We start from the raw sequence: 62,068 nt of genomic DNA, 5'->3' as shown, positions 1-62,068 counted from the left end.
TGAGAATGGGTGAAGGTTTAGAGGAAATGTCGTCGTTCCTGAAAGGACCACACACTGGACAAGACTATTGGCCGTCTGGGACATGTGATTGGGCTGAGTAGGCCAAAGTTGATCATGAAACCTGGAAATCCTTAGTTCCTTCCCGAGAATGCACATAAAGGTGAAAGGAGAGAGCCAAAGCCATAAAGTTGTTCTGATTTTTATGTGTGCTACATGACCCTGGCACACTGCACATACCCATCACACACACAGATGACCTAAGTCAATCCTGGGACTGTTTTACAGCTTTAAAACAGTAGCTAAATGGCTGTGCCTAGAGAAACAACAGAGAGTTCACTCCACACAAGACATAAGGGCTAGCTATAGCTATAAAATTCTTGGGAGCATCATGCCCCAGCAGTACATACATTACCCAACAAAGTTATTAGAAACATTGTATGCAAACCTGTGTCAGTAAATGCAAGAGAACTGGAGGGATAGTGGAGGATTTTCACATGCTGCCTTACCCAAGCTGCCCATCCTCTGAATAATTTCATAAATAGGATTCCATGTGATAGTGTTTTTAACTAAATCTCAGATGTTCACTTTTACCAATAAAGACTCGGGAGCCAGATGCTGGGGTGAAAGGCTGCTGCTCAGAGAGGCAGAGCAAGCACCTGACTGACCTTCCTCCTCTGCTGTCATCTCAGATAAAATGCTTTCCTCCTGCGCCATCTCAAACAAAATTCTTCCAACTTAATGTTTCTTCTACTTCCTGTGAGTCTATCCGTCCTTCTGAATTCCTCTTACCCTCCATGGTTTTTTCCTGTCAACTGGTTGATTGTTCCACCTCTTGACCTATGGTTGACTTTGTTTAATCCTGTTTACAATAAGCAGAAAGCTCTTGGATTGAAGGTGTGTGCTAGGAATGAGCCGCACCACTAGAAACAGGTTTTTCCAGTAAATAATGCAATCTCCAGGTTCATAGTGTGATCAAATGTCCTGCAACGATGTGGGACTGGGATTAAAGAGACTTGAACAGGCTAAGATTTTTGTAAAATAGGCTAACCAGCTGTGGGATCCATTGCTGCAGGATCTCTTCCTATTGAAGTCACTAGGACTCCAGGAGGCTGTGACTGGGGGCTATGGAACAAATGAGCTGAACAAATGATTCCAATGGTGTTTTGTTCTCGCCATGGGAAGGGGCAGAGGCTCAGTTTTGTGCTGTATGGCAGTTGCTACCAGCATATAAGGCATTACAACAGATGGAATCCATCAGTGGCTCCATCTCAGCAACTGTATAAGCTTGTCCAATTAAGAATTGTAGTGAAGGCCTTATGACAAAGCCTCTTTCCATGGTGGCACAGAATCAAACCCTACAATGGTAGTTTGCTTGTTTACAATAATGTGGTGTCTGGAAGCCCTGTCACCCTGTAGGTTGCCCTCTCTGACTTTACCCAGAAGGTGAGAATGTGGACCACCCAAATGAACACCCTCGCTTTCAGAAAGTGGGGTCTCCATTGTTTTCCCACCAACAGATTCTCATCCATGACCATTCCTGGAACCAACTCCATCTGAGTTTAACCGTCACACATTCCAGTCTTCACCTTGCTTCCACTCAACACACAGCTGCTGGGCCTCACCTTGCACACGACCGGATGCCCTGGGGCAACGTGCACACCATGGCATATGCTGGCTGCACATGGCTCCTGTGAAGCAGTAGAACAGGGTGGTAAGTCTTTGGGGTTGGGATGGAGACAGGCACATGGTGAGTTAGAGGAATTTTGAGGCGCTTCCAGGAGGGGAAATCATATGAAATATGAAAACTACCTGGTTTGGAATGGAAGTCATCTCTAGTTCAAGCAAACTTCATTAGTGTCAACTGTACATGAGTTACATTGGGAGGTGTGTGTGTGTGTGTGTGTGTGTGTGTGTGTGTGTGTGTGCGTGCGTGCGTGTGTGTGTGTGCCTGTGTCCCTGTCAGTCCAGATACTTAGTACAGAAGAATGCATCCATGGACATGACTCAGGTTGCAAAGCAACAAGCACCAATAATAGTGTCAGGGTGAGTTGTGAAGATTTCTGGATCTTGGTGGGTGTAGGACGCAAGCTGTCTAATGAGCCAGGGTGGTGCTGAGAGCTGCACCATAACCAATGGACTCACCTGTTCCCGTATACTCACAAGATGGACACTTCCTGTAACCTCATTCTTCTGTTTCTGGCTCCAAACTGGTCAGCAATATTCATCTTGATGTTGCAAAAGGAGCAGTGGGCTGCGTTCCCACCTACCACTGGCTAGCTTTACTCAAAATAATTACATGGAAACTGTATTCTTTTAAACACTGCCTGGCCCATTACCTCCAGCCTCTAATTGGCTAACTCTCACATCTTGACTAACCCATATCTAATAATATGTATGCCACCACAAGGTCATGACATACCGGGAGGATTCTAACCCACGTCCATCTTGGGCAGGAGAAGCATGGCGTCTGCTTCATTGCCTTCTTCCCAGCATCCTGTTCTGTCTACTCTGCCTATCTAAGCTGTTGTCCTATCAAAAGACAAGGCAGTTTCTTTATTAATCAATGAAAGTAACAAATAGACAGATGACCCTCCTACATCATCTTGAACACATACAAACTGGTCATGCTCTCTGGGGGTCCTCTGCTTCTGTGGCGCTCCCTCTTCTAATGACTGACAGGTACCCCTGGGGACAGGAAACTGGGCTGACCATCTCTGCATGGAAGGTCTTCTGAGGCTTGTTTTCCTGATGGTCAACAGCACTCCGTGGATCCCTGTTTACAGGATATCTGAGTTTCACGAGCACTTCACTTTGTTGGCACAACTGTGGCACCACCTGTCGTTACGAATCTACCTAGAGGGGACAGTCAGGATGGTCATGAGCTCAGACCTGCCTCCCAGAACCCTTTCTCTGTCCTCAGTGTCCCACGTGATCTGAGAAGGGCATGGCATGCCCTGTCCTTCCCAGTCTTCATCTGCAGACACAGGAATGCTTTGCCCTTAGTTTCAGCTGCTGTGGACCCAGTTTCCCACTGGCACACAGCCATCTGAACTTCTTACCTGGCTCTCTCTTGTGCCTGCAAGCATCCTCAGCACGCTGCTCTCCACTCCCCGGTATCAGTTTCCAGGGAACACAGTGCCTCCAACAGCACTTGAAACAGACACAAGAAAGTGGCCTCTTAGGAGAAACATGCAGGACTTCCCTTTGACTGTGCTGGCTCTGGGCTGTGCTGGGCCTTCAGTCTGATTCCTCCTGAGAGCCTGTTCGCATCATTCCCTCCACCAACCCTTCTCCCACATCCTTGCCCAGCCTTGGGCCACTGTCCTCTGCTGTCTGCCTACATCTAGGGCAAGTTTTTTAGGAAGGATACTGTGGGATTTGTGTGATAATATATTATCGACAAACCTCTAAAATGGGTGTGTTTATAATCTTTTTATTTAAAAGCATATTTAGTCCAGGAAACAGTTTAGTGAGTAAAGGCACTTGACATCAAGCCTGGGGACTTTAATCCATTCCATCCTATAAAAGGATTCCTATTTAATCCTTTATACCCACATGGTATAAAGACAGTACTGACTCCTACAACTTAACTTCCATACATATATGGTAAATATTTTTCTTTAAAGAAAAAGACATCATTAAAAAGGGGGGTCTAGATGCAGAAATGCATTGTAGCCTTTCCACCTACTGTTACCGTGGCTGCCTCCACAGTGCAGAGAGCTCACAGGCAGGATTTTATTGTTGCCTCAGTGGAACCCTCACCCTGAACCTCCTTGCTGGAGAATGGAGGTGGTCTATCCCGTGAGGTCATGTTGTTCTTTGGACCAGCTGCAGTCATACTGTGGGGCTGCTCCCTGAGCTCCTCCTGAGGTGAGATTTGGGGGAGAGATGGGATCATCTTTTCACCTGGCGTGTTGATTTTCTCACACTGGACTTTCTCCGTAAAGGTGTGATGAGATAAAACATTCCGTGAGGACACCTTGATCACTGAATTGTTGGTGTCAGCTTTGGACACATCCAGGGATGACTGGTTACAGTGAGTTTCCGGCGGTGTGTACACTGAAGACATTAGGGTACATATCCCATCTGAGGTGTTGCTGCTCTCTGTATCCCCCCAGGAGTTACTCATGAAGTGAGCCTCAAGGACATGGAGGCAGATTCTGCAAATGGGGGCTGGCTTCTCGCCTGGGCATTTCAGGGTGGGAGGCATACTGTACCTCCTTCTATACTTTCTGCCATTCTCAGGGTTTTCACATAGAGGGGGCAAATTGAAGGTGGCAAGTGTAGGGACACTAGATCCCCTCTTCATGGGCACTTTTGGCATCATGGGAGGCCCTGTAAGATTCAAGGATCGAGTCCTCCCAGGGTGACTGTTGCCTAAGTATCAAATAGGTAGCCATCACCTGATCAAACTTCTTCTCCTGTAAAGCTTCCTTTATCTCTCGTCGTTTATATCCCATTACACCCATGATGACCATTACAGTGGGGTCTGGGTGGCTGTCGGCGCTCTCTCTGAAGGAACTGGAAGAACCTTCACTGCCATGCTTTAGCCATGGAAAGCTCAGAATGTCATTTATTCTTGGTCTTTGACCAGGGTTTACAGTTAATAACTTGGTGATCATGTCCCAGAGCTCTGGCTACAGGTTGAATTGGAGAGAATACTTCCCTGCCATGATCTTCTGCTTCAGTACAGTATAAGTATTTCCCTGGAAAGGCAGGCACCCTGTGGACATATGGTAGAGCACAACACCTAAACTCCAGATGTCAATTGCAAAGCCATTGTAGCCTTTCCCTTCAAACAGTTCTGGGGCACAATAAGGGAGGGTCCCACAGAAAGCTGCCAGCCTCTGTCCCATGATAAGTTTGGTGCCTAAACTGAAATCACTAAGTTTTATATTTCCTTTGTGGTCCACCAGAATATTTTGTGGTTTTAAATCTCTGTGGGCGATCCCTTTTTGGTGACAGTATTTGAGGGCAGATACCAACTGTTTAAATAGCCTCAGGGACTCCTCTTCTGGTAGGTAGCCGAATTGCACAATCCTGTGCATTAGCTCTCCACCCGTGGCATGTTCCATAACCATGTAAATGTTATTTGTGGTGTCGATTATGTGCAAAAGTTTAATAATGTAAAAAAAAAACAAAAAAAAGTTTAATAATGTTCGGGTGGTCAAGGTTTTTCATAATTTCAATTTCTGATTTGATGAAGGTGTTCCTGCTGCCTTTTTGAAGAATTTTTACTGCTAGCCTTGTCTAGGTGAGTAGATGGCTAGCCAGTTTTACTAGCCAAGTGTTCTTAGGATTTCATAGTGTTCTGTTAAAACCTTTTCACCAAATCGGGTGGGACTTTAGGTCTTGAGTTCTCTGTCACCTTCTCATCTTTGTTGATGGTAGTATCAACACCTACTAGTGATGCAAGATAAAACTTAATTAAAAGTGAGTCTAGGAGAAATATTTATAGCTATAAATTCCTGCAGTAAAAAATTATTTATTGACAATTTTAGTAAGAGGGTTGGAAGCCAGGCATAAAGGGCATAACAACAGATGGAGTCCATCAGTGACTCCATCTCAGACCTGTATAAGCTTAGTATAAGCAAGCTTATCCAGTTAAGAATTGTAGTGAAGCCTTTTGACCAAGCCTCTTTCCATGGTGACACAGAATCAAACCCTACAATGGTAGTTTGCTTATTTCCAATAGTGTGGTGTCTTGAAGCCCTGTCACCCTGTAGGTTGCCCTGGCAGCAGTATCCATCCAAGTCACTGAGCCACCTCCAATCAGCTGAATCAGCAGCTATGGCAGATAATGCATTAGAAGGGGCATCCCACATACTGTGAATACCTGGCATGTGTATGGTATGAGCATCAATAGAAACAGGTAGCGGTAGCATACAAATGAATATAATGTGTGGCTGTACAAAGAAGGAAAGGGTAGCCCGTGGGTCTATTTAAGAACAGTATGTTTAGTAGTCACTCATGAGACATGGCCTGTGTCAATCTGTCCTGGCAGATGAGCTGTATTTAGAGGCTTCACTTTATTGGTGACCTAACAGGAAAATGAAAACTGGCAAGTACTGGTTTAGCCACAGTGAGGACAAGAGATGTGGGAGGAAGAATATAATAGAGCTCAAGAGGAATCAGAACTTCTGGTATTTTCCATGGGTCAGCTCACAGCCTAGGGAGACATCCTGAGAATTAGGAAGCAGATGTCCTTACCCAAGTACAGGCCATCTGCTCTCAGATGCCACTAGAGGCTGCTCATTGGGTTTGTGTAAAGTCTGGTCACAAAGGGAGTCAACATGGAATCAGAAATAGCTAAAGCTACTGGAATTTATATAAAATAGCATAATGATACTGTGCACCATCCGGTCCTGTGAATCCTGTTCCCAGTTGTGGGCTCAGCATATATATGCTATGATGGGGCACATGCATATGTAAGTGGCAAATAGCTTGCCAGTAAGGGATGCAAATATACCCTCATCTGCGTGGATATCATCACAGGTTTATTTCATGCACTTTTATGCAAGCAAGCAACAGGTGAAGCTACCATCAGTGTCTCCCCCGACTCAACATGGCGTGCACACCCACAGAGAATTGACAGTGACAGATACATGGAGCCGGGATGAGGACGACCAGGTTACAATGATGCCCCCACCAGCTTTATGATTCTACTGGGTTTGGGGTAACTGAAGGAAAGAATGGTTTATTAAAACAGCAGCTAAATGGTTTAGGTACCTTTCATGGGTCAAAAATGGCACTCCCAGATGTTATAGAATTTTGAATGAATTCTAGTGCTAGGAGCAGACTACGTCTTTATGGGTTGTTGACCAGGGAAGTTGCTGTGGCACAGATTACAAAGGGTTCTGGCACTGTTACTGAGTACATGCCAGGACTAGTTGATAAGGCCCTGTTCTTGAAGACGCCATATGCTTTGGTTACAGGTCATAGAGAAAGAAAGCTGAGGAACCTGGAAGTTCCCTCCTCACTGGCTGGCCTTCATAGTGTTGAAAGGTGCTTGTATGCTACAACACCAGTATCTGCCTTCTGGCAAAATATTGACACGACTATTATGGATACAACCACAGCTTTCTGATTAAATTTAAGACTTGCTTGACCAGAAGGAATGTGTGTCTGGTACTGTAAGCCAAAGCAGAATCCCGTGGCTGCACAGTCACAGCCCCAATAGGGAAGCAACTGTTATTGTTAGGTTAAGTGGACGATCATGATAAGTCTGTCTCCTAAACTGCCTTCTAAATACTTGTGCTTCCTTACCCCATAGACCACTGTTGCTGCCAGCTGCAGTCGATCACAGAAGGAAACTTCTTTCTTGGAAATGATGGTGTGTGACGGAGCCTCATAACCACTGGTGAAGAACCTGAGAATGAGTGACTATTACTGTGTCATAGGGACTGAATACTTAATCAAAGGCACACATGTGCATCACCCCCTCCAAGGCTCAGGGAACATTGCGGAAGAGGGGACGGGAAGATTGTAAGAGCCAGAGGAGGGGGTAGAATATTGTGTACCATTTGTTTGTTTTTCCCAGAATGGAAGCTCACCATCTAAAGAAATAAACAATTCACAAATCTGGGGAAGTCCCTGAGGCTAAAGGATTCACAAGATCCCTCCCCAAGGTTACCAATATAAGACACAACTGCTGAGGGAGAGATCCTCCTACCTGTGGAGCTGTTTGCAAACCCCGTAGAAAGCTCGAGTTTGTGGCTCTTGTGAGTTACCACCTATGAAGCGTGGGCATTTCAGTGTTGTAGTTGGTTATGAGTCACTAATGCGCTTGCAATTAGCCCCAGATTCTTGTAAATAAACCTAATAAACACATTGGTTTGTCATGATGGACTTTGGTAGAATTGTTACTTTGGTCTGTCATTGGTTCCCTATCTGAGGTGAGTAGAAATTTGTTTGTGATTCCCCAGGAAAAGTCACGTAACACCACTTATGCCCTCATTGACCCTGTTTGTATATCTGGGCCACACCTCCTGAGGGTCCCACAACTCCTGAAAAGAGCAACTCCTGGTGGGAACCTAGTAGCCAAACTCATGAGCTTGTCCTTGACGTTCCACATCCAACCCATAGCAAGGACTTAAGACAATAATGATAATAATGAGGATAATGATTATACTTCATTGTGTTGTTACTAGTTAGGTAGTAGACATGCGTGATGCTGTAGTGGACTTTTCAAACTGTTTCTACTATTCTCTAGTAATTATTTTGGGTTTTACAATTCTTATCATATCACTAAGTTGTGCAGTTACCTTTTCTAAACTTTTATTGATTGATAGTTAAGAAAAAGTATGGTATCTGAGTGTTTTATTAACATTAATGGGGCTGAGATGGACAAAGCTTCACCAAAGATTCCAAAGAAGAGGCTCTGTAACTTTCTTTTAATTTATTTGTGTGTGTGTGTGTGTGTGTGTGTGTGTGTGTGTGTGTGTGTGTGTGTGTCTATGAATGAGAATGTGTAAATGTATGTAGGTGCCCAGGAAGGACAGATGAGAACGTTAGATCCCTTGGAGCTAGAGTTAGAGGCTATTGGGACCACTAGACATAGGTGCTGTGGAATCAAACTCTGGTTCTCTCCTAGACCAGACAAGTGCTCTTAACTGCTGAGCCACCTCTCTAGCTTTCTCCATTATGTTTCCCACCAGAACTCCAGGGTTCCAGTGGGCTGCCACATTTTAAATGATGAAGAAAGAACTGAGTTCAGAATCCCACAGGGAGAAAAGTATCCTTCCCGTGGATGTGGGTGATGGACCCATGTTTTAATTATGGTTTCTAGTGCTGCAATAAAACACCATGACTAGAAAGCAAGTGAGATAGAAAAGGATTTGTTTGGCTCACACTTCTTTCTATATCACTATTACTGTTCTTCATCGAAGGAAGTCAGGAAAGAAACTCAACCAAGGGCAAGAATCTGGAGGCAAGACCTGATGAAGAGGCCATTTAGGGAGGCTGTTTACTTACTTGCTCTCCATGGCTTGCTCAGCCTGCTTTTTTATAGAACCTAGAACAACCAGGCCAGAAATAGCAGCACCCATAGCACCAACCACAATGGCCTGGGCCCTCCCCCTAAATCGCTAATTTAGAAAATGCCTTGTGGCCAGACTTTTTTGTTCCTCCTTTTGTCACTCCAAAGTAATTTGGTTTTGACATCTCTGACTATGGAGGTCCAGGTAGCCTTCAGATACTTTGTTTACAGCTCAAGACCATCTGCCTAGGGGAGACATTGCCCAGAGTAAGCTGATCCTTCCTGTTGCACACACCAATCAAGACTGTGTCCCACAGATGTTCCCACAGTCCAGACTGATGGATGCAACTCTCTATTACTAGGTAATGCAGTCTGTGTCAACTGACAAAAACTAACCCACACACTCAGTATATGAGGAGGCCACCACTCCCTGACTTCTGGGCAGGCCCATAGCCCAGGCAGTCACTACTAGTGTGCAACCAGGCCGAGACTAAGACTCAGAAGATTGTGTAGATGCTGACTCCTTGAAGGTCATTACTCAGGCTGTTGACCCCAAGGCGTCTCTAGTACTAGGGGGAATTCCAAAAGGTCTTCTAATTCTGGAGTTTGGGGGGTCAAGATCAAGGTGTCTGGAAATACATAGCAGAACATGGGCCACTTTCCTGTTTTCACATGTAGTTTTGCTGTGAGTCGCCACACAGGAATGATTGAATTCAAGTGAAAGCCTCTTCTAGTACAATGCACTCCATCCTGATGGTGATACCTAGTATCTAGCAAGTTACAAGGAGGCCTCACCTCTTAATGATGTCTCAACAGGGATTTTGAGAAACACATATACGCCACAAACCATAGCTGGTTACCATTGCATGTGCCTCTACTTCAGAGGGCCCAGCAGGTTAGCTGAAGGGCACTGAGCTGTAGCTCAAGGATGAGGTAGAAAGGGCTTTGGTAAGTTGAGTACGGGGCTGTAGTAAGGAAGGCTGCTTGGTAGCTCCTGGCTGCTTATCCACAGAATAATCACATAGAAACTGTATTATTTAAATCACTGCTTGGCCCATTAGATCTAGCTTCTTATTGTTTAACTCTTACATCTTAATTTAACCCATCTCCATTAATCGGTGTATTGCCATGTGGCTGTGGCTTACCAAGTAAAATTCCCAGTGTCTGTCTTCAGTTGGCTACATGATTCTATCTCCTTTCTCCCGGCATTCAGTCCTGTCTTCCCTACATTCGTAAGTTCTGTCATGCTATAGGTCCAAAGCAGTTTCTTTATTCATTAATGGTAATCACAGCATACAGAGGAAAATCCCACATTACATGACAGTTGTAAAAGTTGCCTTGTTGAGATCAAGGAGCCCAAGACACAGAAAGTGAAATATTTACTAGATGAGAATAGATATGGACGCCTTACTAAATAATAGGCCCAGTGGGGAGAAACATGGAGGAAGATTTATCAGAGAGGGTATGTGGGTTTGAGCCAGGAGCGCTAAAGAATCCATATGCCTTCCCAGCGAGAGTCACGCAGCTCTTAGAGATTAATAAAAGAAAACACTCTTGTAGCAGCAGGTGACTGGTTCTGTCTGGTGCACCCAAGGGAGCCAGCCACAAACAAAAATCACCCTTAAGTATGCAGGCTCACAGCCCCCAGTAACACTTAGATCAATTAAACATGTTTTACAAAGGAAAGAATTCCATGGTTTGCTTTTGAGTACAAGTTGGGAGATTTAGGATGTAAAATATTTTTATAGCCATCTAAGGTATATAAAAATTTAGGCTTCTTACAAATGTAGAGAAAATTACCATGCATTACAAAAAGATTGTGTAGAATAGAAGCCTATCTTATATATACAATAACCAAATGCTGATTTAGCTGGGGTAAAGACTAGGGTTTTAAAATGTAAAATTGTTCAGGACAGGCAGTATGTGGCTTTATCTCCAGCACTAGGAAGGCAGAAGTAGGTAGATCTTATGTGAGTTCAGGGCCAACCTAGTCTAAATATTTAGTTTCAAGCTAGCCAGAGCTACATAATGGGTCATGTCTCAAAGGAAGGAAGAAAGGAAGAAAGGAAGGAAGGAAGGAAGGAAGGAAGGAAGGAAGGAAGGAAGGAAGGAAGGAAGGAAGGGGAAGAAAGAGGAAGAGTGTGTGTGGAAATGTCCAAATTTTACATCTGAATATTAGTGAAAACAGCATTTATGAGTCACTTGGCAAGTGTTTACTTTTATGGTTTTAACTGTGTAAACTTTTATTTAACTTATAAGTTGTAGATCCAGGTAACTAGAATTACTGGTAGTTGGACAAAAGTTTGCCATCAGTATTCCTCAGAAACCTGTGAAATGGGTTTCTGTCAGCCAGAAAAAGCTATCATTTCCCTTGTCTCTCCTGCTTTTGGCAAATAGGGCATCAAACTCTGTATTATCTTTTAAAATTACTATTATTCTCTTATTTTTTTCAACACGTAGCAAAGCCCCCATACTAGTTCAGGGTTAGTCTGCAATCTGCCTCCCTTTAAATTGCCAGGATTTTCTGGCTTGCCTACCTCTGTGGGGGTCACCGTTCCACACCACCCACCTCCCACGAGTTCCATATTGTCCTAGGGGTTAAAACACAAGACACACACACACAGATACAGAGTTTGAGTCATCCTCAAGAAGAGAATGCCCAATTTATTCAACTTAATCCAGGGTTAAATACTTTTGGCCTCAGTAAAGAAAAACTCCTCCCACCCAGAGGGGGCTGGGGAAACTGGCGCCTGTGAGAGCTTCTCCTCAGGCAGGTGGTCGAGGGTGCATGGTAGTGTCAGACAGGGTAGATGGGACTTGGCGCTTGAGCTTCTTTCAGGCAGGTTGAGAAATTACCATTTTAAAGTAAAATAGACCCCTCAGGCTATTGTACCATGCTGTAGCAGAAGCAAGCTCAGAACTTAGCAGGAAGCGTAGCTGGTTAGCATAAACATTACTTGCATCCTGTGTTTTGGCCTCAAGGAACAGGGAGGACAGGGCCTCACATACCTCCTTCCTGCAGCTATCCCCCCACCCCTCCAGCAAGGCTTCCCCCTTTTTCTATCCTCTCTGCTCCCGAGAGGTAGCCATTGCTGCTATGGCTTCCCCAAACAAACCTTTCCACCCACAAAGTTGCCTAGCTCAATGGTTTTGCTGCACCCTCTCTTACACCTGGTAAGGGAAAACGGCCCACCCTGCTCTTCTTAACCCAACCAACTGCCAATTTGGTTTTTATGGGTGCAGATCATTTGCCTCCTGCCACCCACTATATTTGACTCCAAAATTTGGAGTCCACCTCTTGAGCCCTCTCTCTCCTCCATCTACTCTACATACTAGTCTCTCCTTTCCAACGCACTCTAGAGCAGCCTGTTCCGTCTCTGTGTGTCTTTCTTGTTGACTCCCTGGATCCTGCTCTAAAAGTTGCCCCTGTGCATCAAGCAAGCTCCATAAAACCTTCTCGGTGCCCATCACATGGAAAGGGACACATTTTCACTGTGATCCAAGGTATCTCTCTGACTAGCGTCTTTCCCTTTGGGGATGTCCTTGGGTTGAGACTCTGTCACCAAAACACTTAGCTTTCTCCCTCCCTGTGTCTCCAATTCTGTACATTTGGAATTCCCCTTCTGGTGGGACTCTTACAGCCTCTTCCCAAAGTCTTTCCTACCTCCTCCTTGCTCTGCTCCTGGACATCTCCCTTCCTGCTCTCTCTCTCTGAACCTGAACTAACCATGAACTGTTCAACTCCCTTTACCTGTCTCCTTAAGTCTCTTTCCTCCTTGGACTCAGAGATTTCATTAAAGTCTTGATGTATTGCTATAAAGGTCTTGAGCTCAGTACAAACTCGACAATTGGTGTCAATGGCCAGAAAATGGCACGCTTGATTTCCAAATATTGTAACATCTTCTGCCACCACACAAACAAATGATCCAAAACCTCCCTTATTTCCAAGCCTTCTTTGCCTTCTGCTCTTGCCCCTCCCTCTGATCACTGAGTTCAGTTTTATAGAGATTTAGCTATCCTTTGGGTGGAGCCAACATTGGAAAACTGACACATGCAGGTCTACTCGACTAAAAGTCTGGCTCTGGAGATGGGATTTGGCCTGCTCACTCTAGACCCAAGCGTGTTTGTTTAAAGGCTTCCTCCAAAGCCCCTGTCCTGGATCAGACTGCCCCTGACTCTGTGACAGAGAAGAACAAAACAGAACCACGGAATAAAGACCACGTGCTTGAGACGGCTAAGAGGTAAACTATTCCCAACAGAGGCTACAAATGACCACGCAAAATCACATTTGTTTAACTTGCTGAATACCCCCCTCTTTTTCTTGTTTTTTTTTCTATTTTTGACACTTTTGCTGAAATTTTGACTTTATCCCAGGATTTTAAAGTTTATTTGATTTTTTAAAAAATCTGTAACATCCTAAGCAAAAAGGTAGCCTAAAATCTATAACAAAACAGCTGATCACACTGCTGGGCAATAGTGATATACACCTCTAGTCCCAGTCCTTGGGCAGAGGCAACTGGATCTCTGTGAGTTTGAGGTCAGCCTGGTCTACAGAATGAGTTACAAGTCATCCAGAGCTAGACAGAGAAACTCTGTCTCAAAAAACCAAAAGGGGAGCTGATATATGTATAGGTAATCTTAATTTGCTTTACAGCACACTATACATATATGTGTGTGTGTGTGTGTATGTATATATAGACTTGAATTCAACTCTTGTTTAGAAAACTAGATTTTTTTGAACTAAAGAGGCATCAAGAGGCCTCTAAGATTTTTTGGATAAGGAACAATATATGTTTGATAAATTTCTAGGATTTATTCAAGTTGGCAGAAGCTGAATTAAAGATATGTTTTTAACCACTTATGGCTTTGCTGTGTTCAGCTTTAGTTGTTTGGATAAACTGAGTCATAGAAAGTTGTGATATTTTATAAAATTACACTTTGAAAGAACTAAAAAAAAATAAAGTTCCCAGTTTCTCCATGGACTACATTAATAGTTTAAGGTTTATTTTGATAATAAAGGATCTTCAATGAAAAAATCCTAATTGTATTAAAGGTACCAACTCATAAACTGTTAGAGATAATTAAGACACACAAGCTACTGGTTTGTTACCTTAAAATGATCAACTATTTTAATATGCTTAGAACTATATTTGTAATCATGAGAAATACAAATGTAATTTTTACAAGGACAAGCATTGGCATTCTGTTCATGTTGTCAAAGTTAAGCCTAAAGGAAATAACTGAAAACAAGTAAAGTTTATTTAATGTAAAATAATATTCAAAGTCAGAGACTAGATAATGGCCCTCAAATCCCTCAGAGAAAGCAGCTGAATATGGTGTTTACTGGAAGGGAGGAGCCGGGAAGAGCTCCCCAAAAGACAGAAATGCCAGCTTCTGGCAGCAGCCCTGAGGCCACCTCCAAAGATGATGTGGCACAAACAGACTCCACCCAAGACCAGCTACAAATGTGGCAACATTGGCACCTGGGCAGAGGATTGCCCCACACTTTACCTGCTGCTGGGAAATGTGCAAACTGTGGACAAATGGAACATTGGTGGTCGACTAACCGACTGTTGCCACATCCACGGCTGTCACGCCGGTGTAGCAGAAATGCTGACTGGACGGACTGTTGCCATAGGATCGGAGCCTGTGCTCCACGGAGCTGTGCCCCAGGCTGTCCCTTGGCAATCAGCTGTGGTCATGATGCCACCTGAGTTGCCACCTGCACTGACTCGACCTCGCTGCCCTTGGCGCCGATATGGCTGTCTTTTCCTTGTCTTTCTGTTCTTTGTGATTCTTGCATCTTGCCGACAGATCAGACTATTCCAGGAAGTTGCGGATACAAACAAGACTGCTGAGGACATTTTGAGCTCTGCCCCACCATTCATTAAAGCCTTTAAGGAAGTAGCCAGTTCTGGGAATTGGGGGTCACCGTTAGGATAATTCCTTGATGATGTAGAGCAAAAGGAGTTGCTTTTATCAGGAGAAACCTTAGAAGCCTTCTGCAGAAAAACAGTTGCAGCAGTCCCCATCAGACATCTGCCTGGGGAATACGTGCAGTTGCAAACAGGAGGCCTATGAAACCTTTCTTGTGGGCAGAAAAAGACCTAGGCTGATAACAACACCTGAGTCTGAGAATCAGGAAGGGAGGAGAGTTGAGATCTATGGTGTGAGACGAGTTTCAGAGAAGTTTGAGATCATGTCTTTGAAATTTCCTAGCAGAATATTTTCCCAGAAAGATAGTGGCCTTCCCATCTCCCACCCAGGACATTCTGAGCACAAGGTCATTTAGCTCAACCCAGCCAGCCACCTGGTACAGGCTGATAAAGATGGCCCAACTCAAGAACAGTGGCCTCTCTAAAAACAAGAAAAAAAGGCTACTTAACAAAATGTGAGGGAGCAAAAGTCCTTATACCCATGCCAAGGCATCTTCAAAGATTCTCTTTGTAAACTGTTTTATGCTGTTCTTTTCTATTTTATGATCTGATGATGCATGCCTTTGCCAAGTTCTTTGATTGTAAAAGAATATAAACCTTGCGCTGATTGAAGTAAAGTTGCAACAGCATATTCAACCACATTGAACATGTCTGTCTGTCATTTCCTCGCCGATTCCTGAATTCTCCTGAGCCTTTGCCCTTGTTCTCCCTTGGTCTGTGGTCTCCACGAGAGGCGGTCCATGGCAGACTGTGCCTTGCCTCCTCCAAGTTTCCACAGGAAAATTTCTCAGATCTTCTGAACCTGGTAGCCAAAAACTGCTGCTGCCCTGGGACCTCTGCCCCCAACAAAACCACTGAGATCACCATGGAGGAGCCTAGGCTGACTGAATAACAGATAGGTCTCTGTCATTTTTAACTGATATGGAGGCATTTAGTCTATCCTTCGGGCTTATTCCACGAAAGTGTATCATCAGATTTTTATAATGGAATGTTGAACCCCAACTTGTCCTAGGGTCTTTTTGACAATTTAGCAGCCACCTGCTAAAATTAGCAGCAAAGTAACCTCAGCCAGCTCCTCTCTTGAAGCTGCAGTTGCCTGGTCAGTCCTTTCATAGAAAGCGCTTCCTCCTTAAAAACTTTCTGGCTTTACAATAACTTTGGGGGCAAAAGATGGACATACTTGGGGGAGGGGAGTGGAGGTAGAGGGAGGGAAATGGGAGGAGGTTGAAATTTTTGATAAATAAAATTTCACAAAAAGATGGACATACTACTTGCTGATGATAAAATTTGAGAGTTTTAAGGAAAGTTTAAGTTACATGAGCCTCTTAAATAATAAAAATGTTGCTGGGTGGTGGAAGTGTATGCCTTTACTCCCAGCACTCAGGAGGCAGAGGCAGGCAGATGTCTGTGAGTTCTAGGCCACCCTGGTCTACAGAGCAAGTTCCAGGACAGTCTCCAAAGCTACATAATGAAATCCTAACTCAAAAAATCTAAATAAACAAATAAAAGTTTTGAAACCGATCAAAATCCTGCCACTGCTTCCCATGTGTCATACTGGACTTCTGGGGACACCCCAAATAGAAACTGTAACATTTCTATCTTATATGAGGCAGTGGTTAAGTTGAAGTTGGGTTAGGATAGTTGGGCAGAGATTTATAAAATTATGAAAATATTTGTACTAAAAGCTTTCTTACTAATATCTCACTAAACCCTGTCAGCACGACAAAATAAACTGCTTTATTCTCTGTAATTTATATTATTTCAAAGCAGTCCTAGATTCCATTTTTTAGGAGTAACCATCACCTTTAGGGAAATTTTTATCCTTAGATAAGGGGAGAGAAAACAGAGAAAGGAGGGTACAAGAGTTCTTGATCATTTGTTATGACTATTGACACTTTTCTAGGAGCAGTAGAATGTTCTGGATTAGCTCCCTAAATCCCAAACACTAGAATCCTGTTAGTCTCATGGATGTGAATGGCAACATGAAGACAGGCTAAAGGCAAAAGGCTGTTCTCTGTTTTAGCAAGAGGTATTGAAATATGGGTAGATATATTGTCTCAATTGCCTCAAATAAGACTTTGCTTCATAATGTTCATTTTTCTGCAAAGGTTGTTAGAGAGAAATAAAAAGGACTAGAAGCAGAAGAGACAGGGACAGTGAGCAAAGGCAAATCTGCCCTCAGTCAGAAAAGATTCCTATTCGACATTCGGATTAAAAATGTAATAAGCAGGTAGTGAAATCCGCATATGGGGGAATTCTCAGCTCTCTGACCAACAGTTCATAGGACTGCAGGGCATGTACCTATGAAGTCATATACCAAAGCATGGCTAGGTGTCCCCCGTGCTGACTGGAGGGCGCAGTATTCTCATTGCTGCACTGCAGAACTTTAAAGAGTATGGACGCGGTGCCAGTAAGATGGCTCGGAGCAAAGGTAGAGGCTGGGTTGCAGGAGCTTGATCCTCCCGGCGGGAGAGAAACCAGTTGGGCGCTATCATTCACATGCTGGCTTTCAAGGGAATAGCTGGCTTTTGACTTCCTTCTGTGAACAGGAGCACCTGCACATGTGCACATGCACACCCTCACACTGAATTTTATGGATGCGAATGTAACTAAACAGCTACTGTTTCTAAGGCTCAGGGAACAACGCAAAAGGGGGCTGAATGTAAAAACCAGATATTAAACTAGTTTGCTGTGAGATTGTATCTTCTAGTGCTATCAGAATCTACGCCCATAGACTATCACAGTATATGGGGTAGATGTTGGGGAGACCCAACCCATAACCCTGGTTCTCCACCTGGGTAGTGGCAGGTCATCCTACAGCTCTCCCCGTCCTTACCACCAGGGTGCGCTCTCCAGCATTGCCCTGGCCAGTTCGCCCCTTGCAGCAACGAACAAGGGTGGGGCCAGTTCTGCTTTCATGTCCTCAGGGTTGGCTCTTCCATGCCAGCATCTTCAGTGACAGCTCTACTGTCTTGCCCAGGCGAGGCTCAGGGGCCGCTCTCTGGAGCCTTGCAGCTGGTGAAGGACAGAAGCCACTCTGCTACATTTATGACTTCAGGGCCAGCTCTCCCGCTCAGGCGTAGAGAGGCTGGGTGGGAGGACATCTCTCCCCCACCCATGCCGACATATGGCAGATTAGGAGTGGGGCCAGATCTCTCACAGGTAGCATTCTCGGGCCTGCTCAGCCCTGCCTCCCGTCAACAGGATCAGTTCTACTGTGTGGTCTAGAGCAGGATGGCTACCCTGAGCGTTGCAGCTGGTAAAGGGGAGGGTCAGCTCCCTCACCAGCTGTAGTTAGTGGGCATCTTTTCCTCACCACCATTACTACACAGCAGATGAGAGAGGTGCCACCGCCTATGCCACTCTCATGCCCTTAGTTCTGGCTCACACGAACCCGTTTATAGGATCGGCTCTACCGTGCTTCCCAGGCGAGGCACAGGGCTTGTTCTTCTGAGCACTGCAGTTGATGCGGGAGGGGTGGGATCAGGTATCCCACCTATTGCAGGTGGTGAGGTTTGAAGGAGGCATCTTTCCTATACCACATGGCAGGCACGGCCTGCTTCCCTCGTGCCCTTGGGGCCAGCTCTTCCTTGCCCCTGCCACAGGGTCAACTCCAGTGTTACTCAGGTGAGGTGGGTAGGATCCTCTCTCCTGACTGCTTCGGCCAGTGAGGGGCAGGACCCCTTCTCCCTAGCATTGCAGTCAGAGGGGGTAGGGACAACTCTGTACAGCCCTATCCTATTGCTCTTGGGTGGTATCAGGAGCAAAGGCAGCAACACAGACCACTGCTTTATCGGGGCGATGAACCTAGACATGGGCCCCAGCAACAGACCAGCGCCAGGCATCACCACAGCCCTGAGTGACAGTCAAGTCCCCCAAGTCCCCCACTTCAGCTAGTTGATCACTGCTTTCATCTCTTCATGCATGCTCACTCCACAGGACATGAACCATTCCGTTTCTCTCTCTCTCTCTCTCTCTCTCTCTCTCTCTCTCTCTCTCTCTCTCTCTTTCTCTCCCATACCACACCATATATTAGTGCCCATTTGCCTGGCTCCCCAAGATACTAGGCAGCCCATGTTTTCTCCTCAGAGTCCAGGGCAGACTATGTCAGGCTTGTGTGTGGGTCTCCTTGTCCTGCTCGGTCTATGGTGGCACTGGACTGAACCATTCTTCCTCCTCTGATCCCAGGGCAGTGCCCAACAGTGTTATTTTTAATCGTTATTTAATTGTGATAATTTCCATGGGCTAATATTTAGATTAACTTTTTTTCTGCAAGCATTGTATCTAAGGGAAAGGAGCTGTTTGGGGGGAGGGGTGATCTGTAAAGAATATAGAGATGGCAACATTTTGGTTCTAATAAAATTTCCCCTGTGAGTTCTTTAAAGCTAAGTTGGGTGGTAGCAACTAGTGAAAGTTTAGCTAATAAAATTAATAAGTCAGTTATTTCACATGTGCCGAAAAACAAATGAGATATTGCAACTGTTTTAAAATTGGCGTTCTTATCAGAATACACAAATAAATCAGAGAAATGAATTGCTGCTCCTCATTAATATAGATTCTCTGGCTGAAGTAAGGATTTGCAGTGAAATATGGGTTACTTGAGGAAGTCATATTCTGTCGTATCTTTTTTTTTGGTTGTCTTTTATTTTATTTTTATTTTTTCAGCAGATTTTTTTATTACTTTATAAATAATACCAATCAAAATTTCCATTTCCTCCCCTCCTCCCACTTCTCTCCTGCTCTCCCACACAGCCTCTCCCCCAGTCCTGAGAGAGGGGAAGGTATCCTGCCCTGTGGGAAGTCCAAAGTCCTCCGCCCTACATCCAGGCTTAGGAAGGTATGCATCCAAGTAGAATAGGATCCCAAAAAGCCAGTACATGCAGTAGAGACAAATCCCAGTGCCATTATCATTGGCTTCTCAGTCTGCCCCAATTGTCAGCCATATTCAGAGGGTCCAGTTTGATCTCATGCTCTTTCAGCCCCAGTCCAGCTGGATTTGGTGAGCTCCCAATAGCTCAGGCACACTATCTCAGTGGGTGGGCCAACCCCTCGTGGTCCTGACTTGCTTGCTCATATTCTCCCTCCTTCTGCTCTTCAACTGGACCTTGGGAGCTCAGTCCAATGCTCCGATGTGGGTCTCTGTCTCTATCTCCATCTGTCGCCGGACGAAGGTTCTATGGTGATATTCAAGATAGTCATCAGTCTGACTACGGGACAAGGCCAGTTCAGGCACCCTCTCCTCCACTGCCCTGGGTCCTAGCTGGGGACATCCCTGTGGACACCTGGGAACCCCTCTAGAGCCAAGTCTCTTGCCAACCCCAAAATGTCTCCCTTAATTAAGATATCTTCTTCCCTGCTCTCTTATCAGTCCTTCCTCCATCTCAACCATACCACACTCCAAGCTCTCCCCAATCCTCTCTTCTCCCCTCTCTCCCCTTCCCCTCCCCACCCTCACCTTTATGCTCCCAACTTTTGCCTGGAGATCCTGTTTGCTTTCATCCTAACATTGGGTACACCACAGAGGGAAGAAGGACAGGATGTCAGAGACTTCTGTACTGCCCCATGTACCAGAGACCTATTCTTGACAGCCAAGCTAAGCAGTCAACCAGTGTGCAGGAAGGGATGAACTGATACAGCATAGTACAGGATCCCTCATGAAACCAAGACCAGACCTGCCAGATGACCTGTGCTGGCTGTGCTGAGACTTGTGGTCAACTTGAAGGATGTTATGCTAAGAAAATAACCCTTAAAGGGGAAATACTGCATATGTGGAGCCTAAAGCAAAAATCTCCATTAGTGATAACAGCAGGATGGAGAGATGTTCTAGGATGTGGATGACAGTATGGAGGAGGAAGAGTGCTTCATGGAGAATTAGTGCTGCTCTCAGCACGGGGAGAAATGGTGCATTCAGAAGAAAGACATGCTCATTCCAGTATCAGAATATTTATATAGACAAAAATCAGGACAATAGTTTATTGTTTAGATATATAAAAAGTTTATTAGAGAAGAGAAAATTATTTCTTTATTCAGAATTATTTGTGTCAAATGTCTTCTTGTATGGTGCCTGTGACTTTCTTGGCAACACTTCTGCAGAGCAATCTTATGCCCAGCTCTCTGGGGACATCCTCGGCGGCTGCTCTTCACCTAGACACACAATGCATAAAAATCAGCAGTCACTCAGCTTTTGCTACCTAGAACCTTTTATTAGAGGCTGCCTTCATGGTTCAGTTCTCCAGGAATCAGGGATGCCACTCTCTAAAAGAGGACCCAGTATAAAAAGCCCCCAAAGCGGCCATGAGTGTTTTGTATGTCTGTCCCTTGTAGCTGACCATCTGTCTGATGGGGAAGCAGTGTCCCTCCTAGGTGATCAAGGGAACAGTAACAACAGCGGACTCCATACAGTAGATGCAGGGGACTGAGCAGCACCTCACCCTCACACGACTCCTGCCAGGACAGAGAGGCATCGCCCTCAGTGAGGAAAGTCTCTGAGCTGCCTCGGACACTGTTTCCCCACAACAAGGGGTTAGTACAAGGGCCTGGGTGCTGTCTGGGTCAGCAGATTTTTTTTCTCTTTTTCATCTCAGACCATCTTTTTTAAGTCTCTGGCTCGGGCCCAACTTCTCTTTCAATCAGAAAGACCCTCTTCCATCGAGGAGACCTGAAAACAAGGTATTTTGGTAAGATTACCAAGTGTTCAGTTGTCCGTCACCTGGAACCAATCACGCCTTCCCCACGGAAGGAAACATCACCTGTGTGTCCCTCTTCCATCCAATGTGTTAGGGTTTGACTGGCATCTCCTGCCCCAAGGACCATGCAGGCAAAGCTGGACTCAGGCTTCTGAGTGTATTCCCAAGAGTCTCTTTGGTAGCCCAGCATAGGGTCACACAGGCTGCGAAGGCACTAGTCTTTGCTGACCTGGGACCATAAATCTTCAGCAATGTTAATGTCCCTACAGAGTGTCAGAAGGAAAACACCTTAGATCTTTGTGTGAGATACTGTTGAAAATAATATCTTGGGGTGTACTAGAGTGTGGGTCTAAGGAGGGGTATGAATCTGACCGCTTCCCAGAAGTTGGGAATGTGGCAGGAGACTGTGAGTTGCCCAAATGAACACCCTCACTGTCAGACAGGGGGTCTCCATTGTTTTCCCACCAACAGATTCTCATCCATGACCATTCCTGGAACCAACTCCTTCTGAGTTCAACCGTCACACATTCCAGTCTTCACCTTGCTTCCACTCAACACACAGCTGCTGGGCCTCACCTTGCACACGACCGGATGCCCTGGGGCAACGTGCGCACCATGGCATATGCTGGCTGCACATGGCTCCTGTGAAGCAGTAGAACAGGGTGGTAAGTCTTTGGGGTTGGGATGGAGACAGGCACATGGTGAGTTAGAGGAATTTTGAGGCGCTTCCAGGAGGGGAAATCATATGAAGTATGAAAACTACCTTGTTTGGAATGGAAGTCATCTCTAGTTCAAGCAAACTTCACTAGTGTCAACTGTGCATGAGTTACATTGGGAGGTGTGTGTGTGTGTGTGTGTGTGTGTGTGTGTGCCTGTGTCCCTATCTGTCCAGATACATAGTACAGAAGAATGCATCCAAGGACATGACTCAGGTTGCAAAGCAACAAGCACCAATAATAGTGTCAGGGTGAGTTGTGAAGATTTCTGGATCTTGGTGGGTGTAGGAAGCAAGCTGTCTAATGAGCTAGGGTGGTGCTGAGAGCTGCACCATAACCAATGGACTCACCTGTTTCCGTACATTCTACCTTCCCTATGAGCACAAGATGGACACTTCCTGTAATCTCATTCTTCTGTTTCTGGCTCCAAGCTGGTCAGCAATATTCATCTTGAACACATACAAACTGGTCATGCTCTCTGGGGGTCCTCTGCTTCTGTGGCGCTCCCTCTTCTAATGACTGACAGGTACCCCTGGGGACAGGAAACTGGGCTGACCATCTCTGCATGGAAGGTCTTCTGAGGCTTGTTTTCCTGATGGTCACCAGCACTCCGTGGATCCCTGTTTACAGGATATCTGAGTTCCACGGAGCACTTCACTTTGTTGGCACAACTGTGGCACCACCTGTCGTTACGAATCTACCTAGAGGGGACAGTCAGGATGGTCATGAGCTCAGACCTGCCTCCCAGAACCCTTTCTCTGTCCTCAGCGTCCCAGGTGATCTGAGAAGGGCATGGCATGCCCTGTCCTCTCCAGTCTTCATCTGCAGACACAGGAATGCTTTGCCCTTAGTTTCAGTTGCTGTGGACCCAGTTTCCCACGGGCACACAGCCATCTGAACTTCTTACCTGGCTCTCTCTTGTGCCTGCAAGCATCCTCAGCACGCTGCTCTCCACTCCCCGGTATCAGCTTCCAGGAAGCACAGTGCCTCCAACAGCACTTGAAACAGACACAAGAAAGTGGCCTCTTAGGAGAAACATGCAGGACTTCCCTTTGACTGTGCTGGCTCTGGGCTGTGATGGGCCCTTAGTCTGATTCCTCCTGAGAGCCTGTCCGCATCATTCCCTCCACCAACCCTTCTCCCACATCCTTGCCCAGCCTTGGGCCACTGTCCTCTGCTATCTGCCTACATCTAGGGCAAGTCTTTTTTAGGAAGGATACTGTGGGATTTGTGTGATAATATATTATCGACAAACCCCTCAAATGGGTGTGTTTATAATCTTTTTATTTAAAAGCATATTTAGTCCAGGAAACAGCTTAGTGAGTAAAGGCACTTGACACCAAGCCAGGGGACTTTAATCCATTCCCCAGGACCCACATGGTATAAAGACAGAACTGACTCCTGCAAGTTAACTTCCACACAAATACAGTAAATATTTTTCTTCAAAGAAAAAGACATCATTTTAAAAGGTGGGGCCTAGATGCAGAAGTGCATTGTAACCTCTTCACCTACCTGTTACCGTGGCTGCCTCCACAGCACATATAGCTCACAGGCAGGATTTTATTGTTGCCTAGGTGCTCCCTCTTTTCGGTCGGCAGACAACAACATAAACTTCTCAGTCCTTTAATAATCCTACTCTGTATGTTCTTCCAAACCTGCCTTTTAAAAGGGACTCTGGGTGCAATTTGTCGCTGATTCTTGATGCGTCCCTGGGGTGTTTCTGGGGAGGATGGGCTGAGGTTTTTTTCTTGTTCAGTGGAACCCTCACCCTGGGCCTCCTTGCTGGAGAATGGAGGTGGTCTATCCCGTGAGGTCATGTTGTTCTTTGGACCAGCTGCAGTCATACTGTGGGGCTGCTCCCTGAGCTCCTCCTGAGGTGAGATTTGGGGGAGAGATGGGATCATCTTTTCACCTGGCGTGTTGCTTTCTTCACACTGGACTTTCTCCGTAAAGGTGTGATGAGATAAAACATTCCGTGAGGACACCTTGATCACTGAATTGTTGGTGTCAGCTTTGGACACATCCAGAGATGACTGGTTACAGTGAGTTTCTGGTGGTGCGTACACTGAAGACATTAGGGTACATATCCCATCTGAGGTGTTGCTGCTCTCTGTATCCCCCCAGGAGTTACTCATGAAGTGAGCCTCAAGGACATGGAGGCAGATTCTGCAAATGGGGGCTGGCTTCTCGCCTGGGCATTTCAGGGTGGGAGGCATACTGTACCTCCTTCTATACTTTCTGCCAGTCTCAGGGTTTTCACATAGAGGGGGCAAATTGAAGGTGGCAAGTGTAGGGACACTAGACCCCCTCTTCATGGGCACTTTTGGCATCATGGGAGGCCTTGTAAGATCCAAGGATTGATCATAATGCCTGGGCTTAAGTTGTTTTATAAAGCTGTCCTCCCAGGGTGACTGTTGCCTAAGTATCAAATAGGTAGCCATCACCTGATCAAACTTCTTCTCCTGTAAAGCTTCCTTTATCTCTCGTCGTTTATATCCCATTACACCCATGATGACCATTACAGTGGGGTCTGGGTGGCTGTCGGCGCTCTCTCTGAAGGAACTGGAAGAACCTTCACTGCCATGCTTTAGCCATGGAAAGCTTTGAATGTCATTTATTCTTGGTCTTTGTCCAGGGTTTACAGTTAATAACTTGGCGATCATGTCCCAGAGCTCTGGTGACAGGTTGAATTGGAGAGAATACTTCCCTGCCATGATCTTCTGCTTCAGTACAGTATAAGTATTTCCCTGGAAAGGCAGGCACCCTGTGGACATATGGTAGAGCACAACACCTAAACTCCAGATGTCAATTGCAAAGCCATTGTAGCCTTTCCCTTCAAACAGTTCTGGGGCACAATAAGGGAGGGTCCCACAGAAAGCTGCCAGCCTCTGTCCCATGATAAGTTTGGTGCCTAAACTGAAATCACTAAGTTTTATATTTCCTTTGTGGTCCACCAGAATATTTTGTGGTTTTAAATCTCTGTGGGCGATCCCTTTTTGGTGACAGTATTTGAGGGCAGATACCAACTGTTTAAATAGCCTCAGGGACTCCTCTTCTGGTAGGTAGCCGAATTGCACAATCCTGTGCATTAGCTCTCCACCCGTGGCATGTTCCATAACCATGTAAATGTTATTTGTGGTGTCGATTATGTGCAAAAGTTTAATAATGTTCGGGTGGTCAAGGTTTTTCATAATTTCAATTTCTGATTTGATGAAGGCGTTCCTGCTGCCTTTTGGAAGAATTTTTATTGCTACCCTTGTCTGGGTGAGTAGATGGCTAGCCAGTTTTACTTCCCCGAATCCTCCACGGCCAAGTGTTGTCAAGATTTCATAATGCTCTGTTAAGGCCTTTTCACCAAACGGGTGGGACTTTAGCTCTTGTATTCTTTGCCACCTCCTCATCTCTGTTGATGGCAGTATCAACACCAACTAGTGATGCAAGATAAAACTTAATTAAAAGTGGGTCTAGGAGAAACCTTTGTAGCTGCAGTAAAAAAAAGATGGCTGTCCCAAATAGCCTAATGATACATGTTAAGGTAATAGGAAAACAGGAGCAAGCCAAACTCAGAAGAAATAGAAGAAACACTCAAGTTCAGAGCAGAAATGGGTGAAATGGGAACAAAATAATACAAAGACCAATGCAACAAAGACTTGATTTTTTTAGGGGCAAATATAACAGATACAATCTTAGCCAAAATAACTAATAGAAATATTTAAGTTTCAAGTTATTAATATTAGAGATAAAATAAGGTAGTATTACCAGAAATACAACTGAAATCCAGACAATCACTAGGGAATGTCTTTAAAATGTTCCAGTGAGCCAGGCGGTAGTGGTGAACGTCTTTAATCCCAGCACTTGGGAGACAGGGGGTGGCGGATCTCTGTGAGTTCGAGGCCAGCCTGGTCTACAGAGTGAGTTTCAGGGCAGGCTCCAAAGCTATAGAGAAACTCTTGTCTCAAAAAACAACAACAAAAAGTTCCAGTGAACTGGGAAAATCTAGATTAGACAAACTTCTAGACACACATTAGCTACCAAAACTCAACAAAGAGGCTACAAAACACCTACACTGAAAGATGGTCAGAGCCAGACACAGTGAATGACAACACAGAAGCATTTTCTGGACCAAGCAGGGCACGTTCCCATCTGCCCTACAGCACTGTGACCTGCGTGAGCTCACTCCAGACAAAACTCTCAGCACGAGGAGGGAGAGTGGAAGTCACACTCGTGACGAGCTATTGATAAGTGATAGTTTCCTGGGGAGGTAGAACATCTCTTAATGTTGTGGCTGCTTAACATCTGTTAAGGTGGACAGATCACTCTCCAGCAGAAGGTCGTATATCCAAGAGTATAAGGACAACAGAAACTGTACTTAACATCTGTTAAGGTGGACAGATCACTCTCCAGCAGAAGGCCGTATATCCAAGAGTATACGGACAACAGAAACTGTACTTAACATCTGTTAAGGTGGACAGATCACTCTCCAGCAGAAGGCCGTATATCCAAGAGTATACGGACAACAGAAACTGTACTTAACATCTGTTAAGGTGGACAGATCACTCTCCAGCAGAAGGCCGTATATCCAAGAGTATACGGACAACAGAAACTGTACTTATGGCCAAAACCAAAAAGACACAAGTATGGGCAGTAGGAAGGGGAGCGTGGAGGATCTGGGAAGTGTTGGAGGAAGGGATAAATATGATCAAAATATATTGTATGAAATTTTCAAAAAACTTATTTAAAGAAGAAAAAAAGTAACAAAATTGAAATAGTAATTTAAAATAATCTCTTGATGAACATGAAAGAGGCCCAGGACCAGAGAAACTCGGTGATTTCTATCAGATCTTTAAAGAAGAATTGACGCTGATACTTCTCAGACTATTCCATGAAATAAAAAGGGGGAGGCTACTTTCAGAATCGTCCTATGAGCCTGTACTACAGAGTACCAAAACCAGGGGATACAGGAACAAGAGAAAGGTGTAACCAACATCCTTAGTGAACACAGATGTGACAGTCCTTCGTAAGAGCACTTACTTCTTTGCACAAAATTCATCACGTGAGGGCTGCAACCTACGCCAACTGAATAACAGCGCCATGCAGAAACAGAAGGGCCACAGTCACACGCTCAGCTGGACAGAGTGAAACTGTCATTTTTCAGGGAAAAATGCATGGAAATGGAAATCATTCTTTTGTGTATACAAGCCAGTCACACGGAGACATTTGCTTTCAAATCTGGAATCATAGGTCAGGGAGGGGGCCTGATAGTAAAATGATTAGGGATGTGAGGGGGAAAGAGGAGGGGGACAAGCATATTAGTAGGGAAATATTATCAAAGTACATCGTGTGTATATATAGAAATGTCACTATGAATTTATTTAGTTTTTATACTTAATATTTACTAACAGAAACTTTGCAAAGTAAAAAAAAAGAGACAAAGGAAATGAGTCTTTAGAAAAACTGAGGGTAATTAACAAAGAAAATTTAAAGTATGTAAAAATTAAAATCTAAAACCAGAAACATAAATTACAAAAAGTAAAATGAAGAAACTAAAACCAATACCCGCAAAGCACAAGGAGCAAAGTGAAAGGAGACTCACAGCGTGAAGCACAACAGGTCACCAGCATCCACGTCCCAAACTTCACCAATATCCGAGTCCGAATCGTTCACCAATATCCGAGTCCAAATCGTTCACCAATAACTGAGTCCAAATCTTTCACCAATGTCCAGGTCCCACAGATCACCACCAAACAGCTCTCTGCGTAAGAAGGACAAAAGTCAGCCCTAGGCAGTGCATTATATGCATAGGTGTCAGTCATTCCTCACACTGGCTCCTTGTGACATCAGAGCAAGACATGGACCAAGGGGGCATGGGCGCACTCCTGTCCTAAAGGACTGTTAGCTACTCTGCAGTCACTGCTACCGAGTGCCCAACAGGGAGCAGCATAAGGAAGGCTTTACTTTGGCTCACACATTGAGGGAACAAGGAAAGCATGGAACAGGAAGGGAGGGTGTTAGCATGTGGCTGCTTACACTGTGCTGGTGGTCACCCCACCTCTAACACCAGGCGAACAAACTGCTTCCTGGAGCTAGACCCCACCTCCTAAAGCTAGACCCCAACTTCCCAAGACAGTGTCACTCACCAGGGACCACAAGTTCAAATACGAGAGTCTACAGGGGACATTTCACATGCAAACCAAAGCAAGGACCAGCTTCACTTTAAGAGTAATGACAACAGAAATGGTAATGACGATAACATAGGCCCCCAAAGCATAAGGTCCCCAAAGCTCTATGCTTTACTAGGTATATACTCTGACATCCACCATAAGAAAGCGAGCTCAGAGAATGTTCCAATGGTGTGTGAAAGTAGGAACAAAAACACTGTGGTAACATCCGGCTGCTACAGACCTCAATCACAGCCTGCTCTAACAAAGTCAGTCAGGCTGTCTGGAAGGGGGGCTGAGGCTAAAGAAATGTGAGATTGAAAGAAATTGAGGCAGAAAACTCAGGATAGATTTGGGGGACTGCCAGTTTACTCTGGATGGCAGCAAGTTTATTTCAGAGCCGGCTGACACACAAAAGCAGAACAAAGCACAGCACAGCAGAGCTGACATCTAACCACCAAACCACTCCTGTCCTTGAGTAAGCAGTTTCTTCTGTCTGGATATGCCCTAAGGTTTGGCATCAGCAGTATTCTTCCTAGTAGACAGTGTGTTCTTTCCTCATGGCAAAATGCTCTTTCCCATGGGCTTAATGAGAACTTTCTCACAGCCCTCAGAGATACTGGAGCAAGCAAGGCAGAAAGCTTGAACTCAAATGACCTTTGAGCCAGAGTGGACTCCAGATGAAAACTGAGTCATTGTGAGCTGCCACACCTCAACACATCTACATTCAATGTTTTCATTCCTCTCTTCAAAGCTGAATTGGTATTGAAAGTATGGTAGCCTGTCGCTGGCACTGTGCTCCTATAACAAAATGTTCTGTTTCCCAAGACACCCCGGGAAAAGTTACCAATGTCTGTGGGACTGAGAGGAAGAGTTGGAGCACAGTTTCCCCCAAACAGAGAACAGAGCAGCACTAAGCCTGGACCAGAGCTTTACTTTGATGGTTAAATAGTGTCAATCAAGCAGAGATTTAGGCTGGGAGGCAGAATGGTCGTCACACCTTTAAGTTGGCTCTGGTGGCTCAAGCCTTTCAGTTCCTGCTGCCTGAGAAGCTGACAAAGAAGATGGAATGTCCAAGGCTTTCCAGTATTGCGTGAGTTCAAGACCAGCTTAGTTGTTGAGTGACTTTTCCTGGGGAACCATGAGCAGCAACAACAAAAGCCTTTCACCCAATGTAGAACCCCAATGCTAATGCTCTTGAATTGGTGGGACTTGAAAGAATGGAGTCAGTAGGAGGACGAGCGTCTTGTACAACAGCCAACTCTACTCAGAGCATCAGACAGTTCACACCCTGAGGGCTAAGAAGAGTCACCCAAGTAAAGCGTACATCACAAGGACAAGCCACATGTGGAAGAAGCATGCTTTTCATAGAGGCATATAAACAAACAACCCTCGCCAGCCGCAGCGAGTAATCTAAAATGAACCCATTCCTGCCAACTACACCTAGGAGGAACACGAAAATACATTCCAAGAATAATGTTTTTTTTCTGTGTTTTTGAAGAAACTGAGATCACAAAAATTTTGTCTTGTTTCTTGGAGTTTTTTCACAAGTATTCAGAATTCTCACATGACATCCAACCTGCAAAGAAACATCTCCGCCCTGTGTATTGACACAGGAGCCCAGCACATACGATAACAACAAATATTTCTAAATGTGTAGCCCAGGCTGACCTTGAACTCATGACCCTCCTGCCTCTGTCTCTGTCAGCAAATCCAACTGGCATGTACCACCACAACTGGTGGTGCATAATGGCTAACATACCAGGGCTTACATACCAGATCTATAATGAGATCTGGTGCCCTCTTCTGGCCTGCAGCATAAATGCAGATGGAGTACTGTATGTATAAATAATAAATCAAAAAAAAAAACTTAAAAAAAAGAGCTAGTTTCAGGACAGGCTCCAGAGAAACCCTGTCTCAGAAAACAAACAAACAAAAATATTGGGAGGACTGGCCATTTCATACACAAGTGGCAAGCCAGGAGACTTCTACTAAGGTAAGAAGAAACCAAGGAGAGGTTGTGAGCTTTGGACTGTTAGGTTCAAAGAATAAATGCAACAAGAAGTCAAGGTACTTCGTTTTGCTCTGTTATATTCACAGCCCTTGGAAGAACATCAAGCCATAGACAGCACTCAGGTAATGCTTCAGGAAGGAAATGAATGAACAAGTAAATAAGGTAACGAAATAAAAGGATGAGACCATGAATAATTGCAGGATCTGACTTCTTCAAGAGTCCTACATCCCTCAGGACTGTGGGAAAACCAGCCCCTCCATACATCCACCAACCTCCTACCTTCGACCCAAAGGTGCGGTTCGCATAGCAGCCACCAGAGGACGGAAGCGGTTGGGTTTCCCACACGGAGGGCTTTGCGTGAGGCACCGTGAGGGGCGGAGCCTACGAGCAGGCGCGCAGCGGCCGGGCGGAGTAGAACGGAGGCCGGAACGCAGCAGTGGGATTGGGTTTGTTGCAGTGTCGGCCGGAGCGGTTTGGGAAGTGCACCGGGCGAAGATGGCGGCGGAGCGGCAGGACGCGCTGAGAGAGTTCGTGGCGGTGACGGGCGCTGAGGAGGACCGGGCCCGTTTCTTCTTGGAGTCAGCCGGCTGGGACCTGCAGGTAGCACCGCGAAGCAGGCCGCAACGGGCGGGCTGGGGAATGCGGAGCGCGAAGTCCACGCTCTGATGCTTACGCGGCCGAAGCGCACAGTCATCCCTGCGGGCCAGGGCCCGAGTCCAGGCCTCATGGTCCCGGGGCTCGCTCGCCACGCGTCGCCGGCTCGGCTTGGGAGTTGGGGAGCGCCGGCGGGCCTTAGCCTGCTTTGCAGGGCCTCGGTTATTTCGCGGACTCGCAGTGTCGGCGAGACTTCGGGCGCTGCCGCAGTCCGCGTGGAGTCGCCTGGGGGCGTGGCTGCCGCGGGCAGTGCCTGCGGGTGGCCGGGTGGGTTCTAGAGACCGGAGACCGGCGGCCTTATGGAGCCCCGTTTAGGTGCGGTGGTCGTCCAGTTACGCGTGGGCAGCCGCGAGGGAGGAACCCTACCCCGTAGTCGGCCCACGCCCCCTCCTGCCTAATTGCTGGGAGAAACTACCTGTGGGATTGTGGCTCAAGTTGGGGCCTCTTCACTTTTCCTAGTTAATTTAGCTGTAGTTTGGGGATCTCTTGGGATTTAGGGCTTGTTCACTGACATGTTGTAAGTGGCCACTAACTACTTGATTAATTTAGAAGAAAGGATAAGCCTCACTAGGCAGCGAGTCTTGTACTTCTGCTCCCTAGAGCAATGCCCATCTCTCGTGCTCAGAAACACTCAGTATTTAGTGTTAGAAAGAACTGGTTGCATAAATGACCTTGGCCAGCTACGTCTTAGGTAGATGATGATGACTAATATTTCTTGACTACCTGCTACGAGCCTGACGCTGTTCAGCATTACACAATGTCTCATTTACATGTCTCACATTTTGCAGCTGAGACTTTGGAGGATAAGTAACTTGTTGAAGACCTCACTAACTACTAATTAAACAGGTAAAGACTAACCCTATTTTACAGATACGGAATTGGACCCTCAAAGGGACAAAGAATGTGCTCAGTGTGTGAGCTGTGTGACTTGATCGTGTCTGCTGAATGCAGCATTGAAACTGCTTCCCAAGCAGTAGAGATAAAGTCTCTCTTTGATGACTGTGGAAGAACAATCTTTCAAGGCAGAAGATCTCGAGTTCTAGGCCAGCCTGGTCTACATAGTGAGTTTCAGAATAGTCAGGAATAAATAGAAAGTCCCTGTTTCAAAAAACAAAACAAAATGAGAGAGCTCTCATGCTCTTACAGACACTCCTGAAACCTCTGTGCTGAGCAGAAACACAAAGTGGACTAGCTTCTGTCCCAGTAGACCATCTAGACTGAGGCTCTTTCCTTTGGGGAACTTGGCTCCCAGTGCCAGGATTTGAATGCAGGTTCTCTAAATGTCAGTTCAGGTCAAGTCCTAAGATGGCACACTCCTTCCCAGCAGACTGGATCTATTACTTGAAGATACCTTCAGACTGGCTGTCCCATGACAGCTTGTTTTCTCCTATGTGGTTTGTCACCTTATGGGTCGGATCTGCCTCCTTCATCTATGTGGGACCTCATTGCTCTGTGTTGTCTCTTAGTGTAGAGAATGTGTCGTAAATAAATGCCTACTCATTGAGCTGGTGGCAGTCACAAATGGTCAAAGGACTCGTGTGTAAAGCTAAGATGACAGTGCATTAATCTTAATGTTTATCTCATGTAGTGTTGCAGGGTTGGTGGGATGACATCCCTGTTTCACAAAATAGGAAATTGGGCTTCACAAAGAAAGGAAATACAGCATCTATCCCTCTACTGCATCACGTCTATGAAAACATAAGAGTGAGCCTGAGCATATGCCTGGGGTTAAACTTGACCCCACTTCTTACCTCCAAAATTCTCTCATTTCTCAGTTCTTCTAGACCAGCTATAAAATGAGATGATAATAATAATACTATGGAGTTCTAAATGGATTAACACATATATAGTGTACAGACAAACTGACACACAAATAAGTAGTAAATAGATGGTGGTCTTACTTTGTTTTCCATGCTAATCTTATTTGTTATCTTCTTCCCCTTTAGCGGGTAGATTTTTTTTCAGGCAATATGGATTGTCTATTGCTTTTCTGTCTAATTTTCTTTGGTTCCAGGTATAGGACATCTTTTCTAAGAGTAAACTATGTCTTCATGTTTTTGTTCCATTGTCAGATATGTGTCAGGTGAAAGACTAGAGGGTCCCAAGGTGCTCTCTCTGTTTCAGATTGCACTAGCAAGCTTTTATGAGGATGGAGGGGATGAAGACATTGTGACCATTTCACAGGCAACCCCAAGTTCAGTGTCCAGAGGCACAGCTCCCAGGTAAGGACCAACTTCAGTTGCTGCATGAGTGTTTACAGAAGAGGGACTTTCTGACTTGACACAGGGTTCAGGGCTGGATGTGCGAAGGGGTTTGAGGATCTACTTTAGAGAACGGAGGAGTTCAAGGGTCTACTTAAGTGTTTTTTGTTTTTAATGTTTATGAGTGTTCTGCTTACATGTATACCTGTGCACTGTGGAGGCCAGAAGAGGCCATTTGGTTCCCTGGAACTGGAGTTAATGGATAGTTGTGGGCTACCATGTGGTTGCTGAAACTTGAACTGGGGTCATCTAGTGTTGGAGAAGGAAGGCTACTGTTCATTCCCTGCTGCTTAGCACCAAAATAATCACACAGAAACTGTATTAATTAAATAACTGCTTGGCCTATTAGCTCTAGCTCCTTATTAGCTAACTCTTACATATTAATTTAACCCATTTCTATTAGTCTGTGAATCGCCATGTGGCAGTGGCTTCCTGACAAAGTTCTGGCATCTGTCTCCTGCAAAGCTACATGGCTTATCTCTGACTCCACCTCCTTTCTCCCAGCATTCAGCTTAGTTTTCCCTGCCTAGCTCTGTTCCCCTATAGGTCTGCTATAGGCCCAACACAGTTTCTTTATCAGTGGTAATCACAGCATACAGAGGGAAATCCCACATCAGTCTAGGAGAGCATTCAGTACTCCTAACCACCAGGCCTTTTCTCTAGCTTCTGCTTAAGTCTTTAAGGACTTTGTGTTTATAACTGTCTCATCTCTGGAAGTTTTCATTCCTTTGAAATACTGCAATATTGACGAGGTTAGATAGCACCCTATTAAGATGATTGTGGAGAAAAACCTGTGTGACCCACCTTTGCTGAAGTTGACTGGGAAGATAAACTTAGCATTTTGTGTTGCATCACCTGCCCTAGACCTCTCACTCCAGTGGCCAATCACAGTTGTGATCTGCACAGGAGAACATTGATCTTCTCAGATGCAGTCGGGGATTCTTCCCACAGAAGTGTCTGAACTCCCAGAATTCCGGTGCTTTAAGTCTAATTGTACTTTCTCTAACTGCAGAATGCAGAAAGAATGTCTCTGTCATGAAGTGGGGAATTCTGTCTTGGCGGGCCTCTGAGCTTTAAAGTACATTTCTTCCCTTTGAGAAACACTAACACCAAATCTCACCTTTCCTGCCTTTGGTTTCCACAGAAGAGAGGCCATAGGGAAGTGCTAGCCTGTGAGGTGCTGATAAAACATCATAATGTTAATGCAGTATGAGTATTGTAAGGGTCTGGGCTACAGGCAAAGTTTCTGGGGATTTAAGTCTTTGATCCAACCCCACTGTTGAGTTCTTTTTTTTTTTTTAAGTAAATTTTATTAAATTATAAAAGTTTCCATTTCCGCCCCCCTCCCAACACCCTCCCACTCCCCCCCTCCTCCCCCTCTGTCCCCCAGGGCAGTCAGGGTTTCCTGCCCTGTGGGAAGCTCCAGCTCCCTCCCCCTCCCTCCAGGTCCAGGAAGGCGAGCGTCCAAACAGACTGGATCCCCAAAATCCAGCATATGCAGAGGAAACAGGTCCCAGTGTCATAGTCAATGGCTTTTCAGAAAGACCCCGGGCCAGCCACAGTCAGAGAATCCGGCCAAATTCCGAGAATCTGGCTAGATCACGTCCTCGTTCAGTCCCAGTCCGACTGGCCCTGGTAAACTCTCATCAGATCCGTTCCCTTGTATCAGTGGGTGATAGCATCCCTCGCAGTACTGATTTCGTCTTTCATGTTCCTCCTCCTTCCGCTCCCCATCCGGACCTCGGGGGGCTCAGTCTGGTGCTCCAATGTGGGCCTCCGACTGCATCGCCGTCCTTCGCCAGACGAAGGATCACTCCGAAGGCCCTCTGGATGGAAGCTGGGATCCACTGTTGAGTTCTTGATGTGTTAGAAGTACTGTGAAGGAGAAGTTGAAATGGAGCCTCTAATGCCAATCATTTGCTCCTCCTTTCTTCTTCTACAGTCCAAAAAAGTCTTAGCGTAGCAAGGGTTTATTAGAGTAGGGCCCAAAGAGACTGACTGCCAGGTTCAGAGCCCCAGGGCAGAGACTTGTGACTTTGAACTGGATATTTATCTCAGCTCCTCAGTTTTCATCACTGTCAAATGGAAATGCTAATAGTGTCTGCCTCTTGGCAGAGTCAGTGAATTACTACTTACATAACAAGCCAGGCATGGTGGCACACACCTTTAATCCTAGCATTTGGAAGGCGGATCTCGGTGTGTTCAAGACTAGCTTGATCTATGTAGTGAGTTCCAGGACAGCCACAACTATGTCAAGAGACTTTGACACAAAAATAAAACAAAACAAAACCCCAAAAAGTCAGACATGGTGGCACACTCCTTTAATCTCAGCACTTGAGGCAGAAACCCTGTCTCAAAAAGCAAAAACAAAAACAAACCCAGCAACTTTATGTAGCACATAATATGTAGATCATATTATGTTGAGCATAATATATTGCCTGCTATTACTGACACTGTGCCCTACCTCATTCCACAACAGGCAGACACATGTGTGTGGAAAAGTATATATGTATATGCCTTATATAAAACAACCAAGGAACTACACTTAACTTAGCATTAAGCCTGAGAATGTAAGACTGGACAGGCCCATTGACTTTACCTTACTGTTTTGCTTAAGGCCTAAACTTGATAGTGGGCTTCAGTGACGCAGTGAAAAGGAAGGAAATGGGATGTGGTTTGTTATGTCATTGACTTTGTTTAGGAGGAAAATGCTGATGGAATTTTCTCAGGAGAAACTAAACTGTGATAGCACCCCAAAGGAATTTGATGTACAGGGGGCTGGGGTGGGAGTTCTGCTCTCCAGCCTTTGACCTAGCTGTTACAGGACACTTAGCCTGCTGCTGACTTATCCCTGTTCACCTATGAGATACCTTTTATGTTGTATCTGATGCCAAGCAAGAACAATCAGTCACTACGCTCCTCCTTTGACTCTAGAATGGGGCATTTAGTGTGGAGCCCCAGTGGACTCTAGGATTCTGTAGAAAGGGGCAGAAGAATGTCTTTAGATAGAAATCACTGTTTGTACAGGGTTAGCCTGGCAAGGCAGTCTATTAGATTCTCAAGGCATAAGGTGTTTTGCGTAACTGTTACTATGGGAGGAAATCTAAGCTTACTATTAATTGCTGTCATTACTGAGCACTTAGTAAGTGCCAGCCCCTGAGTTAAGCCTTTTTACATTATTTTTTTAGTTGTCAACCACCTTGTGAGGTGAGATTACTATTGTCCCCCTTGTAGAAATGAGAGCACACAAGAGCTGGGCATCTTCCCCAGAATACACAAGCCAATCAAATGAAGATGAAAGATCAAAGCTGTTCTGCTTCCTTAATCTCAGCCCTCAGCCACAGCATGCTACTTCTCTTGGATGCTCAGAAGTCCTCCAAAGTTTTCCCTGATTCTGCCTTCCTCATCTTAACCTTTTCCTTTCTTAAATCCTTTGTTCCATCCAAACTAAGTTCTTTGATGACCCATCCCTGTCATATGCATGGTTCTATCTTTGTTGATGTCTCTTCTCTAAATGGCATGCTGGCTCCCTTGTGTCAGTCTCAGTGCACTGCAGTGTTTGCCTCCATCTTTGTTTCTCTGTTGAGCAGCTTAGACAGCCCTGTTCCTCAGAACTCTGATCGCAACTCTCACCCGCTCACTCTGGCCACACCCGTGTATTAAGTCACATCTGTCCAAGTTGTCTGGAACCCTTGTTCTGACAACTGAAGTTTTATACCTGAAAATTTTATTTCTGAAAATTTTCTAATAAAATTAGAAGTAAGAGAAGGAGTATTTCACTCACCATCTGTCTGGTTGTGCCAGATAGCCTCACCCGTGTTCTCGCCCGCCATTCTCAGGTCAGGATGGAGAGTCTCAGCTGCTGCCCCAGTGTACCTGGGCCATGTCCATCTAAATCCAAAGCTGTCACTTGCTGCCTTCCTGCCTAGTACTTCCCACCCCGTCACTGAATCTAACAGAATACAACAGGCAGTTTATTTTTTAATCCCTCTTTGATCTAACAGAATCTGTACTTCTTAAAGTTTCAGGCCCTTTCCTAAGACTACATTGTTTATTAGGCTACTACTAGCCTCTTCCAGCTATTTAAATTAGTTAATTAGAGGTAAGTGAAGCAAATGCTCAGTTATTTATTTGCACTCACTGCATTTTATCTTTCCAGACATGTAGCCCATGCTGGCTACATATAAAGTAGCTTGCTGTCCTCCTGAATACTGAGATAGGTATATACCACCATGCTTGGGCCTAACCACATTTCAGATGCTGAATGGCCATAATCCTGTGTCTTCCTAGTTGGAATATAGATGGATTATTTTCATAGTCACAGAAAGAAGCTACCACAGAACTAAGATGCCCAGCTTTAAAACAGAGAGTATACTAAAGGCCTTGGACTTTTGTACTACTTGAGAGTACCAGGGACCCTGGAAGGTAATTTAGTGCCTCCAAATAAAGATCACTGAATAAAGGATTCTGACGTTGGTAATGTCCCCAGCACATTTGTGCCATAAGGTGACTCTCCAGAGCTTTACCCCAGAGCAATTGTTCTCAAACCTGAGGTCCCTTCCCATCCTCGGCAGGACTGTGCAGGGCACCACTTCCAGAGTTCTGAGTCTGGAGAAGATTTAAGGTGAGGTTGATGATTCATAGATTCACTTCAGGAGCCCTTGACACTTCTCATCTAAGTACTACTTTTGAGAATTGCTTCAGAAAAGTAGTTCCTAAGTACATTGTAACATGTAGCAGTCTCTACATGTATCAGTATCCCAGCAGTACCCAGAAAGCCCAAGAGGGTGGTGCTGGTATTATGTCCATTGATATCTGAGAAAGAGAAGGCTTAGAGAATTTAAGTAACATGTCCAAAATTCCAAAGTGGGAGAATTAGGATGGGAACTGTCTTACTAATACCAAAATATGTCAGATGCTGGATTTGGGTATATAGGTTTAGGAGAAAGGGAAAAATACATATAGAGAGTATATTATTTGCTCAAGCAGGTATATCTGTGTATATGAATGTGTTTAACAACAAAGGAGTGGCATGTTTTTTGGTGGATTCTCAGTCCTAACCCATCATTCATTTAAAGAGACCTGGGAAAGCGACTGGAATTTCCTCTCCAGATATTAATGTAATCATCATCACTGGGATCCTTTGTACTGTGTCATATACCCCTTAAGGAGCTCTCAGCTAACTCAGGCAGGAACTGTATTTGCTCTGGGTTTTATGTTCTTGTTTCTAGCTGATGAAACTTCAGCATTTCTATTGTCCACTGATTGCTTCCTTGAAACAAATCTTAGACGTGGCAGTAACTTCCTTTCAAGTAAACAGCTATTCCTCTCTGTCTGGCCTCATGAACCTGAATTACCTCTTTCCCTTTCTACATTCTAGGAAAGTTGCTTTTCCCAAGGAATAATGGAATTTTTTTCATCTTTATAAATGAAATGCATATCTTAATGATTCTTAAACCTTTGTTCACTGATAATAGATTCAAACAAGGAAGAAATTGGCAATTGAAAACAGTGTTAGCAGAGTTAACATCTCGCAGCCTTCAGACTCTGTTTTATCCCCCCGAATATTAATAGTAATACTGTTCCTGCCCAGGTGAGTTGCCTTATGCCTGTAGTCTGAGTACCTGGGAGACTGAGGCCTGATGATCTGAACAACAGAACCTTTCTTTTTTTTACTTATCCTACAGTGGAAACAGGCAGGGAGCTTCTCCTCTCCAGTGCTGCCTGCTACCCACACATTCATTCTCCACGACTCCTTGACCTTTCTGTAGTATGTTACTCTCTGCTTCTACGCTCACATATATGTTTCCATAATGCTGGTCTAGTTCTTCTTTCCCACTGTTTCCACCATCCTTTTTCCACTCAGTCCTTGGTAATGGTCCAGATGTGTCTTTTTTTTCTGGAAAGCCTTCTTGGTGTTCTGTCTCCCCAACACTGGACAAGAGGCTTTGTGTTTATAAGGTCTTGTGTACTGTCACAGCTGCTGTTGTGCTGTGTGACAGTGGATAGTTGCTTGATTTATCTGTGCCAATAGCCTGTAAGAACTATGTCTAGTTATCTTTATAAATTTAACATTTAATTGGTGCCTGGCATGTTAAAAATTAAATGATAAAACTATTCAATAGTAATTTTTTTTCAATTTTATGTGTATGAGTGTATTGCGTATGTGTGTGTATGTGCACCTTGTACATACCTGGTGCCTGCAGAGGTCAGAAGAGGGTGTTGGGACTCCTGAGAACTGGAGTTACAAATGGTGGTGTAAGCCACTGTCTATGTGCTGGGAACTAAATCTGGGTCCTCTACAAGAGCATCAAGTGCTCTTAACCACTGAGCCATCTCTCCAGCCCTCAATAGTAAGTTTTAAAATACCTCACCCCCATTCCCAGAACAGCTTAAATTGGAGTTACCTCACAGTAGTACTTGCTAAGTTATTGTCAGTCCTGTGTGACCTTAGCAGACAAATGCCACATCTTTTGTTATCTGAATTTAGGTCAGTCTTCTGTCTGTGTTGTCCTCACACCACAACATCTAATCCTACTGTCCAACTCCTCAACTGACCATAGGTGTTGCCTTTCTTTAACTATTCCTGAAGTAATTTTGCTTCTTTCTGTCTCCAGTGATAATAGGGTGACATCCTTCAGAGACCTTATTCATGACCAAGATGAGGAAGAGGAGGAAGAGGAGGGACAGAGGTAAGGTTTTGAAAGGGAGCACAGTTTATAGGAAGTATGCAGTGGTACATAAATCTCCTAGGATAAGGTATGGGACACATGTTCACTATTGCCAACCATCACTGCTGTGTGTAGGGGAGGTAATTTCCTAAAAATACTCTGCTCCGTGTAGTTTAGAACCAACCTCTACCTCATTGCTGCACCTCCTTAATCATGTGCTGGGCTTTGGTTTATTTATTTATTTATTTACTTACTTATTTACTTATTTCTAATTGTTACAATCAGCTATTTGTCAAAGAATATTGTAGAAAGGGAAACAGAAGCTCAAAGAATGGAAATGTTACTCCATAGTATCACAGTGCAGAAAATACCAAGTATCTAATTGTGATATATTTCTATCCATATAAATAAATCACACAATATGTAGAAAAAGAGGGTTGTTTCACTTTTAGAATGTTATAGTGGAATTATTGTTTCATTAGGGAAAATATGAGACAGAATGACGAGTATAGCATTTATAGTCTGATAATTTAGTATTTTGGTATGTTCCCATGCAGTCCTTGTTCTGAGTATAAATAGACTTTGTGTTTTATATGGTAAAGATGATTTTTGTTTTCTTGGGTTATATTGCTCAAGGTCTAATAGACACTTCCTGCTGACACTGAAATTCCTGTGTTTTCCAGAACTTTGCTAGCCCATGTGTCCAGTGGTTATAGTTTTCTGTACCACTGTAAATATCAGTGCTTTGAGCCTTTTTGTATAGTCATTAACCACTTTTGAGTTGTTTTTGTTTTGTTTTGTTTTACAGTAATTCCTCCAACAGAAATACCGGAGCAAGAATATAAATACTTTTAAGGCTATTGATCATAGGCTCCCAGTACTTAATCCAAGACTTAAAGATTTCTTAACTGAGACCTTTCAGTTCAGGTAGAACTGTATTTACCTGAATTGAACAAGAATAAACTGACTGTAGCCTCATTTTTCAAGTATTTATTCTTCATGGGTCTGCTTTGGTCTGCCAAGCATTCCTCAGAGAGTAGAGGATAACCATTGTGGAGTAGTGCATCACTCTACCTCAGAACTTTGCTTTTAAATATACTGGATGTTGTTAATTTCAAGGTTTTATACCCCTCAAGTAGAAGGCACTGACTATCATCACCTATCTGACTTCCTAGTTCCCAAATATCACCTCTACCTTTTCCGGCCTAGTCACATCTGTCATTTTGACCTTCCGTTAACTCACATCCCTATAGCTCCTGTGGCCCCTGAACACTTCAGACATGAAACAACATTCCCTACCAGAGCCTAAGCTGTTTCCCATTCTAAAGTAATTGTGAGCAATTAGAAGACCAAGATTAATTTTTACAAATTCCACTGGCCCCTTTTAGAGACATACAGCTGAATTAGTTTAAGAATGATAAGGACAGGTGGTGGTAGCGAACGCTTTTAATCCCAGCACTTGGGAGGTAGAAGCAGGCAGATCATTGTGAGTTCGATCGAGGCCAACCTGATCTACAAAGGGAGTTCCAGAACAGGCAGGGCTACACAGAGAAAAACAACAACAAAAAAAAGATGAAGAATCAGCTACATGACAACTCATGCTTAGATCCAGATTAGTCGAAAAGTACTAACTTAATCTCAAGCTGGTCTTGAACCACTAGAATACTTGATGTAGGTATCTTGAAGCTTATTTTTGAGATCGGAGCTCCCCTGGGTTTTCGTTTGTCTCCTGAGGCTCCCAGTATACGTCATAAACTTGGCAGGTGAAACGAGTCTTGGGGGAGTTGTTGGTGTGGTGTCAGTCTGCCTCACATGTGTGCATTGCTCTGCTTGTTCTTTTGCATACATCTGCTGATTTGAACCTCACGACCCTGACTTAAGAAGCAGGTAGGTAGGGCATGGAATCCTTATCTCATTTCAAAGCAAGAAAATGTGCAAGCAATGCACTGGCTCATTACTTAGGTCATACAGTTGTCAAGCCAGGACTGGATCCAAGCTGCTTGTACTAACTACATCACTACCATTAATCCAGAGCTCTTAGAGTTAGATGCTTCTGACTTGGACCATAGCTGCTGCCTTCTGGAAAGGGGCCTCCAGATGAATGATCCCTGCTGAAACTCTCCTGTGCTGACGTGTGGTTGTGCATGCCTGGAATGTTCTTTCCCCATCTCTTCACCTGATAATGTCATCCTCAAAAGGATCCAGGAAATATCTAGGCAGCCTTGGCTGTCATCCCCATTTCTCCCTCCCCCATTGTGTTAGAGACCCTTACCGACTTCATCGCTGCTCACATTGCATCATACCTGCCTGCATCCTTACATAATGTTCCTTGCTAGCCAATAAGGCCCTTAAAGACAAGAGGCATTGTACCCTTTGCTTTAGTGGGCCCATAACTTGGTGTGTCTTCTGTTCATTTTCTGGTATGTTTGCACTTTCTATATAGGTTTTATGCTGGGGGCTCAGAGAGAAGTGGACAGCAGATTGTTGGCCCTCCCCGGAAGAAAAGTCCCAACGAGCTGGTGGATGATCTATTTAAGGGTGCCAAAGAGCATGGGGCTGTAGCTGTGGAGCGAGTGACCAAGAGCCCTGGAGAGACCAGTAAACCGAGAGTGAGCATAAGCATTCTTGTACCCAAAGGAATTGAGTTCCACAGTGGTGAATGAGACCTGCTTCCCTCCAGCAGTGACTAGTTTTTTTGTTTTTCTCACTTAGCTACTTTCTCTCTCTCTCTCTCTCTCTCTCTCTCTCTCTCTCTCTCTTTCTCAGAAATGAGAAATAGATAGTTATTTATTTAGGGGTAAACTCACAAAACAGAATTCTCTGCTTGACCTGTTGAATCCCGCAATCCAAATGAGCAGCCAGTGGAAAGGAGGAAGGAAAAAAGGGACAGATGCAGGTTCTGTGGCAGCATATATAGTATAAGAGGCCATGCCCCAGTAGGTGGGTAATCACAAGCGACAGGTCTTCCTGCAGCACCATAGTCCTTTTCATTGTTATTTTCTGCTCACACCAGGCCAGCAGGCTCGCAAGTGTGTGGAGATTTTCCCATCTCTGCCTTCCATCTCTCAATGGGATTACAGAGAGCACTATGGCACCTTGCTTCTTGTGGTTCTGGGAGTTCAAACTCGGGTCTTGCATAGGAAGTGCACTGAGCCATTTCTCCTACCACTTTCCGGATTTCAGTAGGAATTAGGATTTGGAGTTGTGGGATTCTTTGCTGGAGAGCTGTCCTGTGCTTTGTAAGATGTTCAGAACACCCTGGCTTGTACTAGATGGCAATAACACTGCTCTCTCCCACTCAGAGTTGTGACAACTGAAAAAAAATGATCCTACGTATATGAAAAAGGCCTCGGGCTTGTAGGAATTACCAATTTAGATAAAAGGCCAGAAAATCTTGCCTACAGTCATAGGCATAACACTTTAGCTTGCACTCGCTTGCCAATATATCTGCTCCTTTGTTGTTGTTATTGCTTTTTTCTTTTCTTTTTTTTTCTTCTTAGCTACTTATTCTCTTATGTCAAAGATTAATGTTACCTGTGTTCTATATCAGATCTTAGAAACACACCTATCCAATTTGACCAACTTAATGTTTTCCTTTATTTCACTGTAATTAAATTCACTGCCAGTTTTTATGTAAAAAATTTTTGTCCTAGGAAAATCAAAAAGTCATTGGTATTATTCTATACCAAAATTCCTGCATAGCCATTGTTACTGAGAAGTTAGTGGTTGCTGTTCCCTTTAGCTGGAAATTCCAGCTTTCACCTCTTATCTATGACCAGTGAGTTTGATGGCCAGAAGTTAACAAGCTTGATCAGAGTCTTACCCCTCTGCCTCATCCCAGTGTGTCTTTGTACTTGAGTAACTCCACCACCAAGTATTTATGAACTTGTCCTTTACAGCCATTTGCAGGAGGGGGCTACCGCCTTGGAGCAGCACCAGAGGAAGAGTCTGCATACGTGGCAGGAGAAAGGAGGCGACATTCGGGCCAAGATGTAAGTGTCTGTTTTCCTTAGTAGCTACGTATGAGCTGTTCGTTGGGCCCATTTTTAGAAATGATTGGTCACAAGTGTATGAATAGGCAGCCTCTGAAAGAGTCGCCAGCAGAAACAGTGTTCTTGCTGTGGTCTAGACAGGAACTTACAGTAAAAATGAAACAGTTTTCCCTTGGTGGACAGAGGCCCCAGGCAAAGGGTAGGGAAGAGGATGGACATAGGAAGGTTTCTGAACACTCTGGATCGCAGGCAGAGGGGCAGTGTGTGGGTGCCTCTGGTCATTGGGGCATGTTTGAAAAGAATGCCAGAGAAGGCCTGAAATATGGATGGGCTTTGTTCTGTTTCATTTTGTTTGAGTTACATTTTCCACATATATTCACACACATACTCCATGTAATGATACTATATAATTTTGAGTTTTTTAAATTTTTGTAACATTATGCTACAAAATACTTTGGTGTAGCTTTGTGTCCATTCATTTTTTTAATTTAAATAATTTAAGTATTATTCCAAAATAAAAACAAACAGGAAGAGAATAAAACTTTTATAGACTTGTAACCATAGTCACCAGTGCACTGGTTGTCAGCCTTCCAGACCCTTTTCTGTAAGTGTGATTGATAGGGCGTTGTTGACAAATTGTACATTTCTTTTTTCTTGATAGTTATTTTTATTTTTTACTTATGTGGAGGGGACAGGGGATAGGTAAGTTGAGTACAGAGGCCAGAAGAGGGTGTTTGATCTTCAGAAGCTAAATTTGTGAGCCACCTGGCATGGGACTGGGAACCAAACGTGGGTCCTCTGCAAGAGCACTGCATGCTCTTGACCCCTGAGCCATCCCTCCAACCCCAGGTATCATTTTTTAATAACTGCAAAATAGGTCAGAAGTAGATGTTGCTCTGGAGTTGAATGTAGCACAAGCTATCCATGAAGCGCATTGTCAGCCCTGCAGTTAGGGAGCCCAGGTATGGTTGAGTCATCCACTGCACAGTCTCCATGCGAGCCAAAGTCTCCTTAAAACGGTGCCCATTTCTAATCTGTGTCATTACACATTCCTGGTTTAGGTTGGTGCTCCTTTTCATTCATTCAGTCTGTCTGACTGGTGCTGTTTTTATAGTAATGTGATGAAATAGGAAAGCCCAGTCATTTGCAGGTTCAAAGTGCATTTTCTAGGTTCCTGTCAATGTAACTAACTTCTTATCTCTTCTTGTCACAGGTCCATGTAGTGCTAAAACTCTGGAAAACTGGATTCAGCCTTGACAATGGTGAACTCAGAAGTTACCAAGACCCATCCAATGCCCAGTTTCTAGAGTCTATCCGCAGAGGGTAAGGAGCAAAGTCCACGTTAGTCTCACTTTAGTGAATGAGATGTCAGGTGGGAAAGAAGAAATAGCATTTATTTGAAAAGTAAAATTATTGAAGCAAATTTTTTTCACAGTTGACTTAAAGGTTACTTCAAAAACTTTTGTCCATTTTTTTGCCTTTGCTCTGAGGTAGAGCTAAGTGGACTGCTGTGATTGAGCAGGTAGGGAAGGTCAAGGCAGGCAGGTACCACTTACATAGCCAGACCCTGGTGACTACCATGATGTCTCCCTCTCCTCAGACTGTTGAGTGTGAGGTACTGTGGCAGCTGTTGAGGTGGGGGTCCCAGTTTTTCTCCTCATGAAAGCCCTGAGGGATGTAGAAGGTAGACAGAGCTGGAAAGACAAAGAGGAGAGAGAAGGTCTTGAGAAAGCAAAGGGATTGAAAGTTTGTTCTTACTTTGTGCACTGTTCTATTTTGCTTTCTGTTGCTATGGGTAAACATATAACTGAAGGCAACTTAAGGGAGGAAGGGGTTTGTTTCAGCTTACACCCTCAGGTAATAAGCTACTTTTTAGTCTGCTCACTGACTCCTACTTAGCTATTTTACTTATATAGCCAGATTCACCTGCCTAGAGATGGTGTGGTCCTCACTGGGCTGGGCTGGACCCTCCCACATCACTTGCCAGTGAAGACCATCTCTCAGAGAGAGACATGGCCACAGGCCAAGCTGGGCAAAGCAGTTCTTCATTTGAGGTTTCCTCTTCCCACATGACTCTAGGTGGTATCAAGTTGACAATAAAAACTTAACCAGGACATCCCCGTTGCTAGTATGTCTATTCTGCTCACAGTGAACCCCAACATTGCCTTTTCCTTCAGGGAGGTGCCTGCAGAGCTTCGGAGGTTAGCTCATGGTGGGCAGGTGAACTTGGATATGGAGGACCATCGGGACGAGGACTTTGTGAAACCCAAGGGAGCTTTCAAAGCCTTCACTGGCGAGGGCCAGAAACTGGGCAGGTGAGAAGCGGTGTCTTGGGAACTAGACTGTCAGTTCCACCAGCCAATCCTGTGTGCTCACTGTGAAGACTCCTCATTGCTTACAGAGTAGTTGAGTTTGTTTCAGGAGAGGAAAAGAAAGGAGAGTGTGGGTTGTGGAGTCTACAGACCCAAGTTAAATCTCTTCTCTTTTTCACTTTATAGTTGTGTGGTCCTTAGATTGCATAGCCTCAGTTTCCTCAGCTATAAATTAGGATTGATAAGAGTCCTTATCCCACAGGATTATTGTTGGGAGGAATAAAGGAACCAATGTATGTAGAACTGCCTGGCATGAGCAGTAAGTGTAGCATATAACTGCTGCTTTGACTCAGAGTCGGAGTGTTGAGGAAACTGTGATCTCCTGGTTGCTAAGCCTAGAATGAGCATGCTGGGGTTAAGGAACTTCTAACTTACTTATCCAGCATGGCCTCCCAGAAGTATTTCTCAGGATGCACAGAAGCACTTGGACATTATTTCCCTTGGAAAGGCTGCTACTCCATTGTCCTGGCAGCTCTTAGGAGTTTTTTTGGTACTGCCTAACACTAACATCCAGAAATATCCAATTAGTATCAGAAAAATAGGCCATTCTACTTTGAGATACTTATATAAGGTGTTTGCACACACACTCATGGATGCTCCTTAGTTCACTGGAGACACACCCTCAGAGAGGATTCTGAGACCTTTCCACTTCCTATCTTTTACTTCTTGACCATGAGATGCAAGCAGTTTGCTCTGCCATTTGCCATTCCTGCTCTGGAAACAGACCCTCTAAAACTGAGGTCATAAAGTCTTTGTGAGTTCGTTACCTCAGGTATTTGTTACAGTGATGAGAGACTGACTAGTACATTTGTTCTTTTTTTAAAAAAAAAAAAATATTTATTTATTTATTTATTTATTGTGTATACAATATTCTGTCTGTGTGTATGCCTGCAGGCCAGAAGAGGGCACCAGACCCCATTACAAATGGTTGTGAGCCACCATGTGGTTGCTGGGAATTGAACTCAGGACCTTTGGAAGAGCAGACAATGCTCTTAACCTCTGAGCCATCTCTCCAGCCCAGTACATATGCTCTTTAGCCCTACTTTTTCTTTTCTACCCCGAACCCTCCCACTCACTCACCCATAGCCACCTTTCCATTTTCATGTCATTTGTGTCCTATTGCCCTCCCTACTCTTCTTCAACACCTTTACCCCCTCTCTTATGTTCTCCTTTCAAGTTTCATGACCTGTACTTAACACTCACCCCGACAGAAAATTGTGTTTGAAATAAAAATGCAGAAATATATCTGCTGATACATAATGATAGCCGTACTTCACTGGTTAGGCCAAAGTAGGGATATACATTAAGGTAATGTCCATACATACTGTTTTCCCCCTACTTCTGACCTAATACTTTTGGCCTAATCAGTGGAGTGTGGTTGCATGTACTTTTACTCTTTAATTTCTACTGCTTGTATGATTTGCTATCCTGTAATTTAACATTTAGGAGATTTGCTAATACTAAGAACAACATTGCAGTGCAAGTCTCTGTAAGTACATCTTCATTTTTAACTTGCATATGAAGACTAAACTTCCGAAAAAGACAAAAAACTTTATGTAGCCAAGTTACGTGGGAGTTCATTTTCTGAGATTGAGTCAGGTCCAGGTGAACAGCTTTAGATGTTTCTCCCATAGTTGCTATCAATTTCCCACTGTCTCCCTTTGGAAATAAGGTTTTTAATGTGTAGCCCAGATAAGACTGAAACTCTCTTCTCCCAACTGGCCTCAAATTCAAGATCATCCTGCCTCTTCAAAGTGCTGAGATTAGAAGCATGTGCCACCTCAATACAAAATAATTAGAAGCCATAAGCTCAAGAAATTTTTTTCAAGTTTACCTCAAAAATAAAACAGATCTGAGATTTGGGTGTTTTGTTTTTTCAGGTTATATATAAAAAATCATATTGTATAGTAAATGGGTCATTTTTCTCAGTTTAAAGGCACTTGAAAAAATTTTTGAGTTGTGCTGAATATTTGTGGGGTTTTTAGATAATTTATTTATTTTTATTTTATGTGCATTGGTGTTTTATCTGAGTATCTTTCTGTGTGAGAGTGTCAGATCTTGGAATAATAGACAGTTGTTAGCTGTCATGTGGATGCTGGGAATTGAACCCCGGTCCTCTGGAAGAGCAGTCAGTGTATTTAACTGCTGATCCATATCTCTGGCCCTAATTGTGGAGGTTTTAGCCTTTCCATCCATTCATTTGAGCAGTCTACCTCACAGTTTAGTAAGGACTGCACATATTTCAGCATGAGTTGTAAACACCAAGAGTGCCTAGGGCTGTGGCTGGAGATGAGTCTGAGGAGTCTTGCCACTCCCCTTCAACAGTGATGAGTCTGAGGGACAGGACTGAGTCTTCAGGTTGTGGTTGTCAGAGGAAGTACTTAGTACCAGTCCATCCAGTGACAAAGCAATAGGCAGTTGAAGGACTGAGCTCTTAATTAGGGAGACTCTAAAGAAAAGCTGGTTAGAGAGGTCACCACTTACCTTCTCTGCCCTGTCTGAAGTTCCCTTACTGCTGCATAGGTGACCAGCTGTCCCGGGAGGATCAGGCAGCGGGCCTATCCAGTGAGGAGAGGTACATAACTGCTCTGCTAGTACATGGTGTGGGTGGAGCTAATGTTCTCGGAGCATGTTGCTCTCCTTAAAGAATCATGTTAGAGTGTCTGCTTTTCTCCCATCTTTACTGGAAGAGCTCATGACTAGACCATAGCGTCTCTTAAGTGATTTTGGTCCAGGATTCTGGTGACCTTGAGTAATAGTAGCATGCAGTGTTTGGTGTGTGCTGTATTAAGCATTTTCATACTTAGTGACTTTAACCATCCTTTGGTGCCTAGTCTACATAAAAGAACCATTGCTTGCTGAGCGGTGGTGGCGCGTGCCTTTAATCCCAGCACTCGGGAGGCAGAGGCAGGTGGATCTCTGTGAGTTTGAGGCCAGCCTAGTCTACAAAAGCTACAGAGAAACCCTGTCTTGAAAAACAAACAAACAAAAAAAGAACCATTGTTTGGAGAGTCAGGCCTTCCCTAGAGCCACACCTTCTAGTGTCTGTTCTTCCTGGGGATACTATAGAGTCCTAGATAGTTTTGTGCAGGCACATAGGTGTTTGTACCACTATAGTATATGCCAAGTGCAATATATCCTTTGAGCTACTTTCTCAGTGTTCTGGGAAATCTTACTTAAATCTTTTTGTTTTATTGTTTTTCTTTTTTCTTCAACTTTTTGAGTTAGGGTCTTGCTTTGTCACCCTGGGTGGCCTCAAACTCCTGGATCATGAAATACCATGCCTATTTACTCTTTTTCCCCCACAATTTTTATTAATTTGAAAATTTTATATCGTATATTTTGATCATACTCCTCTTTCCTCTCCCAACTCCACCCCTACTTACCTACATAGCTGTATCTTTCATTCGTGTTTTCTCTCTTAAACCATCAAACCCAAGGCCTGGCCCTGTATTAAGAGCACAGGCTAGACCCAGATGCTAGAATTAAACCCTGGGTCTTCCAACTCAGATCAGCACTTGAGATTTTTTTTTTAACCTTAGTTCGCACAACTGTTTTTGGTTTTGTTTTGTTTTGTTTGTTGTTTTTTGGTTTTTTTTAGTGGAAGGCAGAAAAGATTATTCAATTGGAAAGAAAATCAAAGGATGACTCCCATTCCCAGCCCCAAGTCCTTTTCAAGGTTTTGTTTTAGTTTTTAAAGCAAGTTCTGACTTCATAACACAAGCTAGCCTTGAGTTATTACTAAACCATCATGTCAGCCTGAGAAAGGATTTTTAGTGACTGTTACTTCTGCAAGCTTGGCTGGTATGATACACATAGTTTTGAGGGAGAAAGCTTTATAGACTAGTCTGCAACACATGTTTCTCTTTTCTTTCTGTAAGATGGAGGTTTTCTATCTCAAACTGTCTTTAAAATGATTCAGGGAAGTTGTGGCTGCAAAGCCCAGTGCATAGGCAACAGCAGCATAGAGTGAGTGGAGGTGCCATTTTCAGTGGCCCCAGCCAAGTAAATAGACACCAGCTTCTGGAATAGCGCTCTCTTTATGCCAGACTTAGGTGTGACTGCAGCTTCTAGTAAGCAGCATCCTCTGTAGGAATGTCAGGCAGAGACATTGCTCTTAGCAGTCAGAGAAGGGCTATTGGACAGGTGGCATCATGCCACTGTCCCAGGCATGGCTGTTATGGCCAGGAATATGACATAAAAGCAGCTCCTCTCCTATGTAAGCATGGTTGATACTCTCTGAGATCCACCTTTAATTCTCTTAGCCCCTGTCTCTTCACAGAAGAGGATGGCCATTCTTTGCTATTTTTGTGTTTGGGTGATGTTTCCTAAATAGTTCCATAAAATGCTTTTTTTTTCTGCAAGAAGTTAACAAGTGTAACATGTAGAAGGTCCTGAAACTGAGTGTCTTTGCCTTTGCTCAGTCTCAGCATCTTCCATAGGTTAGTGGCCAGGAATGACTCTATTGGAATGTTGCATTTCCTGAACTTTGCAGATCTGTCACAGGAATATTGGAGAGTACGTTCAGTTAGACTTTCTGTGGGTACTCTTTATTATTTTTAGTTATGTGTCCTTGTGTGTATCTGTGTGGGGGCATGTGTGTGTGAGTGCCTATGGAAGCCAGAGGTGTTGGATCCCCTGAAGTTAAGGGTGATTGTGAGCTAGGAACTGAGCTCAAGTGTTTTGCAAGAGCAGTATGTGCTCTTAACTTCTGATCTGTCTCTCCAGCCACCTCTTATTTGTTTTTTAGGCTATAAAGAGGAGAAGGAAGGATGAGATTTGAGAACTGACCTAATTGGAAGCTTTGTGCTGAGATCAACAAGCTTTCACCTAGTGATCTTTCTTCTTTGCAGAGATCAGGCTAAGTCATCTAAGAGAAAGGCTGAGCTGGTGGGCAATTCAGAAAGCAGGAGAGCTCCAGATGGTTGTGGAAACCCTGTGTGTCTTGTATTTGTTAGTCACATTGAGTACATTATGTAATTCTGTCTTTAATCCCCAATAAAACTTAGCAAGGCAAGCACTTGTGATTCTTGTTAAAAGTCCTTGCTACTGGAAGTCCTGTTAAAAAGTCCTGTATTGAAAGCTGGCCATGGTACTACATTCTTGCAATCCTACCACTATGGGGGCTATGCCAGACATAGTGAGTTCTAGGCCAGCCTGGGCTATGTAGTAAGAGCCTGTCTCAATAAAAACAAAAAATGAAATTTGATTTGCCCAAGGCCACATAGCTAGTGTGTGAATTTGGACCCTGGATCTCTTTCTTAGGATGAATACTAATAATTGGCAGGTGCTCTTTCTGTTACTATATAATTAATCTGCACAGTACCTAGCTCGTAGCTGACCTTTAGGAGTCCTTATTCCTCCACCATCATAGCTGGAACATATGAAATGTACTTGTGAGTTCATATTAGAGGATGCCTGCCTGAAAGAACATAACACAATCAGTCACTTGTCGGGCTATGCCAAGACTGCCTTAGTCACAGTCTTGTACTGTGTTCTCGAAGCACCACTTCACTGAGACACCCTGATTGTCGGTTCGTTAGCCTCTCAGCAGTCTCTTCTTGCTACCACAGGCCTTTGTCAGATAGGACACCCAGGTTGAACACCTGACCTGAGTAGTTGTTGCCTGGAGTCTGAGGTAAATATATTAGGTCCATGGTGGCAGGATTCTGCCATTCTTAGCCACTGAGAACAGCATCAGGAACAGGTTCTGGGCATAACAGTTGCTCAGTGAGAATGCAGAGATTTCTGCCTGTGAAGGCTTTGTTTTTGCACTGCCCTAATGTGCTCCATTCTCCTCAGCACGGCCCCCCAGGTATTGAACACCAGCTCTCCAGCCCAGCAAGCAGAAAATGAAGCCAAAGCCAGCTCATCAATCTTAATCAATGAGGCAGAACCTACCACGAACATCCAAATCCGGCTTGCAGATGGTGGGAGGCTGGTGCAGAAATTTAACCACAGCCACAGGTACTTGCACTATGTGGACTACCTTTTGCGAGCATGTCCTTGAGTCCAGTATAGACTTATGGGAAGCAGGCAGTGGGGTCTGTCTGTTCATGTCTCATCTGTAGGTCTCATTCCTCATCATCAGGTTTAACCCACCAGGCTCTGTATTCAAAGGAAGTTTGAATTCCTTTGAATCTTTAGAAGTGAATCTTTTCTAAAGTGAAAAGAAGTTGAATCTTTAGAAGTGGTTCTAAAGATAGGGAAACTGAGGCACCATAGACTGAAGAGACTATCAGGAGAGGTGCCTGGGCCTGTTAATAGTGAAGATACTTGGCAGCTCTTTTCTGTAAGATTCATCCATGGTGGGTCAGCTAAGCCAGGTGTGGGCCAGTGAGTAGTCTGGCAATCCTTGAGTCTAACCAGATGTGCCAATAGGATAAAGGTATAAAGCAAGCCCAGAGATCTTCCTGGATTCTTCCAAGTGTGCCTAATGTTGGTGTTTTCCTCTGAGAGAGTTGGGATCTGTTTCACCAACCAGTTACTACTTTAGTGTTACCTCACTGATTAGCCCCACCTGGGTGACAACCTGTGGAGAGTAGATGAGGGGTCTCGGCTCATCTTGTGTGATACACTCTCATGGGTCACCACTACATAGTGGCAGAAAGAAGCTTCTGTTGATGGCATCTAGAGAAAAAAATACTGGTTCTATTGACTCCATCCTGTGACTCCAAGGTGCAGGATGGTGCCTGGAGGAGAAAGTCCTAGGACTAAGGAGTTGCTGACATATGGTTGAGAAGTGCTTTCTGTGACATGTCTGCCCTGCTGGGATTCACAATCTATAGGCAGTAGTCAGATAGTCCCAGAAGTGTGTGCTTACAGCCAGTGCTCTGGCAAGATTGGGGCCAATAGGAGGCAGCCTTACAAAAAATACAGCCTATTCTGAAGTGGAATAGGATAATGAAAAAAGGCAGATTGTGGGAGAGAAGAAAATAGAAATAAGGACAAGGAAGGAGAGCAGAATAGGGCAGACCTTAGGATTTCAGGAATAGAGAGCTTTAGGCAGAAGGGGGAAAGACTGAATGGATGTGCTTCCAGGTGATAGCTTTGGTCTATAGAGAAAGGAGGCAGGCATGATGAGAAGGGGCCTCCAGATCCTCTTCCCAAGAGTCAGGGGCAGCAACCAAGAACCCTGCTCATCACCTCCCATTTACCCTACTCCTCCAGGATCAGCGACATCCGGCTCTTCATCGTGGATGCCCGGCCAGCCATGGCTGCTACCAGCTTTGTCCTTATGACCACCTTCCCTAACAAAGAGTTGGCTGATGAGAACCAGACCCTGAAGGAAGCCAACCTTCTCAACGCTGTCATCGTGCAGCGGTTAACATAACCGCCCAGCTGCTGCCACATCTCCCTTTGCGTCTCCCATGACTGCAGCCATGCCCATGGGATCACCCTCCTGCCCCTGTACACACCACCCTTTCCAGTGCCACGTCTCATCCGTAGCTCTGGGCTCTTAGACTTCAGTTGGACATTTGTTTTCTCTTTAGTTGTATTTCCTGGGTTTTTGTGGTGATCAATGGACTTTAAAGAAAAAAAATAAAAACAACTAAAAAAGTTGATGGAATACCACCAATCCTATTGTCCAGAAACTCCCATTGAGCTGAATTTGATTGTTAGAAAATCATCTTGGGGCATAGTAAGGGGACTTTGCTTTAATCCTCTGCATAAAGTCACTGTGACACACTAGTCATCTGGTGTGTTCCTCCTGCTGCAGATGGTTATGTGGAGGATTTCTTCTTCATAGAGAAGGAAGGGGACATGCAGGAAGAGACTGCAGCCACTCCCTTCCATGAGGACATCTCACTTGCCCCAAGGAAACTAGGTAGGAGTCAGCACCTGGGGCTAGAGCTGGATACACGAAACTACTTCACTGGAGATGAGTACTTTCTCAGCACCCTTATCATCCATACTGGTCTCCTTGGAGAGGCCTGCTTGTTATCATTGCCTTATTAACAGTGGTCTTGTGTGGTCCATTTTTTTTCCCATTGGGATATGGTGCATGCAGGTCTAAGTGATTTAGTTAGGATGACTTTGTCTAAGAGAAAAACAAAATCAAAGTGTTATTAATGTTAATGGCAGATCTAGGTATGGGGATAAGTGTCTCGTGTCTGTAGTGCCTTTAACTGTGGTGGTAACTGCAAGAGTCTTAAGCAAATTTTCTTTGGTCATAAGTAGTTAATGTCAGCATATGGCTTTGGATCATAAGTTCTGTTTCACACTTATTCTCTGCCCTGTTGACCACTGACTTACAGCAACCTGAGCCACATCCCAGCCTTGACAAAGGCCTCTACCCTTGAAGGTGTAAGGAGGATAGTATGAACCTTGGCTAGAACTCTTCTGCCTCCCTGACTGACTATGCTCTTTCCTGCTGTGCCTTGCCCTGAGCCAGGGGCCAACTTGACACTGGGAACTAGTACAAAACATCCTGAGACAGGGCCTTGGCAAACAATACCCTGCTGTGACTGCCGCATTTACCATGGTATGGTCTCTAGCATGTGAAGGTAACCACAAACAAAGGTCTGGAAAACAAAATTTGGCCATTTAAAACCAGAATGAGGACAATAGTTTGTCCTTTCTATCGAAACACTTAGAAGGAAGTTAACAGTACCCCTATTCAGCGCCTCATGGACCAGGTCTTGGTGGAGTGCCATGGGCAAGATTCCAAAGATCATGCTCTAATGCCCAGACCTTTCTGCTTCATTCAGGCCCCTTCCAACTTCTGGTTACAGCCTGCATCCTCGAGTGGTTTGCAGGGAGATCCTGGGTCGCCGTCTTCTCCCCCCTCCCCCGCCCCCCATGAAGTGAGTATGGATGGCAGCTACTTGAACTTGCCCCCATCCTGTGTCAGTCCAAGGCCAGAGGGATCGCATAAAATGGGCTCCATGCCCAGGAAGGCTGTTTCCAGCTTCAGACTTCTGTTCTGGAGGCTCAGATGGAAACATCTGTCCACCCAGATGGGCTTTTATAGGACACTCGTCCTGGGCTGTTGAACTCAGGGCAGTTCTCAACTGGAGCATTTTGGGTCATCACCAGCATTGCATGGAAAGTAGGGGAATCACTTGAAATTAAATGGGCCGTGCAAAGCATTTGTTACAATGCCTGGACGTGTCTTGATCTGTTGAAGGATACCTCATATTCACCAGAGTAAAGGTAAGTTAATTATGATGCCTGTTTTTATTGTTGTTTTCTTTTTTGAGGCAGAGTCCCAATGTCACATCTGGCTGTTGTAGAAGTTACTGTGCAAACTAGGCTACCCTTAAACTTAGGTTTCACCTAGGGATAACAGACTCCATGGTGCCTTTTCTTTTTTTCTTTTTTTTTTTTTGTTTTTTTTTTGTTTTTCAAAGTTTATTAAATTATAAAAGTTTCCATTTCCGCCCCTCCTCCCAACACCCTCCCACTCCCCCCACTCCCTCTCCTCCTCCCTCTCCATCCCTAAGAGCAGTCAGGGTTTCCTGCCCTGTGGGAAGTTCAAGTTCCTCCCCCCTCCCTCCAGGTCCAGGAAGGTGAGTATCCAAACAGACTGGATCCCAAAAATCCAGTATATGCAGAGGAAACAAGTCCCAGTGTCATTGTCAATGGCTTTTCAGAAAGACTCCGGGCCAGCCACATTCAGAGAATCCGGCCACATTCAGAGAATCTGGTTGGATCACGTGCTAGTTCAGTCCCAGTCCAACTGGCCTTGGTGAACTCTCATTAGATCAGTCCCCTTGTATCAGTGGGTGATCGCACCCCTCGCGGTCCTGATTTCCTTTTTCATGTTCTTCCTCCTTCTGCTCCTCATTTGGACCTTGGGGGGCTCAGTCCGGTGCTCCAATGTGGGTCTCCGTCTGTATCGCCATCCATCATCGGATGAAGGTTCCCTCTGGTCTTGCCTTCTTTGCTCACGTTCTCTTTCCTTCTGCTTCTCGTTTGGACCTTGGGAGTTAAGTCTAGTGTTCCAATGTGGGTCTCTGTCTCTATCTCCATCCACCGCCAGATGAGGGTTCTATGGTGATAAGCAAAATATTCATCAGTATGGTTATGGGCCAAGGCCGGTTCAGGCACCCTCTCCTCTGTCCAGAGAACAATCTGGGATCTCTCCTTGGACCTGGGATCCCATTTATAATCAAGTCTCTTGTAAACCCTAAAATGACTCCCTTAGTTGAGATATATTCTTCCCAGATCCCATATCCATCCTTCCTCCCTCCCCCCCATCCCAGTCCCCCGACCGTTCCCCATTCCTCCCCTACTCCCTTCTCTCTAACCCTCTCCCCTTCCAACAACCCTCCCACCCCCCCATGCACCCGAGGTTACCTGGAACTCTTGTCTATTTCCAATCTCCAGGAGGATAACTACATGATTTTCTTCAGGTTCACCTTATTTAGCTTCTCTAGGATCTAGGCTCAAAGACCTTTAATTATGGCTAGAATCCACTTATGAGTGAATACATACCATATTCCTCTTTTTGGGTCTGGGTTACCTCACTCAGTAAAGCGTTTTCTATGTCCATCCATTTGCATGCAGAATTCAAGATGTCATTGTTTTTTACCGCTGAGTAAAAACTCTAATGTATATATGTTCCACACCTTTTTTAACCATTCTTCTATTGAGGGGCACCTCGGTTGTTTCCAGGTTCTGGCTATTACAAATAGTGCTGCTATGAACATAGTTGAACAAATGCTTTTGTGGTATGATAGGGCATCTCTTGGGTATATTCCCAAGAGTGGAATTGCTGGGTCTTGAGGGAGGTTGACTCCCAGTTTCCTGAGAAACCACCACACTGATTTCCACAGTGGCTGCACAAGTTTGCATTCCCACCAACAATGGATGAGAGTTCCCCTCTCTCCACATCCTCTCCAGCATAGGTTATCATTGGTGTTTTTGACTTTAGCTAATCTGACCAGTGTAAAATGGTATCGCATAGTTGTTTTGATTTGCATTTCCCTGATTACTAAGGATGTTGAGCATGACCTTTTTTTAAGTGTCTTTTGGCCATTCGAAGTTCTTCTGTTGAGAATTCTCTGTTCAGATCAGCACCCCATTTTTTAATTGGGTTAATTAGAGTTTTAGTGTCTAGTTTCTTGAGTTCTTTATATATTTTGGAGATCAGGCCTTTATCTGATGAGGGGTTGGTGAAGATCTTCTCCCAGTCAGAAGGTAGCCTTTTTGTCTTACTGACGGTGTCCTTTGCTTTACAGAAGCTTCTCAGTTTCAGGAGGTCCCATTTATTCATTGATTCTCTTATTGTCTGTGCTACTGGGGTTCTACCTAGGAAGTGGTCTCCTGTGCCTATGTCTTGTAGACTACTTCCCACTTCTATCTGGTTCAAAGTGGTCAGATTAATGTTGAGGTCTTTAATCCATTTGGACTTGATTTTTGTGCATGGTGATAGATATGGATCTACTTTCATTCTTCTACAGGTTGACATCCAGTTATGCCAGCACCATTTGTTAAAGATGCTTTCCTTCTTCCATTGCATACTTTTAGCCCCCTTGTCGGAAATCAAGTGTTCATAGGTTTGTGGGTTAATATCTGGGTCTTCTATTCGATTCCATAGGTCGACTTCTCTATTCTTATGCCAGTACCAAGCTGTTTTCAATACTATAGCTGTGTAATAGAGTTTGAAGTCAGGGATGGTTATACCTCCAGAAGTTCCTTTATTATATAAGATTGTTTTGGCTATCCTGGGTTTTTTGTTTTTCCATATAAAATTAATTATTATTCTCTCAAGGTCTGTGAAGAAGTTTGATGGGATTTTGATGGGGATTGCATTGAATCTATAGATTGCTCTTGGTAGAATTGCCATTTTTACTATGTTGATCCTCCCAATCCAAGAGCAAGGGAGATCTTTCCATTTTCTGGTATCCTCCTCAATTTCTTTCTTCAAAGACTTAAAGTTCTTGTCAAATAGGTCTTTCACTTCCTTGGTCAGAGTTATCCCAAGATATTTTATGCTATTTGTGGCTATTGTGAAAGGTGAAGTTTCTCTGATTTCCCTCCCTGCTTCTTTATCCTTTGTGTATAGGAGGACAACTGAGTTTTTGGAGTTGATCTTGTATCCTACCACATTACTAAAGGTGTTTATCAGCTGTAGGAGTTCTTGGGTAGAGTTTTTGGGGTCGCTCATGTATACTATCATATCGTCTGCAAATAACAAGAGTTTAACTTCATCCTTTCCAATTCGAATCCCCTTGATCCCCTTATGTTGTCGTATTGCTATTGCTAGAACTTCTAGCACTATATTGAAGAGGTATGGGGAGAGTGGACAGCCTTGTCTTGTTCCTGATTTCAATGGAATGGCTTTGAGTTTCTCTCCGTTCAGTTTGATGTTAGCTTTCGGCTTGCTGTAAATAGCTTTTATTATATTTAGGTATGATCCTTGTATCCCCAATCTCTCCAACACCTTTATCATAAAGGGATGTTGGATTTTGTCAAATGCTTTTTCAGCATCTAATGAGATGATCATATGGTTTTTTTCTTTCAGTTTATTTATGATGGATTACATTGATGGATTTGCATATGTTGAACTAGCCCTGCATCTCTGGAATGAAGCCTACTTGATCATAATGTATAATTTTTCTAATGTGTTCTTGGAATCAGTTTGCCAGGATTTTGTTGAGAATTTTTGCGTCGATGTTCATGAGTGAGATTGGCCTGTAATTCTCTTTCTTGGTTGTGTCTTTATGTGGTTTTGGTATCAGGGTAACTGTAGCTTCATCAAAAGAGTTTGGCAATGACTCTTCTGTTTCTATATTGTGAAATACCTTAAGGAGTATAGGTATCTGCTCTTCTTGGAAGTTCTGGTAGAATTCTGCATTGAAACCATCTGGCCCTGGGCTTTTTTTTGGTTGGGAGGTTTTTGATAACAGCTTCTAATTCTTCGTGACTAACAGGTCTATATAGATTGTTCACCTGGTCTTGATTTAACTTTGGTAAATGGTATTTATCTAAAAACCAATCCATTTCTTGTACATTTTCCAACTTTGTGGCATATAAACTTTCGTAGTAAGATCTAATGATTCTCTGAATTTCCTCTGGGTTGTTATGTCCCCCTTTTCATTTCTGATCTTATTAATTTGAGTGTTCTCTCTCTGCCGTTTGATTAGTTTGGCTAGGGGTTTGTCAATCTTGTTGATTTTCTCCAAGAACCAACTTTTTGTTTCGTTGATTTTTTTGGATTGTTTTCTGTGTTTCTATTTTGTTGATTTCAGCCCTCAGTTTGATTATTTCCAATCTTCTACTCCTCCTGGGAGAGTCTGCTTCTTTTTTTTTCCAGAGCTTTCAAGTGTGCTGTTAAGTCTCCAATATGTGCTTTCTCCGTTTTCTTTAATTGGGCACTTAGTGCTATGAACTTTCCTCTTAGCACTGCTTTCATTGTGTCCCATAGGTTTGAGTATGTTGTGTCTTTATTTTCATTAAATTCAAGGAAGACTTTAATTTCTTTATTTCTTCCTTGACCCAGGAATGATTCAGTAGTTGACTGTTCAACTTCCACGCGTTTGTAGGCTTTCTGGTGTTTGAATTGTTATTGAATTCTAACTTTATTCCATGGTGATCTGACAAGACACAGGTGGTTACTAATATTTTTTTTTTGTAACTGTGGAAGTTTGCTTTGTTACCGAGTATGTGGTCAATTTTCGAGAAGGTTCCATGAGCTGCAGAGAAGAAGGTATATTCTTTCCTTTTTGGGTGAAATGTTCTATAGATATCTGTTAAGTCCATTTGATTCATTACCTCTAGTAATTCTCTTATTTCTCTGTTGAGTTTCTGTTTGATTGACCTGTCCATTGGTGAGAGAGGTGTGTTGAAGTCTCCTACTATTAGTGTGTGTGTGGTTTGATGACTGCCTTGAGTTCTAAAAGTTTTTCTTTTACATAAGTGGGTGCTTTTATATTAGGGGCATAGATATTCAGGATTGAGGCTTCCTCCTGATGAATTGTTCCTGTTATGAGTATGAAATGTCCATCTCCATCTCTTCTGATTGATTTTAGTTTGAATCAATTTTGTTAGATATTAGAATGGCCACACCCGCTTGTTTCGTAGGTCCGTTTGCTTGGAAAACCTTTTCCCAACCCTTTACTCTGAGTAGATGTCTATCTTTGTGGTTGAGGTGTGTTTCTTGTAAACAACAGAATGTTGGATCCTGTTTTCGTATCCAGTCTCTTAGTCTGTGCCTTTTTATAGGTGAGTTGAGTCCATTAATATTAAGTGATATTAATGACCAGTGGTTGTTGATTCCAGTTATTATTTTTTTTGTGTGTATGTGTAGTAGAGTTTGTGTATTTCTCTTCTTTGAGTTGTGGTTGTGAAGGGTCGCTAGATGTCTGAGTTATTGTAGGCAGTGATGGCAATGTTGGATTCCTTGGGTTGCAATTTTCCTTCTATTACTTTCTGTAAGACTGGATTTGTGGCTACGAATTGTTTAAATTTATTTTTATCCTGGAATATTTTGTTTTCTCCGTTGATAGTGAATGATAGCTTGGCTGGGTATAGTAGTCTGGGTTTGCATCCATGGTCTCTTAGTTTCTACAGTACCTCTATCCAGGATCTTCTGGCTTTCATGGTTTCCATAGAGAAGTCTGGTGTAAGCCTGATAGGTTTACCATTATAAGTCACTTGACCTTTTTTATTTGCAGCTCTTAATATTCTTTTTTTAATCTGTATGTTTTGTGTTTTGATTATTATATGGCGAGGGGATTTTTTTTTTTGATCCAGTCTATTCGGTGTTCTGTATGCTTCTTGAACCTTCATAGGAATATTGTTCTTTAGGTTGGGAAAGTTTTCTTCTATAATTTTGTTGAATATATTTTCTGGGCCTTTGATCTGCAGTTCTTCTCCTTCTTCAATCCCTATTATTCTTAGATTTGGTTTTTTTATTGTGTCCCAGATTTCCTGAATGTTTTGTGAAGAGAATTTGTTGGATTTGCCGTTTTCTTTGACCAGAGCATTTATTTTCTCTATGGTATCTTCAGAATCTGAGATTCGTTCTTCTATCTCTTGTATTCTATTGGTTATGCTTGATTCTGTAGTCTCCGTTCGTTTACCTAGGTTTTCCACATCCAGCCGGTTCTCGGTTTGTGTTTTCTTCATTGCCTCCATTTCAATTTTCAATTCTTGAACTGTTTCCTTTAACTGTTTGATTGTTTTTTCTTGGTTTCTCAGGGTATCATTCACGGATTTACTTATTTCTTCAAACTTTTTGTTATATTTCTCATCCATTTCTATACTCATTTCTTCAAACTTTTTGTTATACTTCTCATCCAATTCTTTAAGGAAGTTATTCATATCCTGTTTAAGGGACTCTATTGCTTTCATAATGGCACTTTTTTCCACTTCTTCTGGGTTAAGGTGTTCAAGTCCTTCTATTGTAGGGTCGTTGGGATCTGGTGTTTTCATGTTGTTTTTCAGATTGTTGGACAAGGTCTTGCCTTGGCGTCTGCCCATCTCTTCCTTCAAATGCTCTCTATTGGAACTTCTGGTACTGGGTCAGGTTCCCTTGTTGGGCAGGGACTTCACTGACAGAATGCCCACCTTTCCTCAGGCAGACTATTGAAGCACAGGCACTCCTTCTTTCCCAGATGCACCTACAGCCCAGGCCCAGCGCGCAAGGCAGCTGAGCTGGGGAAATTTTATGGCCCCAGGG

General features: G+C 44.0%; 2 protein-coding genes and 1 pseudogene across 9 annotated transcripts; 1 reads left to right on the top strand and 2 right to left on the bottom strand.

Annotated features, from left to right (window-relative positions):
- Nucleotides 1-3,721: 3,721 nt before the first annotated feature.
- LOC146892804 (sperm motility kinase X pseudogene) lies at nt 3,722-5,123 on the bottom strand (annotated as a pseudogene).
- A 15,761-nt stretch (nt 5,124-20,884) lies between these two features.
- LOC148120592 (sperm motility kinase X-like) lies at nt 20,885-30,874 on the bottom strand. Of its 8 annotated transcripts, XM_087911124.1 has the most exons (9): nt 30,767-30,874; nt 27,909-28,067; nt 23,828-25,743; nt 23,223-23,313; nt 22,666-22,847; nt 22,176-22,241; nt 21,663-21,862; nt 21,345-21,571; nt 20,885-21,057 (listed from the first exon to the last, which is right to left on the bottom strand). In XM_087911124.1, exons 3-4 carry the CDS (start codon nt 25,714-25,716, stop codon nt 23,280-23,282), a joined length of 1,923 nt encoding a protein of 640 aa, XP_087767250.1. In that variant the 5' UTR covers nt 25,717-25,743; nt 27,909-28,067; nt 30,767-30,874; the 3' UTR covers nt 20,885-21,057; nt 21,345-21,571; nt 21,663-21,862; nt 22,176-22,241; nt 22,666-22,847; nt 23,223-23,279. The 8 variants fall into 8 exon arrangements, with proteins under 8 accessions (XP_087767250.1, XP_087767246.1, XP_087767249.1 ...); XM_087911120.1 differs by adding an exon at nt 27,347-27,456 and having other exon boundaries at nt 21,663-22,847; XM_087911123.1 differs by having other exon boundaries at nt 22,176-22,847.
- Nucleotides 30,875-30,928: 54 nt separating this feature from the next.
- Nucleotides 30,929-54,000, top strand: Nsfl1c (NSFL1 cofactor). The gene is made up of 9 exons (XM_048445636.3): nt 30,929-31,087; nt 33,266-33,363; nt 40,020-40,094; nt 42,517-42,682; nt 43,973-44,065; nt 45,279-45,388; nt 46,243-46,380; nt 52,240-52,404; nt 53,608-54,000. Exons 1-9 carry the CDS (start codon nt 30,983-30,985, stop codon nt 53,768-53,770), a joined length of 1,113 nt encoding a protein of 370 aa, XP_048301593.1. The 5' UTR covers nt 30,929-30,982; the 3' UTR covers nt 53,771-54,000.
- Nucleotides 54,001-62,068: the final 8,068 nt, after the last annotated feature.

This window comes from Myodes glareolus, chromosome 10 (genome assembly GCF_982192425.1).
Source record: "Myodes glareolus chromosome 10, mMyoGla1.1, whole genome shotgun sequence".
NCBI classification, from domain to species: Eukaryota; Metazoa; Chordata; class Mammalia; order Rodentia; family Cricetidae; genus Myodes; species Myodes glareolus.
Note: the sequence above shows the minus strand (reverse complement) of the source record. Positions and strands in the feature narration are given on the sequence as shown.

Coding starts and splice junctions, on each gene's coding strand:
- LOC148120592 (XM_087911120.1), bottom strand. CDS start 25,716: ATGAGGAGGTGGCAAAGAATACAAGAGCTAAAGTCCCACCCGTTTGGT. Junction 23,314..23,827: donor GGAGGCAGCCACGGTAACAG/GTAGGTGAAGAG, acceptor GTCTGTTTCAAG/TGCTGTTGGAGGCACTGTGC.
- Nsfl1c (XM_048445636.3), top strand. CDS start 30,983: ATGGCGGCGGAGCGGCAGGACGCGCTGAGAGAGTTCGTGGCGGTGACG. Junction 44,066..45,278: donor GGCGACATTCGGGCCAAGAT/GTAAGTGTCTGT, acceptor TTCTTGTCACAG/GTCCATGTAGTGCTAAAACT. Junction 46,381..52,239: donor GAGGGCCAGAAACTGGGCAG/GTGAGAAGCGGT, acceptor CATTCTCCTCAG/CACGGCCCCCCAGGTATTGA.